The 65,434-nt window shown below is 33.5% G+C and overlaps 2 protein-coding genes and 1 non-coding gene across 3 annotated transcripts; all 3 read left to right on the top strand.

Moving 5' to 3' along the window:
• The first annotated feature begins 11,442 nt into the window (after positions 1 to 11,442).
• LOC121221150 (OVARIAN TUMOR DOMAIN-containing deubiquitinating enzyme 9-like) lies at positions 11,443 to 12,479 on the top strand. The gene is made up of 2 exons (XM_041101725.1): positions 11,443 to 11,733; positions 12,341 to 12,479. The coding sequence occupies exons 1-2, from the start codon at positions 11,446 to 11,448 to the stop codon at positions 12,440 to 12,442; spliced, it is 390 nt and encodes a 129-aa protein (XP_040957659.1). The 5' UTR covers positions 11,443 to 11,445; the 3' UTR covers positions 12,443 to 12,479.
• Positions 12,480 to 30,832: 18,353 nt separating this feature from the next.
• On the top strand, positions 30,833 to 35,191 carry LOC107892027 (NADH dehydrogenase [ubiquinone] 1 beta subcomplex subunit 10-B). The gene is made up of 3 exons (XM_016816994.2): positions 30,833 to 31,207; positions 31,580 to 31,634; positions 34,973 to 35,191. The coding sequence occupies exons 1-2, from the start codon at positions 30,919 to 30,921 to the stop codon at positions 31,609 to 31,611; spliced, it is 321 nt and encodes a 106-aa protein (XP_016672483.1). The 5' UTR covers positions 30,833 to 30,918; the 3' UTR covers positions 31,612 to 31,634; positions 34,973 to 35,191.
• A 17,568-nt stretch (positions 35,192 to 52,759) lies between these two features.
• On the top strand, positions 52,760 to 52,866 carry LOC121221452 (small nucleolar RNA R71). Its single transcript, XR_005918844.1, has one exon. It is a non-coding gene; the product is annotated as a small nucleolar RNA R71 (small nucleolar RNA).
• Positions 52,867 to 65,434: the final 12,568 nt, after the last annotated feature.

The raw sequence follows: 65,434 nt of genomic DNA, 5'->3' as shown, positions 1-65,434 counted from the left end.
TCTATGTCACTCCACTAGGTCTTGCACCTTGAATCTTATTCTTCTCATCCAGCTCCGTGCAATCTCTAATGAAGTGGTCCTTCGAACCGCATCCGTAACAGGCCCTGCTAGTAGACTTGCCCAACATTCACCTAGGTGTCGTCTTCCACATTGGGGACATTCAGGTTTCTCGTGACGATTATTGCCCACACTAGCTACCGAAGTAGCTCGGGAGCCCATCGATGGTCTTGCCCTGATGGAAATTCCCGCAGTCGCCCTCGACTTATTAATGTCCTCCCTGAACTTCTTTACAGCTGAGAACGGAGCTTTACCCGTCGATCTTTTACGATAATCTCTAGCTTCAAATTCAGCCTTCCTCTTCTCCTTTCCAAGTTCTTCCGCCTTGCAGGCTCGTTCGACTAGTGTTACGAATTCTTTTATTTCTAAAATACCCATTAGTAGCTTTAAATCTTCATTCAATCCTTCCTCGAATCTTTTGCACATAGCAACCTCATCAGCTACACACTCCCGGGCATACCTACTGAGTCTTACGAATTCATGTTCGTATTCAGATACAGTCATACGGCCTTGCTTGAGTTCCAAGAACTCCTTACGCTTCTGATCAATGAACCGTTGGCTAATAAATTTCTTCCGGAATTCCGTTTGAAAGAAGTCCAAGTTACTCGCTCGTTCGGGACTATGGAAATCAAGGTCCTCCACCAATAGTAGGCTGAGTCTCGCAACAAAGATACAGCACATTTTAGACATTCGTCGGGTGTGCATGACAATTCATCGAACACCCGAATGGTGTTATCAAGCCAGAACTCGGCCCTTTCGGCATCATCAGTTACTATGGCCTTGAACTCCTCGGCCCCACGCTTCCTAATCAAGTCTACAGGTGGCTTACTCAGCCTCACAGGATCAGCGACTGATGGCATTACAGGCTCTTGGGGTGGATTATTCAAATTTGGAAATTGTTGGACAGCCGGGTTGGTTCGGGCATATTGCGCGACCCACTCATTCATCATGGTAAAGAAGGCTTGTTTAGCCCCCTCACCTTGATTATTCGCAGAGGACTGGGGTTCAACAGGTGGCGTCCCTTGTGCAGGAGCAGCCGCTACGCTCTCAACGTCATCCGCTAGGGTTCTTTCTACACCGGGATCCATTTACTAATCAAAACAAAAACATTTCAACCGTCAGAAGTCATCACCCTTTTAAACATTAACATTAAGGCATGTATAGCTAGACTCATACGTGCTATGGTAGTCCTAGAACCGACTAAACCATAGCTCTTATACCAATCAAATGTAACACCCCGAACCGAAACCGACACCGGAGTCGAACACGAGGTGTTAATTGACTTTAACCCCTTATAAAATTTATTTTCCAGACACTGCCCAATCTGTGTACTAGTCGTTTTAAAAAAATCATATCTTGAGTTTCGTAACTCAAAAATCAGTTTCGTAATTTTTCCCAGAAACTAGACTCATGTGCCCATCTATGTATTTTTTTCTAGAATTTTTGGTCGGGCCAATTAGTACATTTTATTAGTCAAAGTCTCCCATGTTGCAGGGGTCGACTACACTGACCTTTGCCCATTACAACTTGGATATCTCCCTGCACGGGGCTTCAATACTGATGCCGTTTGTTTCTATGAAAACTAGACTCAGAGAGGAATCTATAAATATATGGTACGACCCTAATTATCTCTGGTTAATTTATAATTAATTTCCAAAGTCGGAGCAGGGAATCCAGAAACCGTTCTGGCCCTGTCCCACAAAAATCTGATTATCTCTTAATATACTGCCCATATGATCTTTTCGTTACCTCCTCATGAAAATAGACTCATCGAGCTTCGATTACATAATTTATTCATCAATTAATTCCACTCCTACTATTTTTAGTGATTTTTCAATCTCATGACACTGCTGCTGCCAGCATCTGTTACGAAAGTAACTAGGTCCATTTCATGCCTACCCTTGATCCAACTCAATCGAACATTCGTGCCATTTTCGCATGGCTTAAAGTTTACATGCCAAAGTTCAAACACAACGTAATATCTTATACATGCCAAAATGTTCTTCTAAGCCAACTAAGAAGAAAGTACCAAAACTTGCTATCCGGTGTGATGACTTCGATGACGGCCCGATCACGCAAAGAGAGATGTGTCCAAGAAACCTAGAATAGGTGACAAGGAAACACCGAGTGAGTTTATAACTCAGTAAGTCATAAGCTATGCACTACCATCCATCAATAACATTATCACAAGAGAAAACAAAATGGAACGAGGCTAATTACTCCATCCATTCCGAACCATACCATAGTTCCTCCAACCTATCGATTCAATTTCATATCAATTCATGCATTCACATTCCATATACTCATCAATAGGACATTGAAGCATTTTCATAAATCAATTTATTTTCGTTACAATCAAACGACTAAACGGCCTTTCACCCATCCTACGATAAATTTTATGTACGTGACTTCAAGTATAGTTGTCACATAGGTTCAAACTTACCGAGCTCAACACCAAGTATAAGCATAGCACCTATTAGCCATGTACTCAAGACACTTACCCGATCCGCTGTCCGCGATCGACTCAATAGTGTCGCACACATAGTGTCCATAATGATTCACGAATGTATATTGAGCCCGCACACTCAGTGCTATATAATCAACTCGCACACTTAGTGCTACGTAATCAAATCGCACACTTAGTGCTACATAGTCAAACTCGCACACTTAGTGCCGCATGGTCAATTCGCACACTTAGTGCATCATATTCATTTCGCACACTTAGTGCAACATAGTCAAATCGCACACTTAGTGCTGTACAATTTAATCCCGCGCACTTAGCGCCAATCTCATGGTCATAAATGGTTATCCCGCACGTTTAGTGCCGAGATCAACAACTCAGTACATCTTACCTCTTTTCTTTCATTCAACAATTTAATCATCACATACGTACATGCATATATATATATGTATATTTATTCATTCCATTCAGCATCAATACATAAACATTATGACCATTTGAAATAATACCAACTACATGCTTAATGACTTACCTCGTGTTGGGTAAGACGGTTCCAACTCGGCTACTCGATAACCTTTTCTTTGCCTTTGCTCGATTCACCTCCTTTAACTCCTTGAGCTAAATCAATAATTTAACTAGTTTAACCACCTTGCTAAATATTTACAATCCAATTTCACATGTATATGTATGTTAGTATATTCGGCTAATAACCTCATGCAACTACCATATCATCAAAAATCTAATCACACATGCACATGCATTAGGTAAGTTACCTTTGCTAATTTTAAACCCAACATCACACAAGCTCTCAAGAGATGGCCGAATGCTTCTTTTGTTACCCAACTAATCATTCGGCAATTCCATCCCCTTTACCACCCTTTTATGCCTAATTATCTAAATCAAGATAAGATCATCAACATGCCTAACCATAGCCGAATGTGCAACATTAATCTATCACCTCTATCTCTTAAATACTATCAAGTTCATTTACTTCTAATTTCTTAAGTTCAACATCTTAATGCCCATTATAGCCACTCCCATAATCTAAATTTAAAAATCGGCAACACCCACATTTCAACTATCTCAGCCGAATACTCCTCAACACTTAGACCAAAGTATGCACATTAAACTTAATACAACTTTCATTATACCTTTCACCCTAAAACATAATTTATAAATCTTGCCCTTCCTTCCATGTTTCGGTCAATTATTCAAATTACCTCATAGCATGAACATTTTTTTTCAACTAATCTAGCATGACTCATTCGGCCTTAACAATGAACCACTTTTCATACAAGGACAAAAATAAATCAAATGAACCTTCCATTTAAACCCCATTCTATCTTCTACTCATTCAATAATACATGTAAACAACTACTAATTCTAGTACTTTGATACACGGTTTAGTGCCCAACCATCATAAAAGTTTGAATCTTTCTTAATATTGTCAAAATACATTCACAAATTAACTTAAACATATAAGAAGATTTAACTAACACTTCAAAACTTACCTCCTACTAGCAAGAAATAGTGCCGAATTGCCTAAATGAGAATTTTCCTTTTTCTCTTCTTTGGTTTCGGTTTTGGCAAGGTGGAGAAGAATATGAACACTCCTCTTCCCTTTTCTCTTTCATTCCATTTTATTATAATTATTTTAAGTCATTTGTTAACTAAACAAAACATAATAAATTAGAATAAGTGGAGCACCATCACTCCTTGGCCGGCCACCCATCATCTTTTGGGCAATTTGACATGCAAAACCACTCTTTTTGGTACATGCACTAATAGACCATTTTAAATTAGACTATCATATTTTTACAATGTCTCAAATTGATCCCAATTAATAATTTCTCATGCAATTGGTAAAATTAGGGAGTGAAACTTCCACATACTCATGTTCACACATAATAAGCATAGAATATAGCAAGTAATTATTTTTACGACTCGGTCTTGTGGTCCCGAAACCACTTCCCGACTAGGGTCAATTTTGGGCTGTCACACAAACCCAACAAATTAAACCTAGCCCAAAAAAAAATAAAAAAACAGAAACCCTAAGAAAACAGAAACCCTAAGAGCCTCCCTAGACTTCAGCCGCACGCCCAGCAGCAGTTCTCCTTGCGCTCCGCAGATCGCGCCGCTCGCGTGCCTCCATCGCAGCACGTCGGTTCCCACGTTACTACAGTCGTCGCACACGCATACCTGTCATGAAAATCATGACCCACGAACAGTAGAGATAACAGGAAATATAACAAAAAATTAGATTTTGTTATTTTTTTATTTTTTATTTTCTTCTCTAAGATTCGGTTATAAAAACCGATTTGAAACACTTTGTAAAGGGGGGGATTGGAGTGTAAAAGGGATCGAAAGGAAATATTGAAAGAACAGATTTGGAAATTTTTGGAATAAAAAAGGTCTTTTTTATTTTTTTTTCAGTTCATCATTCTTAGTGATTCGTTTTTTTATTATTTTATTTTATTTTTGCTTAAGATATAAAGAAAAGAGGAGAAAACTTACCTTTTTTCGTTGGAGTTGTCGGATCGTCGCCGCGATCGGAGCTCTGGTATGAGGGCCGACGAACGGCGGCGCTAAGGGGCTAGGGCTAAAAAACCCTAGCAGAGAGTATTTGGGTGTTTTTATTTTTTTTTCTTTTATTCTGCGGTAAATAGATTTTTAGAAAAAAACTGCTTTAAATAGCAGAGTAAAACGGCGCCATTTTACCCAGGCATGACCCGCGCGGTGACCCAACCCAGAGGGGAGGATCCGCACGTTCTGGCTAAAGGGGAAATTGCGCATTCAGGCCCTCCTGTTTGTGGCTCATTGCAATCAAACCTGTTTTGCTTCTTTTTAAATTGAACCACTTATTTTATTTTTGTTTCAATTCGGACCTTCGATGCGCAGCGTTTTGGAAGGCGGGAATAATTTCCCCTTTGGTCCTCCGCTGTCGTGCGCGCATTCAATTCAGTCCTATCTTCAAATTTATTTCAAATCCGCCTCACTTTTTCTTTTTATTTCAATTTAGTCCATTATTATTATTATTATTATTATTATTTATCATTATATCATTATTATTACATTGTTTAGTATCATTATTACCACTGTATTTACTATACATATACACGCATATTTTTTATATATGATATATGTGCTCTTTTTAATATATACTTTTAAGTTTTTTTAAATTTGCATATATTTTATGCATACATACTCTTTTTATTTTACTCTCCTATTTTTTCATACTTTATACTTTATACATTTATATATGTTTTATAACATGTGCATTAAATATATGCGTACGCATATTTGCAAATTTACTTGTATATTATACTTGTATATATATTTGTAAATATTTATACCTATATATTTTAAATTAAAGTATTTGTTTCATGTTATACATTAACTTTTTAACATGCCTTTTAGAAAATATATATTTTGGTTGCGTCAAAGAATTAAAATCATCATATTTTACAAATTTCCAAAATATTTGGCATTCATGATTCTCAAGAAAGATCGTGTCCTAACTTACTGGATGGCGATTATTTTTCGATGAATTTAGAAAGCCAAGTATTTGTTTTGCAATAAATTCAAAAATTTCAAATAAAAGCTTATTCTCGGGAATTCAAAATGTTGGGTCCTAACTTACTGGTCATTACATTTTATTATCTCGAAATAAGAATTTCAAAAACAAAAGGCAATATTCGGGTATTTTTAAGATTTAAAAATATTGTGCCCTAACTCACTGGGTGTGGTGTTTTATTTCTTTGAAATAAGAATGTCTTATTATTTTGATTCATTCACGAGTTTAAAGTTTTCTTTTAAAATCTTTTTAAATTTTCGACACCAAGACATTAAATAATCAATTTGGTACCAATTTTGGGCGTTATGAGGGTGCTAACCCTTCCTCGTGCGTAACTGACTCCCGAACCTATTTTCTCAAATTTCGTAGACCAAAATTATTTTTAAGGTGAGCCGATCACACCTCAATTAAGGATCGGTGGCGACTCCAGTTTTATTTTTAAAGTCGACAACTAAAATTTTGTTTTCAAAAGACAGTTTCGACAGTAACGAAAGGCTAACCATGCATTTTCATGTATTATTTTTGGTGACCAAAATAGGAACGACTCTTATTTAGAGTGACTAATAGGGTGGTTTACTTTAATTTTAGAGTAACCAAAATATAAATGACACCTATTTAGAGTGACTAAAATAAAAAATACATAGTCAACATTCCATTATCATTTAATAATAGAGTGACAATTTGATTAATTTCTTTTTTGAGTGACCAAATTATCAAAAAAAGAAAAACAGAGTTGACCAAAATAGGAACGACCCTTAATTAGAGAGACTAACAGGGTAATTTATCCAATTTTTATACTCCACAAGCGGATTAAGAGTGTGACTTGTATTCTATAGGGTACAATAAAAAATGAAAAAAGATAATATAAAAACAAATCAATCAATCACTTGTCATATTTTTAACCATGTTGAGCCTAAGAACTCTACAAGCCATATATCAAATAATTACTGGCAGTTTAATGTTGAAGATTTAATTTAAGAACTATCTTATCAAAACTCAACTCATTAGTACAAGGCAATGTTCGATTATTTTTATTTTTGTATTTTAAAACTAAAAGTAATAATAATTTAATTTAATTTTTTAATTATTATTACAATTTATTGTTCTTATTTTTTTTACCTATTTTAGTCCTACAGTGAATTTAAAATAAAAAAAATAGTTGCAGAAATATAAATAAATAATAATAATCCTCAAAAGAATAAACCACTAAATATATGTTTTTCTTTTTTTATCAAAAGCTTTGACTTAATTTAAATAAATAATAATAATAATAATTGTATGTACGTAGGTGTGCATGTACTACTTTAACCAATTAATCTCTACTAGAAATCTTATCATATATGTGTATGAGTGTAAAAATTGTAAATTTAGAATATAAGTATATGTTTAAAAATAACGAACAATAAATGTATTATTTGAAAGTAATAAATAATAACATATAAAATATGTATGATGTTAAAATGAAAAAAAGTTAGATTAAAATTGTTTATCATGGTGTTGTCATCAATCTTGAGTCGATGTCGAGTTAACTTGTGACATCAACTCAATCAAATGTATTAATATATAATTGATGGAGGTAATAAAGTGTGCATAATAAAAATTAAAATGTATAAAAATATTAAAATAAAGCTTTAATTAAGCAATAAATTAAAGGTTTTACTAATATAATTGGTTTGAGTCCAAGTCTCATATTTTTTTGATGACCTAATTAGCAGTGACATCAACTTAGTAAACCACTTAATAAATAATATAGATATGTATAAGAAACATCAGCTTTTTTTCGAAAAGAGAAAAATATAGAAATTAAGGAGTAAATGAAACATTCTTCATCTTATTACCTAATCTTAACTCACAATTTGATTGGAAAAGTGTTGGTTTTTGGTTGATTAAATCAAGTCATGCTCTATAACTACTGCACCTACTATTCATTACGCAAATATATATATATATATATTTTAAAATTTAATTTTTATTTAATTGGATACTTGAATTGTGAAAATGTATAAAAAAAATTTTAACTGTTAATCGTTAAAATTAAATACCCTAATTTTTTTCTCCAGTTAAGCTCATCATGTGTTACGTCGTGACTGTGACATGTGACAAAAGTGATAAAAATAAAAATCAATAAAAATTATTAAAAAATTACAAAATATTAAGAATATAAAAATACAGAAAATAAAAATATTTTTTAAATTTATAAATATTATAAAAATAAAAATATAGAAAACTATAGAAATAAAAATCATAAAAAATTATAACAGTTGTAAAAAATTTATAAAAAATCGTAAAAATATAAAATTGTAAAAGATATAAAATTTTATAAAAAAATAATATCTAGCACATTACGAGTAGAGTATAGTAATATTTTACAAGGGTATAGTGTTTTTCTATATTTTTATAAATTTTATTTATTTTTATTTTTTACTATCTTTGTCACGTGTCATAACCACAGTATGACATGTGGTGATTTTGCCTAAAAAAAGAAAAAAAAAACTAGAGACTATTAATTTTAACAGTCAGAGAGTTTTTTTAATGGATTTTGACAATTTAAGCAACTAACCAAGTGCAAAATAAAAACAAAATGTTTTTAAAAAAAAGTTCAAAAAAATTTTAGACCCCTAAGTTTATGTTTTTAAAAAAAAATTATTGCTTGGTGAATATAAAAAGTCAAGCATAAAACAACTTGCTTAGAAAAGTAATGTAATTTTAATGTGTTCTAGAAAAAAAAAAGAAATTCTACGTGTTGTTTAAATAGCCCATGGTTATTCTAAAAAATGAACAATAGGAACAAAATTACTGTCTACTTTCTCAATCCATCCACTGATTTCCTAATTTTTTCTATTCTTCATTTTTCATGCACTGGTTTGTTGCCTTCGGAAATCAAATTAATTTATTTAGGTATAATGATCTTTTAGCCCTCTAATTTTATAAAAATAATTATTTTAACCTTCAATTTAATTTTTCATCTTTTTAGTCATTAAACTTGCGTTTTTTGTCAAATCACCCCAAAATGAATAAAAAAAGTTAATATTTTTTAACTTTTCTAATGTGTCATATACGTAGATTACTACTTGGATGACACATCAATATTCAATTAATTTTTTAAAATTTTAAAAATTCAAAAAAAATCTATTTTTAAAAATTAAAATTATTAAAAGTATTAAAAGTATAAAAAATATAAAAATATTTTTAAATTTTAAAAAATTAATTAAATGTTAACATGTCATCGACTTGTATATCATATCAACAAAGTTAACAAATATTAACTTTTTTTATCCAATTTGAGGTGATTTGACAAAAAAATAAAAATTTAAAAATAAAAAAGAAATGGAAACAATATTTTTTTTGTAAAGTTGTGGGTTAAAATATTATGTCATTTATTTATTTATGGGCTGGTTTGATGCCTTGGATATGATTGGTAGTATTCATTCATTTATTTATTTATGTCATTTATTTTTCACAAGTTATCTAACCTTGACCTTGTTGCTTTTATAATTCTTTAACAACACTTTTTTTTAGATGTGAAAAATATATAGTTATGTTAAATTTTTAAGAGTTAATTGAACTAGGTATCCTTAAACTTGATTTTCATTTTAAATTAGTCTTAAATTTTAAAATATTTTAATTACGTCTTCAAACTATCAATGTTGTATCAATTAGGTCCTTTTATTATTAAAATTGTTTATTTAACTATTAAATGACACGTCAAATCTTACGTGACATAATTTAAAATAAAATTTTGAAGAAAAGTAAAACATTCCCGCATAACTTTTAAAAGTTAAAAATAAAAATAAAGTAAAATCGAAAAAAGAGAAAGTGAACTATAAAGCTTTTATAAAAGTTTCGAAAACCTCAAAACTAAAGTTTTTACAATATCCATTTTATAATATTAATTTTTCTTTAAAATTTTCATTTAAAAATATGTCACATGTGATCTAGCGTCTCATTTAATGGTTAAATTAATGATTTTAGTAATGGAAGGACCTTATTGATATAACCTCGATAGTTTAAAGATGTAATTAGAATATTTTAAAGTTTAAAGACCGATTTAAAATAAAGGTTATAGTTCGAGGATGTATAATAAAATTAAGAGAAAAAATGCATATATTTAGAAAAAACATATAAATGACATAATTTTTAAAAGTTAGAAAATTGAATTTAAACCATATTTTAAATAGAGAAAAGAATAATATATCATAATTTATATTGTTATATAAATATATTATTGAGTTCAGTTTGTTTCATCACACCATCTTGGGTTTTTTATTAAATATTGCAAAAATGAAAAAAATTAAACCAGTGGTTTTGGGATTATTTTTTAAAATATGTATATTTTTAGAGCTAGTTCAATATAAATGGCGTCAAGGTCTTTCATTTTTTTTATAAGAATCCTTGAAGAATCTAAAGTTCAATCACTTGGTTATGATGATATTTTTTTTGTCAAAATTAAGATGTTCATCGTCGATAATGATGACTAACCCCCTCATGTCAGTAACAGTAATGATGATAAGACCTAACATTGATCTAAAAAACTCAACTGTGTCAAGATACTATTACAGCATGTTTGGTTGGCATGAATAGCCATTCCATTCCTTGCCTATTCCCGCGTTACAGTAATTACAGCCCTATTCCACCATTTGGTTCACCATTTATTGATTCGGGGGTTTTGCTATTACACCCTTATTCCCTCAGTAGCTGTAATAGGTATTTAGGGTTCTTAGCTTAGAATAGCTATTCACCGTTTTCTTCTTCACATTTTGAGACCAAAATAGCCTGCCTTCTTCTCCCCAAAAATTTCCCATCGATTTCATATCCCCAAATCAAGCCAAATCGATTCGCCTTCATCTTCTTCCAGCTAAAGGTCTTAGCTTTGGCTTCGGCTTCTCCTCCATGCTTACGTTTCTCTTCATTCACTTCTATCATTTTATTTCAAGTATTTTTTAATTATTTACTTATCTTTTTTTTCAGATTAAATTTCATTTTGTTTTTTTATTTCATGATTCTATTTTTAATCCCCAATTTCACCATTTTTTTTATTTTTTGTTCATTCATTGTTTAATCCTTTTTTTCTTCTTTTTAAAAATTATCCCTTAAAGTTTTCGATATTGGAAGTTTTCGTAAATTTGATGGAAACCTAGAACATTAAATGAGTTTTTGTTGGAATGAGAAAAGAAAGATTAAATTTTGGAAGCTTTGAAGCATGCTATATTTAGAGATATGTAGGTAAAACTAATGGTATTTAATTCAATAATCTGTGAAAGAATCGAATCGAGAAGGATATTAGAAAATATGGTGGGATTGATTTGTCTCTTTTTAATTGTAGAACTTGTAGTATAAAGATGTGAGGAAAAGAATGATTAATGAGACTGTGAGAAATGAAGATGACCAGGGACACAGAAATGAAGATAATGAAGATGACCGAAAAACCATAGATCATAACCAGGGACACAGAAATGAAGTTAATCAGGGGAAGTGCAATTTAGATGATTCTATCCTAAGTAGATGTGAACAAGGTGGCACCTCTAGCATGGGTGACAAAATTTCTCTTGGTGAAGATATGTTGTGTATTGATATAATAGATCAATCATCTGATCTTGATGGTAAAGTAGAGAAGAGGTTGAATGACATGGTTGCTATTCATGTGAGTACAAGTCTTGGAAAGTTGTGTTATTTATTAGGATTTAAAGGATTTTCTTGTTATTTTTTAACTGCAGTTCCACTGCATGGTAGTGGAAGCATCACTTGCCACATAATTTGCTTTCAAAATCTAGTTGATATCATCTTTATCATAATTTTGATGAAGCCATTGTGTTTTTAGTTAGGATTTGCCCATGTTTCTTTTTCTCCCTACGCATTGAAAAAAAGTACGTGCTTAACATGTTTAATTTAATTGATCAGTGTAATTTTTTGAGAATTTATTACCAAACTTTCTGATGAATGTCATGAAATTTAGTTGAGTTGGTTTATGCTTTTGGTACACAATACTTTGGGAATGGAAAATTTTCTATTTATCACATGCTAAATTTAACTCCTTTGATATATTTTCTTCACATGAATTTAGCATTTGTAGTGTTTAGTAAGTTGGCACTGCTTGAGGTGTTCCAAGGTTTGCCACTACCTTATATGGATGTAACTAATAAAGGCAAAATTCTATTTGTGCATATGGATGTGATTTCTTGACCTTTAACCCAATAACAATGGGTTGGGTGAGAATTGACATTGCTAATTTGGTGATTTGCATTGTGCAGCATGTACCCAAAATTAATGGAGTAATACCATCAGTTGATGAAGAGACATCTGACCATCAAAGGCTGCTTGATAGGTTTGGCTTGAAATTTTCCTTTATATAGCTAATGGCATCTTGGTCTATTTTTTTTATTCTGTTATTTTGTGGCAAATAACTTTATCACCCTAGTTCTCCACTGTTGTTGTTGGGGGGGCTTTGCACCTTTTTCTTTTTTTCTTTTTCAAAGTACAGTGATAAATTACTTGTTTAGGAGTTTTTTCTTGTAAATTTGTAAAATATTTGAACTCTTGTATTGGGATCCATTTTGGTAAAGTAGTTGCTCTTTTTTCCCTGGGATCCATTTTGGTAAAGTAATTGCTTTTTTTTTCCCTTTCCTCAACTGTTTTTCAACAGTATCTTTAGCCAAAATATTATCTGATTGAGTTGTTTTACCAAAATGCATCTCCACTTCTCCCTTTTCTTAAAAGAAATACTTTTGCAGTAATGTTATTTGGTTATATTCTTCCTTCTTATGAATGTTTGATTTTAATAGCATTTTAAATTTAGGACTAATTATTTTATCATTCAGGTTACAGTTGTATGGTCTGGTTGAGAATAAGGTTCAAGGTGATGGTAACTGTCAGGTTGGTTTTTACTTTATTTCTCTAATAAAAAGATACGTCATATGCACAAGTATTTTCTCTTCTGAATTTGTGAGATATAGATACTAACACATTGGTTGGAAGCCGCATTAATTAGGCATAAACACATTGGACGAAGGTACTACTGAAAACGTTTTGTGCTAATACCATGAATGTGTTGAGACACTTTACTGTTTATAATCTTCATGGTAGTTCTATAGTGTCTGCATAGTATTATTTCAGGATGGTGGAAATCATGTCTTCTAGAAATCACCTTACTGTTCACAAGTTAGTGGACAGTATTCAAATGCCAACAGTTTGACCCTGAATTTGTACAGACTTCTAAAATAATGAAAATGGGGAAACATCATTTTCGTTTGTCTTCCTCTGATTCTAAAATAATGAAAATGAGGAAACATCATTTTAGGAAGAATGTGATGGGGAGAGTGAAGGCAATGGGAGGCTTGAAGGTAACCAACTTGGCATTTGGTGGAAACAAGATGTTTGTAACCCGAAAGGATCAGTAAGCTATTGAGGTTTGGCAAGGTTCAACCAGAGGGTTTTGATCCTTTGGCTAGCTGTTGTAATTGTAGGACAGTGTTGCATCTTGTAATTGTTTTATGGCTATTGATTTGATTCTTGGTGATCGAATTCATTATATCAAACAATAGATTTTTTTAATTAAATATTGAATTATTAACAAGAAGATGCAAGCCTTTTATGTTAACTGAATTGCCACTATTGTTGTTGCGTTTGTGATTGCCCTAGGATCTTCTTTCTTGGTTTTGTTGTAACCAATCTCAGCTTCTGTCTAAATATTATATGATGTTTCGCTAAGCCCCGGAGGATGAGTTTTATGCAAAATATAATTCTCAAGTTATGTTAATATATAAATATTATGTTTATGCAAAATATAATTCTCAAATTATTTATTACTTCTAATATTTTTTTATTGTAGAATAATTAAATTATTTGTTTTACTAATGATATTTTAGCACATTAAATATGTATTGCGGTTTAAAAATAATAAAGTAGATTATATATTATTTTTATATTATTATATATTATAATTTTAGTAAATTCATATAAGAATAATTATATTAAGAATTTTATTAAATTATATATTTTTATTAAATTATATTTAATAATAATTATGTTAAAATATGATTAAATTATTTATTATTTATATTAATAATCTTATTAAAATTTAATAACAATAACAATAATCATCTTCCTAAAAAAATTCTGCTAAGTGTATTCTAGTCATTTTAGTTTTTTTCCTTATGCTATTACAACATCATTCCATTCAACCAAACACAAGAATACTATTACAGTTCTATTCCATTCCATTCAACCAAACAATTGAATTATTATTAAGTTCTATTCCATTACAGTTCTATTCAATTACAGCTCTATTCCATTACAGCGAACCAAATGTGCCCTTAATATATTTTTTAATGAAGGAATCTTATAGTTAGCCAATATGGATTTGACTCGAGATATCATGAGTGTTGAGGTTAGGCCTTTTCTCTAACAGTGTTTTGAAACATATTTGGCTTGAAATATAGCTTGACTTTGACATGAACACTTACAGGTGTTAAGATCATGCTTCTTATTTTGCTCGTTCCCTTTCTCCTCTATATGTTTTACAAAACCTTCACTAAAAATTTACTCTCAAAATTAGTCTTATAATCTAAAAACCTAAAGGGTGTGCTTGGTTAGATGGAAAAGTGGAGGGATGGAACGAAGGAATGGAAAAGTGGGAAGAAAATAAATTTTGAGTGTAATTGGTAGAGAAGAAAAGTAAGGAAAGAAAATAGGAGGGATGACTATTTTCCACCTTAATGTATAAAAATCAATCTATCCAAATTGGAATGATGAGATAAGAAAAAATGAGAAAAAGATGTATGTTAGTTCAAAATTATAAATTGTTCAAATGTTTTATTTTCTTCACTCCCATTTTTCAATTCAACCAAGCAATGGATGAAAATAATAATACTTTTTCTTTTCATTTTTTCATCTTTCCTACCAAAACATATATGGAAAGAAAAATTATATTTTCCATCTTTCTATTTTCCTACCCCTTCATTTTTTCATTTTTCCAATTTTCTTTTCACTCTGAGCAAAGTTTAAAGCCATTTCAATTACTTTCAAATTTTATTACAAGTCATTTTATCATGTAAGTGTTTTTTTTTTCTATTTTTATATTATTAGTGTTATTAAATTTGTCATAAGTTATTAAAATTCTTCAATTTGTATATATTAGTAAATGAAAAATCTCTTGATAGTAAATTTGTAAGTGTTTTTGGCTAATATTATGTTATGGGGAGGGACCCACTTACACTAGTATAAAATTAATTTTTATACTCTCTCATATCTCTTTGTACAATTAATATTTTAACAATCCAATTGTTGAATTTATAAATATAATTGTACTTGTCATGCATGTAAGTTTTCGAACCGATCTACTATTTCTATCATATCAATCTAAAATACTGTAACACCCAGTCTCCTAATAACATGGAAATTTAGGTTAATTAAGTGACTAAATTGAAAGAGACTACAATTTGGCGGCCTCTATTGGAAGAAACGGGAAAGCTGGAAACTGAGTAGTCATGGAAGGTTTCGCATAGAGCAGACTTCACGAGGATGGAGTAGGAAAAGCAGGGAAACCAACAAGCTGGTAATGTTCTTAACCCTTCTATGTACGTAAGAGAGGTAAATATGGTTAAGGACTTTTAGAACCATTTTAGGGGTTCTGCATGCTTATAAAAGTTTAAGGTTTTAAGATGTAGCGTAAGTTAACTAGTAGGTTTTTGGTTGTAAGCTGCTGCTTAGAGAATGAAAGCTCTAGTATTTGAGAAAAGGAATAAGTTGTAGAAACAATGAAGTCTCAGATGAGTTTCAGACTCCAAACCTGCTGTTATGGTTTATGTTGTCTAAGTATGCTATGTTTGCATAAGCATGAAATATGATGATATGAGCATGTATTGCATGACTATGGGATAAACCTCAAGGGGATAGATGAAGTTAGGATGGAAAATGAGAAATGAACCTTTAGATACCGCATCGGGCAAAACTTCGAACCTTGCAAGGGGAATATTGCGGTCTTTGAACATTAATGTTAGGTGGTGTAAAAGAGGTAATGGGAGGAGGATTCGAAAAATGAAATCATGAAAAGGTATTTACTACAATGGCGGTATCAACTGGTCCTTTAGGGCGACACCGTGATGATGGTATATGGCGTAAGACCAAAGACGAAAGAGGCTATGACAATATGGTATGAAGTATACAGCATGAGACTATGGATGAAAGATGTCATCGCGACATGGTATAATGTATAAGGTATACAGTGTAAGACCATAAATGAAAAATGCTGTGGCAACCATGTATGATGAGTAAGACCATGGATGAAAGACTCTATGGCATCCATAGAAATAGTCCGTTGGGACAGTAACATAGAACAGAGATAGTCTATTAGGACAGTAAACATAGAACAGAGATAAAGTCCACTGGGACAATAAACACGGGGTAAGCCCGATGGGAATGAGAAAGAGTTAAAAGAAAGAAATAAGGATAGATATGAAAGCTAATTAGGCTTGGGCAAAGACTCAACAAGAATTAGAGAAAGATAGGTCATGTGAGAGCTGGCTTGTTCATAGAAATGAAAAAGAGAAATTATTTGAGCATCATAAAAATTGAACCGATATGGAAAGCCACCAAAAAGGAGCTCAATGAAAATATACGCGAGAAGTAAGTTTCGTGTGAGGGATGATAATTCTACTCCCAAGATAAGGATTCTGTCCAATAGACGGAATGTCTGTTAAAACTATTCCACTTTGAGGAAAGTCTATTGTGGGTACACCACCGCAATGATAGCCCATAGGGAGGAAACAAGCAAGTAGGATGGCAGACTCATATAGCCATAAGACAATAAGTTAGTTGTTCATTACGTGGACAAGTGAACTTCTAGGTTAGTCATGTGCATAAGGCGGATTACTGAAAGTAATTCTCCATTGTGAACTTTAAGGTGGAATTAGAACGGGTTCATCAGATTAGGGAGTCATGATAAAAGTCAGCCCAAAACAAAAACGTCAACAAGTCCTTCGGGACTTGAGTAAGGTAGGAAGGGGTCCGCCATAGGATTGGTTCAACCATGGAAGGCTGTCAAGATAGGTAGGACCTAATAAACCTTGGGCGAAAAGACAAGAGAGCACTACCATAGAGGTACAAGATAAGAAAACATGTGTATAACCAAGTAGGTTGGAGGTCAACGAACACCCTGTACGTGGGTGTAACAAAGGAATGAGATACAAAAAGTGAGGATCAAACACGCTGATGTGGCGAGGTGTCTAAGATACAATCAAATTAATATTCCAACTAGGTAAAGTCTTATAGTTAGCAATGTAGCGTAGAAGATCGGGTGGAGTTTGTAGCACCCCTAACCCGTATCCGTTACTAGAATAAGGTTACGAGAATGCTACAACAATTTAACAAGTAAAATCATGATCATTTCGATATAATTTCTCAAATACAATAAAGTAATTGAATTATGATAATAACTTGTATTTACGAGTCTTAAATCGAGCCCTAGGGACTAAAGAATTAATCTTAAAACCCTCAGGGACTAATTTGAAACAAATTAGGAAATTTTAGAAAAATATGAAAAATTTCAAAAATAGGGAACACATGGCCGTGTAGAATGCCCCAGGCCATGTAACTTTTGAAATAAGGACACACGGTCGTGTCCCTGCCCATGTAACTCACTGAGTTAGGCTACACGGTCATGTCGCAGGCCGTGTGCTAGGTCGTATAACACATTGACTTAATACACATGTCCGTGTCTCAGACCGTGTGTGGCACACGACCAAGTGACACAGGCGTGTCCCAGGCCGTGTGCACCTAATTGAACCTTAAACATCAAGTTTACCATTTCAAGATTTCTTGGATCCTAAGTAATCCATTTACCAGCTATTAGACCTATTCAAAATGACATTAATCAAGCTCAAATCATGCTAAATCAACCATCTTAAGTATCTAACCAATGTACGCTCATTGGTACCACAAGTATACACACTTATACAATAATATAAATCATCAACCAAAAAATATCAATTTACACAACTTAACTTCTAACCAATATGCCTATCATAGGCACCTCAAATCACAACAAATCAAATAGACTTTTTAGTCACACATATACTACAAGTTAATATCAAAAACACCTTCCATCATTCATAATTCATAACAAGTCATTAATTAAACATTTTTCAAGTAAACATCAAGAACTTTGTAGTGATACTCATGTTACCAACTTGCACTTAGGATCACTCTTTACATATATACATACCAAAACAAAAATAATGACAAAACAAGCCTATTACATGCCATATAATCCAAAATAAACGTTCATAATCTATTGAATCAGATGGATTGTGTGACTTGAGTGTTGATCCAGTCGTCCAACCTTCAAAAGTATCTACAAGAAACATAAATTAACACAAGTAAGCTTATTGAAGCTTAGTAAGTTCGATGTACGAAAATGATAAATCTTACCGAATTAAATATAACAATTCAATAAAAAATAAATCGAAATCAGGGTATACATCCGCCCCCATAACACGCCAAATCAGGGTAATAAAACACGAAAGTTCACAACAAATGTTGAACCTTGGTATACTCAGGAAAAATGTATAAAGCTCTCCCCATCAATCTCCATTCCAAATTCGCATAACACTCCATCATTCAATTGTACTCTATCTCGCGTTTATCCGACCCAATCATCGATATCAATTACATTTTCCCCAAACAATTCACATCATCAATAGTATAATTTATATCCACTATTTCATATCAAGTCATCATACAATTCATATAAATATTAAATTACAATCTGTACGAACTTACCTAGACTGAGTTGTAATGGTTGCAGAAGTTTAGGGACTATTCCATAATTTTTCCTTTTCTACGTAAATCAATAGGGTCTTGATATGCAATGTTTTGAACTTGGTCGATTCTCCAAGCTTAAGAAACCATGGCTATTCAGTTTTAACATGAAAAATTAAAGAAGAAGATGATTTCACGTTTTGTTTTTTTATTTAATGATTATTTACGTTTTTAACATTTAAAATCAACTAAAATTTCAACAAAAACCATACTAGACCTTCCACTTAATTAATATAAGGTCTAATTGCCTTATTGGCCTTCCCACATTTAATAATTAAGCCATTTGATCATCTAATTGCAATAATCAACAAATTTTATATCTTTTTCAATTTAGTTCTTTTTCATTAATTAACTACCTAAATGTTAAAATTTCTTAACCAAATTTTAACACGACTCTAATGCCTCTGTTAATATTCTATAAATAATATTTATGGGTTGACACAACGAAAATTTATGGTCCCGAAACCACTATTCTGTCACCACTAAAAAATAGGCTGTTACAAAGTCCGATGCCCTAATAACGAATACACGCCTTGAACAAGTAGGTAATAAATTTATATTTAGTCATTTTATATTTGTTATCCTTGTATGATAGGGTTTAATGTATAGGGCAGTAAATAAAATCATTAAGTTCATTTAAACTTACAGTAGTTTACACGGTGTTCGCAGAACTTGTGAGGTTGGTCGAGGACTTTGAGGTGAGACCAAGCCAGATGGAGTGGAGATCAAGGATCGTTGTTGGACCAAGTCGTGCACTTGGAAGGGGGTACTATTGGAGGCTTTATCTCAATTTCAACAACAATGAAGCCATTTAGCATCCCTAGAATTTGGATTCTTAGAATGGATAGTCCTTAGTTAAATTTTAAAGAATTTCATTGTAAACAAATAGGTCGATTACTGATAGAAAATTTTAGGGACTAAACATACAAGGGCTTAAGGCCTTAATTGTAAGGATTGTTATTTTTAAATTTCATTATTGGATAATTGTACTTTTAGTCTGTTATTGACAATTAAGTTAGCTAAAATTAAGTATAAGTCCATTTGTGACGCTCTATACTCGGATTCGAAGAACGGGTCAGGCGTGGGGTGTTACAAATTGAGTGGTATCAAAAGATAGGATTAGTAAGTCCTCTAACCTAGAAGATTTGAAAGGAATTACCCTTATTTACATGGTGATCGAATTGGCTAAGTCCTTCAAGTCCTCAATGTGGTTAAAATATTATATGCAGTATATGGAAGCATGCGCCTAGATTGGCGAATTGAAAGGTAAGCATCAATAATTGAATGTAAGAAATATACATAGACAATATAATTGAGAAAATGCAATAGTAGAAATTTCAGTAAATGTATATTGAAAGGATACAAGGAAAACTATAAATAAGTACTAGTAGATAAATGTAGAATAGGAAAAATACATCGATTAAAAGTGTAAACATTAGAGAAGGACAATTTTATTAGATGAAAAGTACAAGAGCTATAGTATTATTAGTAGCCAAGTAGGCAACCGTGTCGATGATATCTTACTTCTTGGCTGGTTTTTGAGAAAAAGTAGGAACGACCTCGCTAATCTTTAGGGATGTATAACCCAATGATGGCATTAGCAATCCTATGGGAAGAGCATATGATTTGGATTGGAAAAATGGCATAGCGATAAATATATTAGGCCGTGGTACTAGAGCCTACCAAGGAAGACCCTTGTGTCGGGTTTGGTAAGGGGATAGATAAACCCTTGGTAGGAAAGACAAAGAGGAGATAAGTGATGCTAAAATAATCTCTCTTCGATGTTACAGAAGCAGCTACAACGAATTAGGTACTAGAGAGAAATCTCTCTAGTTCTTGAAAAGGGCTCTTTCCATGTTCTAGGCTAACTAGAAGTAAAGTCCATATATAATCCCCTATGATAGAACTTCTTCTCCAGAAGAGGATGAGAAAACCAATGGAGGTGCATGGTCGACACTTGCCTCGATTCAAGTAAGGTTGGGAAAACAGATTTCTTAGAGGAATATGTAAACCCCCATATAGTATTAGGTTGTTAGATTAGGAAGAACATAGGTGGAGGAAATCAGTTCTAGAAAAAAAAACTTTGATATTAGAAGTAGCAGGGAAAACTACACTCTAGTATTTTATTTAAGTAAGAAAGGAAAGATTGGAGAACAGAACTGAAGGATAGTGGGAAGATTAAGAAGGCTAAGGGCTTGTAGACTTTTGCATTGCCTTCTATGTTTAGGGTTATTTATAGTTGAAAGGAGAGCATGAGAAGTTATGGAAATTTAATGAGTAATGAGAAACCGTTCAAACCCACCAATAATGGTAAGACATTTGTTAGCATTGGAGAAGGAAACGTCTTTTGGAAGTCCCAAGACAAGAATAGTTGCCAACTGTTACCCATTAGAGTATAACCTCCTAAGAAGGAAGAACTAGACATAAGGTTGTTTAGTAACAACCCACTTTTAGTAAGATAGAAAGCATTTGTTATCATTAGAGTAAGAGTTCGAAGTCAGAGTAGTCACTTTGACACTTACGCTGAAATAGTAGTAAAAGATGTGTCACAGGCGAGCTTAGCTGCTTAGTGATGTGAAATAATCAACCTATCAGATGGGTAATGTTAGAGTACAAGTAAAACTAGGGAATTTCGAAACATCCCGCCAGGAATGGAACAAATTTTAAGTCAAGTGATGCCTATTTTCTAGCATCTGCTGAAGCTAGAAGATTGAAGAAAGGATTATGGATCATAGTAGTGCAGCGAAAGGATCAAAATTGCCAATGAGATGACAACCAAGAATTGCTAGGGTTAAGGATTCGCACAATGGGCAGAGTTAAAGCGTAAGCAAAATTTAAGATTTGCGGAAGTATCTGCCAATGATGAAGACAAAAAGTTAGTGGGCAGGCGGTGTTCACCAGAGAATGCCTACCAAATTATGATAGCAAAGAAATGTTATGGAGAGAAAGGTACCCCATAATGGAGTAACTAAGAGTTCACCAAGAAGTTGATACTCCAATCACACTAAGTAAGAAGAATCCGCCAAACGGGAGGAGCTAAAAAGAAATGAGAATGTACCAAAAGGGAATCAAGTTAAGAGAATTGGTGAGGATAATAGATGAGTGGTTATGCGAACCATATGATAATAAGAATGATGAAAGGTTATCTAAGTCCACTTTTAAGGTTGGTGTGATAAGAAATTTTAGGGACAAAATGTTTTTAGAGGGGAGGAGTTGTAATACCTGTTCTCCTAATAACTTGAAAATTTAGGTTAATTAAGCAACTAAATTAAATGAGACCCCAAGATGGCGGCCTCTATTGGAAGAAAAGGGAAAGTTAGAAACTAAATTGGACATGATTGAGATCCAATCCTGGTTTGGTTAAAAGGAACCACCCGATGTCAATGTGGGAGACATAATAATTGTGAATGCACAGTTCTTCTAAGTTTGGTAATAGCACAGGAAAGGTTATTAATAGTTGGGAAATGACTTCTTAGGAAGAGCTCACATCGACAGGAAGGTTTGGCTCCTTGATGTCAGCTCTTCGCCACTTGATGATTTTCTTCCTGATTTGTTTCATTTATCCTGTTCTTCATCTTCTTTGGTAGCTCAAAGAAGGAAAAGTCATGAAAGGTTCCGCATGGAAAAGACTTCATGAGAATGCAGTTGGAAAAGTAGGGAAATGAGCAAGCTGGTAATGTTCTTAACCCTTCTGTGTACGTAAGATAGGTAAATATGGTTATAGAGCTTCAGAACCATTTTAGGGGTTCTGCATGCTTATAAAACTTTAAGCTTTTAAGATGTAACGTAAGTTAACAATTAGGTTTTTGGTTGTAAGCTATTGTCTAGAGAATGAAAGCTCTAGTATTCGATAGAAGGAATAAACTGTGGAAACGATGAAGTCTTAGGTGAGTTTCAGCCTCTAAACATGCTATTATGGTTTATGTTGTCTGAGTATGCCATGTTTACATAAGCATGAAATATGATGATATAAGCATGCATTGCATGACTGTGTGATAAACCTCAAGGGGATAGATGAATTTAGGATGGAAAATGATGAGTGAATCTTTAGATACTGCCTCAAACGAGGCTCCGGACATTGCGGAGAGAACATAGTGGTGTTCGAGTATCAAGGTTAGGTGATCTTAAGGAGGTAATGGGAGGAAGATTTGGAGAATAAAATCATGGAAATGTATTTATTGCAACGATATTATCGGTTATATGACGTAAGACCATAGGTGAAAGAGGCAATGATAGTTTGGTATAAAGTGCGTAGCATAAGACTATAGATGAAAGATGGCATGATGGCATGATACAAAGTATAAGGTATACGATGTAAGACCATAGATGAAAGATACTATGGCAGCCAAGAATTATGAGTAAGACAATGGATGAAAGACTCCATGGCATCATGAGGTAATACGATAGGATGGTGAAGCAGTATAAGACCATGGATGGTAGACTCCATGGCATCCACAAAGATAGTTTGTTGGGACAGTAAACATAGAACAAAGATAAAGTCGTTTGGGACAATAAACATGGGGTAAGTCTAATAGGATGCAGAGAACGAGGAATAGTTAAAATAAAGAAGTAAGGATAAATATGAAAGCCAATGAGGCTTGGGTGAAGACCTAACAAGAATTAGATGAAGATAGGTCGTGCGAGAGCTAGCTTGTTCATAGAAATAAAAAAGAGAAATTATTCGAGGACCGCAAGCAATAATCCAAAATGGAGAGCCACCATGAAAAAGCTTAATTAAACTATACATAATAAGCAAGTCTTTTGAGAGGGATGGGAATTCCACTCCTAAGATAAGGATTCTGTCCAAAAGACAAAATGTTTGTTAAAACTATTCCTTTTTGAGAAAATTGTATTGTGGGTACACCACCACAATGATATTCTGTAAAGAGGAAATAAGTAAGTAAGATGGCATACTCATATAGCCATAGGACGATAAGTTAGTTGTTTATTATGTGGACAGGTGAAGTCTCAAGTTAGTGGTCTGCATAAGGCGGATTACTGAAAGTAATTCCTCATTGCGAACTTTAAGGTGAAATTAGAACAAGTTCATCAAATTGGCAAGTCATGATGACGGTCAGCACGATATGAAAATGTCAACAAGTCCTTCAAGACTAGAGTAAAGTAGGAGGGGGTTTGCCACATGATTGGTTTGACCATGGAAGTCCACCGAGATAGGTACAACTTAAGAACCCTTGGCGAAAAGACAAGAAAATATTACCACTGAGATACAATATGAGAAAAAAGGCGTATAGCCAAGTAGGTTAAAGGTTAACGAACACCCTGTATGTGGGTATAGCAAAGGAATGAGAGACAAAAAGTAAGGATCAGACTCACTGATGTGGAGAGGTGTCTAGGGTACGATCAAATGGAGAGTCCAACTAGGGGAAAGTCCTAGAGTGAGCCGTGTAGTATTTTCATATAACAAATACTCGCCTTTGTTGGATCTGGTGCCCTAAGTGTAGTATTTTCATATAAGTATAGTTGTAATTTTTTTGAACAGATTGGTTAATAAAATTAATCATAAATTACATTAATACTTTGTATATGGTCCTCAAATGATTTTTGCATGCAAAGCAAAATGGAAGCAAATGTTTCTCACTAGTTGTCTAATGTTTAATGAATACTAAGCGGTATTACGTGGTCAAATCGTAGTGCAGAAAGACAACTTATATTAGTAGAACTTAAATATGTTTTTAGTCTAATCAAAAACGAGCAAACCGATTAGAAGACTAATATGTTGCCTATCAAGTCTAATTCAGAGATGCCTTGTCTTAGGCATCGTAGAAGATGACTCCCAAAAGATAGAGACATAAATGTGATTGATTGGATTGGCAGTATATCGAACATGACCCAAGTAGAATAGTCCTAAATTTATTTATGGTTTTATTCACATGTGACGTTCATAGTGTGACATATCTAAATCCTGAATGGATGGTAGACTATGTATGCATGGCTTGTACACTTTGATGTAAGTAAAAACCCGAGTTCAAATAAATAAGGAACCGAAAGTTGGTGCGTTGGGTGTATTACTTCTGCAATATGTAGTGTCTTTCACAATAGCGAAATTCATAGCCCAAAACATGGGTAAATGATATCCTCTCATTGGCATTAACATGATTGATGAAAAGTAAACGTGCCACGTTGGGGAGAGCTTAGTCACGATACTATAGTGGAATGACTTTGTGACTAAATGAGTTCATAATTAATAGGTGAAAGGTCGAAAGTTAATTATAAATCATTTGAGCCTCAAATACATATACCCAATCAGTCCCTCCGCTAGCTCGTTGAAACCAAAAAATGAATTTCGTGTTTGAATAAAAATGAGCAGAATGAATAGGAAAAGAGAAATGAGAAGCATTCAGGAACGATTATGGTTTTCTCCAAAATGGAGAAAATGAATCATTTGGAAATGAATGTAGGTTTCCAAAAATGGAAATGGAAATGAAAATGAAAATAAGAATGATCTATTTGCAATCCTATATGGATTACTTAAAAAATTATCGAAAGAATGAGTTTATGTTTTTGGGTTATTTTGAAGCCCAAAATGAAAACAAACCATTTAGTGATAGTGAAAATGCTGAGTTGTGAAATATTTAACATATTTTCTCGAAATTTTACCAGGGATAAAATCGTCAAAATTTTATTGAGGTAAAATAAGGATGAAAAAAATATTTTATATATAAATATTAAAGTTTATTTTGTGAAATAGAAAAATTGAATCTTTTTTTATCACATTATAGAGTATTGGGTCAAAAAGAGCCAAAAAATACTTGTAATTAGACTCAATGTGAGAGAGACCTAAAAACCCCTCATGGACATGAAAGGGGCAGTAACCCTAGTAGGTGTGTCGTCCACCCTAGCCCTATTCTAAGTAGGATGTTGTTTTTCTATTTGAAATAAACCACTACAACTTATCAAGGGTTCTACATTCTCTTTCTATAAATTGATGGCATTAGTAGAGCTATTAACACAACTATGAGAGATTGTTATTCTGTCGAAAAATAGAGATAATTTATTCTCAACTATTACATATATTTTTTCGAAATAACAATTCTACTAGTTTCTATTAAGAAGAGAGAATTTTTGTTTTCACCCCAAAATGAGAGAAAACCTTTTCAAGTTCTGTGTTTCGATTCAATTGGTTCGAGCCTACACTCGAAGCAGTTTGTGGTACGAGAATAGCAGAGAAGATCATTTGGTTGAAAGTCGAGAACAATGAATGTCCACTAAACCGAAAACACATGAGCAAATTTGATTAAGGTTTATTGCTATAAATATCATAAACTGAGTCTATTTTCAAAATTTTAATTTTCCACTGTGCAAGAAAACTTTTTTCAAATCGGGATTTTTCCAACAACCTTAAGCAAGCAGGGAGTAAATTTATATTTAGTTATTTTAAATTTGTTATCCTCGTACGATAGGGTTTAATGTATAAGGCAATATAGGAACTCACTAAGTTCATTTGAACTTATAGTAGTTTACATGGTGTTTGCAAAACTTGCAAGGTTGGTCGAGGACTTTGAGGTGGGATCAAGTTAGATGGAGTGGAGATTGGGGATCGCTGTTGGACCAAGTCATGCACATGGGAAGGGGGTACTATTGGAGGCTTTGTCTCAGGTTCAATAACAATGAAGCCATATAGCATCCCTAGAATTTGGATTCTTAGGACGGATAGTCCTTAGTTAAATTCTAAAGAATTTCATTGTAAACAAATAGGTCGATTGCTGATAGAAAATTTTAGGGACTAAACATACAGGGGCTTAAGGTCTTAGTTGTAAGGATTATTATTTTTAAATTTCATTATTGGATAATTGTACTTTTAGCCTATTATTGACAGTTAAGTTAGCTAAAATTAAGTATAGGTCCATTTGTGACGCTCTATACCTGGATCCGACGAATAGGTCGGACGTGAGGTGTTGCAAATGCTATATATATTTATATTTATTGATCAGTTGAAAGTTTTTTTATATAAAACAAATGGTTAGGAATTTTAAATTTACATCAAATTTGACATGCATGATTTGTATGAAGAAAATATGAAGTACGACGGTTGAATCGTTAAAATATTGAGCATACAAAGAGATAAGAAATGGTGTAAAACTACTTTAGTTTTACCTTAATGAATCTCTTCTCTTATGTTATCATTACCAATTGGTGAAGATGTTATATGTAATGCTATTTTCTTAGTTACCATTGTAACAAAGTAATGTTATTTTCGTTGGATGCTTTGCTATAAAGAATTATTGAATTCGATACAATTGTTTGTAACATTAGTAATTTAATATTTTAGAGTCTCAATTGACAAGATAGTGAACTGATTTATGGGTTTGATGCATTTGAATGGAACAATTATTTCGACTAAGATAGGCATTCTATTTCAACTAAAATCTCCTTTTAGCATGATGTTTAGGAATGACATAATCTTGGAAGACATAGAAATAATAGTTCTTAGGAAAATCCGAACTATAGATATTAAAAGGGGCTTAATTGGTTTTTGATTTTGTGAAATTTAATTTTGTAAGTTGAAGTGCTCATGGTGAAAACAGTTGGAAGAGGTTTAATTAATTTGTTTTTATAAATTTGTGGTGGTCTTTTTATACCATTAAGCAAAAAAAAGATTTAATATATCATTTAATACTCGTGTTTGACACTTTTTTTTAATGTGGTACACGTGTTATTTTTTTGTTGCAATTTGATAACTGTATTTGACAAAAAAAAGTTATATATTTTGGTATTCAAAGGTGACAATGTTAACTTTTTAGTGTTTAATTCAATTTTAGGGTTGATTTGATGAAAATTAATTGCTAATATTATTAAGTTTGAATATTTCATGATTTTGTTAATAGAATAAATTTAGTGTTAATTATGAATTTGTTTGATTTTATATTTAATTTGGGTTTCAGGATGAAAATTAATTGCTAATATTATTAGTTAATTATGAATTTTCATCTAATCAATTTTAAAACCGAACTAAACACTAAAAAGTTAACATTATTATATTCAGATACCAAAATATACAATTATTGTTAAATACAAATATTAAATTGAATATAAAAATATACGTATCACATTAAAAAAAACACAAACTCAAACTCAAATTCTAAATCATATATTATGGGTAGAAAAAAGTTAGCTCCTGAATGGGGAAATGTTTAATTTCAAGTGAAACTAAAATTGGCGTAGTTGGTGCGCCTTGGGAAATTGGATTAAATTTTTAATTGAATATGATATTTGTATTAATGTATAATTAGTTAAATAAATTTAGAATTAGAATTAAATTATTATGATAAAATTATGTGAATTATGAAATTAATTGAAATATGATATAAGATATAAATAAATAATAATTAAAAATGTGATGTCATAAAAATAAAATAAACACGATGTAAAACAAATTATTAATGCGAGAACAGGGTCGAAGCCAGCAGGTTACACAGGGCATTGTCCCCTTGGTTAAATCAACAAATTGCACTTTTAGTCTCTTCTAAAATTTAATCATTTAATTTAAATCCTATGATTATATTAAATTACATTTTTCACCCTCTTGAAATTAATAATTTAATTTAAACCTTTTTAAGTTTTAAATTGCCTATAAATCTATTTAAATATTAAATTAGAGAATATTACGCGTTTGAGTGCGCTCAAATCAATAATCACTAGATTTTCACGTGTTAACAGAGTTAGTACTTCTTCAATAATATATTTTTTAAGGTATTTATTTAATATTTTTGAGTAAATTCTTTTAGCTTTAATCTTCTCAAAATTTTATAATAATAGAATAAGGGTTAATAATTGATAAACTGTCAAAGTATTTTTTAATTTCATAAATAGGTTTAATATTTTCCTATATTCTACAAGACATTTGTGATCATCTTAACTTTATTTGTAAAATTTAAAAATTTTATTGTTAAATATTTTCTCATAAAATAATTACTCACTTAAAAATTATTTTTATTTTTAAGATAATAAAAATATATATTTTTTAAAAAATAATTTTTTTCGTGGGTTTAATGAATCTTGTCTCTTTTAATACTCGTCCAAAGTAACTTGAAGATGCTCCTTGCCCGGATAAGTCATAGATGTTGATTTATCTATATCTATTCACTGTATTTGATTGAGTTAATACAATCAAGAGTTTAATTTAATCGTAAAATTATTAAAAATTTATTATTTTGAAGTGTTTTTATTTTTATTTTTTATAATTAGTTTTTATGTCATATGCTATATGTTTATTTTTAAAATTATATATTTTTATAATTTTTAAAAATATATATACTAATTAAATAGATGGAAATAAAAAGCGAGAAACAATCTATAGTAAAATATAAAGTAATTAGATAAAATAAGTCATTCGAATATTAGTTAAAATTTCACTTATAAAGAACCATTACTTTAATACTTTATTGTCTTTAACATAATATTTCATAACACAATGATAAACAACATTCATAATCATGTAAATATTATTAAAATTAAATAGTAGTAAAACTATCGAAATCAAATAATAACTAAACATCTCAAATAATAATGAAAGCCATACCTTTTTCGGTGTTGAAACAAAACCTATTAAATGATGCTAAAATATGATTTTTTAAAATAATATTTTTTAGATGTTATTTTGAATGAAAATGTGTCATTGTGCATATATTTATAGTGTTAAATATTAGTTTTAATTGCTATATAACTATTTACTAATTAAATGATAATTAATTTATAATAATAAATATAATTTATTATGGATCCAAAGTTTAATTAAGTCATAATAACTATTACATTGGTAATGAAAACATTATTAATAAAATAATTATACCTATTTTTATATTATATTATATTATTTTATTTTATAGATTTAAAAAAATATGAGAAATATAGATAGTACAAAGTATTGATTCTTAAATGATCGATTTTCTTTATATTAATTTCTCAAATAGATATGAGTCATACTATTTGTTAAGTAGGATTTGTGTTGAATCAAATCGATTTGGTTAGATGTATTTAATATTTATAAAAAAAATAGTTAAGTTATTTTTAAAATATATTTATTTTCTTTTGAGTTTTGATATATAAATTAAGAATAAATAAATAAATATATACATTATAGATTAGACCATTATAATAATATTATATATATAATTTAATTATAAAAAATATTTTTAACATTATTAATTATTATCATATTTAAAATAAAAATTATATTTATGTAATCAAAAGATTCAATTTTTATTATTTTTAACTTATCCAATTATGTACAATAATTTTATAATTTATAATTTTATTAATTAATAATATATTATGCTATTTTATAAGTAGAACTTTTTATTCTTCAATTTTTTTAAAAAAAAGATATGATCAAATGAAATAATTTCACCTTAATATACTATCGTATTAATTAATATTACTTTTATTATTATCACATAATAATACAAACAATTTATTATTTTAATGTCAATTTAGTAATATAATTTATAATAAAAAGTATTCTTGTCAATTCAATTTTTTTAAACCCGTGTTTCATATATATATATTTTAAATAGATGCTAAATGTAAATATACAACGTATGATAAGAATTGAAATAAAAATATTACAATTTTAAGCATAATCCTTTTTTTTTAAGATTAATTTTATTATAGGTTTTTATCGCTCTTTGTGATATAATATTTAGAACTATCCATTAATTCCTCTTCAATAGGATAATGCACTTTAGCACACTCGAATCCAAACTCTCTTGCACTGACAATAATGCCGATGCAAATCGAATTAAAACTAAATGAAAAATACAATCTCATCTAACTTTTGTATGAATTCTTTCAATAAAACATAGTTGCTTTATATTAGTTTAGTGTATCGGTTTCCGTCCTCAACTGAACAAAAATTCAGTGGGCCGGGAAAGGCTACAAAAGAAGTCCAGAAAATAAAAATATAAGCGGAAACCCAATTTCAAACCCAAAATCTCCACTAAAACAAACCGAAGGGCAAGCAAGCAAGAGCCGAGTGAGAGAAACTGAGAAAGAGATGGGCAGGAAGAAGGGAGTAGCAGAGTTCGAAGAAACGGCGCCGGATGACTTCGACCCGGCCAATCCCTACAAAGACCCTGTGGCCATGCTTGAGATGAGGGAGCATATAGTTCGAGAGAAATGGATTGACATTGAGAAAGCCAAGATCCTCCGTGACAAGGTCAGGTGGTGCTACCGCATCGAAGGGGTCAACCATCTCCAGAAGTGCCGCCATCTCGTACGCCAGTACCTCGACGCCACCCGTGGCATCGGTTGGGGCAAGGATGGCCGTCATCCCTCCCTCCACGGTCCCTATCTTTCTTTACTACATAAAAGACTTCATTTTATTTATTATAAACTCGATTGGTTATGATTTCTTATTACTTGCTCTTTGCTTCCCCAATTTCAAACAAGATCAGTAGTTTTGCCATAGACAATGTATATTTTGCTTTTATATGTATTAACTGTTCATTTTTTAAAAGTTTTTAATTTGATTCTGAATTTGTTTTATTAGCTACGTTCTATAACGACTTTTCAGAGTGGGAAGCAAAACAAGAGTAAAAATTACAAAAAAGATTCAGCATTGATTTATCCATTTATTTGTGGATTAGTCAACATTGTTCTTTGGGGAAGGAATGGCTGAGCTGTATTGATTTTGTGTTGATGATTTGGGATTTTAGGTCCAAAGGTTGAAGAGATCGATTCAGAATGAATGGCTGCATTTGGTCATGATAGGTAATCTCGGACTCTAATTCGTTCTATATACTATCTACTGAACAATCCTTGTTACTGTTATTGGTTCAACAGAATTATTTCTTGCTTTGTTGATGTTGTTCTGGAACCGTTTGCTTGAACTTTAGAATCTGTACAAAGAAAATTTCAAAACAATTTAACCAAATCAGGTGGGCATGAACATGCCTGTGATATGAACTTACAGAAAGTTTATGGAAGCCAAGTTGGTGGAGAAAAATATGAAATTATAAAGTAGAAGGTGGGGGAAAAAGAATAGTTTAAGGCTTTATGATTATTGGTTATGTTTCAAAGACCCCCCTGGTTGATTAAGCAGTAAAATCTTTCAAAGAGAGCGCATTAGTTCTAGAGATATCTACTTCCATGTTGTAAACCTCAACGCGATTACTGTCCCTATCTTTAATTACTAGAAATCCTATGTTTTCCAATTCTTTTGTGTCAGCTCCAGTAATAGATAGTTTTGTACTTTCTTCTTTTGGAATATCAGAAGCTGGGCAGCTTTTTCTTGAGCTGGTGCGCTGACAGCTGATTTACCATCTCAACTTTTCTCATCTACCTCATCAATGTCTTTTTTGCTATATGAGCAGTAGGAGTATTCTTGCTCTCACACTGAGCAAGTTTGCCAGCTTTAGTTTTTGATGAGCAGGTCTTGGAGAAATTTACAGCATTTAAAGTAGATATTACAACAGTTGCGTACTGTTTTGCAATGCCTAGTTGTCTGCCCACAACACTCATGATCCACATAGATGCGTTTGGCCTTTCTAATCACTCCTAAAGGCCATTTGGAGTCTTAAAAGTTGTCTTCCATTCATCAACACTTCTCAATCTATCGTGGTGATAACCACTCTTCAAATCAATCATTGAAAACTCCACAGAACCAGTCAATTGACCAAGAATATTACTCAACCAAGGTATCCCAACAAGAATATGATCTATAGACATAGGAATATCTGACAAGGCTTTATCATCTAATTGAGGATGCTCTTTAAAGTATGCTTCTATCTCTTGGACTTTATGCTGAGGATGGCTACGGTAACACTTCTTTTTGGAATGCTGGCTAGGATCCTAATCACTATTCAAGGGAGAATCTATTTCAATACTTGATTTGTCTTACAATCATTGGCTATGATTTTCCTAATTAGTTCTCCAGAGGCCTCATGGATCATGCCAAACATATTGGGACTCTCAAATATGTTTGGGCTAAAGTACGGGTCAGGTTGGTGTTGATCCCTAACTTCTTTAAAACCCTTCACTTGAGCAGTCAACGCCTTTAATAGTGAGGATCGTTGGCTAATTGCATCTACGGCACGGTTAGACTCCTCTTCACCTTCAGTTGTTGTTGTCAACTCTTCACGAACAGTTGAGGACTCTCCTTGAACTAGATGCGTAGCTGCTTCACTTTCTTTGGAATACTCATCATAAATAGGATCTAACCGATTGTACTCTTGTTCTTTCATATGCATCCTGTCGTGAAAATCAACAGTTTCAATGTTAATTCCACCTCTTTTTAATTCAAAAGCATGTGCTATCTGCTCCTTCAATCCACCTCGTACTACACAATTTGTGGGTCTAACATCATGAAAGTGGTTTTCTTCCTCACCGAAATTGAATTTATTAGGGAGGCTACCTTCTGATATGTCAAACTGGTTGTGGGTACAGTCCAGAATCTCTATCTAGGTTCCCATTTGTGCACACGACATTTCTTCAATTGCACACTATATGCTACACTGAATTCCTCTTCCTCACTATCACTTCCAACCATGGCTTAATAGAAAACTCTAATATAAATCCTATGATCTAACAAGTAGAAAGAAGTTGGAACTCTAGAAAACTTAGGGTTATTAAAAAGCTACTAGTTTTATGCTATATCCATTCTGTGGGTAAAGAAATAAAATCATAAAAAAATATTTAAGCATTGGTTTTTTTGGGAAAAAATAACTACTCGTCAGATAGTGCTTTTTGTTATGGTTGGACTTTGAATGAAGTTAAATTACTAGGCAAATATGGCCTCAAAAGTGTCAGAAAGATTCATATTGTGGTTGACTGTGCCACAGCATGCCAGATTGGCAACCTTGTGTTGATTGTGCTCACTGGTTTCACCAGTAATGACATGCTGACATGCAAGGTCAATCTTCTATTATTAAGAAAAATGAAAATAGAGGGAAAACAGAGGAAGTACACTAAAATCTTATCCCAATTTTAGTAATGAATATGATATTTTGTAGTTAATGTTTTATTAAATTTATGTTAATTTTATTATTAAAATTTTTATTATTGATATTTTATAGAAGATTAAAATATAAGGGAAATTTTTTAAAGAAATATATAAATATTTTACTTAAGGGTAAAATAGTATTTTATGCTTATTCCTTGCATATTCTTTGACATAATTTTACCAATCAAACATCTCTGTTCCAGTCCTCTCTGATTCCAGTCTACTAACCAAATTACGTGATACCTATAAAAAAAATAGCTAGAATTCTTTATAAGTAAATGCGTTCAAATATATATAGCTTTGTATTGAACGCACTGTTGGCAACTTGCATTCCAAAGAGAAACTATTCATTGATTTCTTAAGTAGTTTACAATATTAATTGGTTGCATTCAGAGAACAACCATTGATTTGCGGTTTACCCTTTTTTATTTTTATTTTGAAAACGATTTGCTGTTTACCTTGAAAGTGTGGTTGAGAGGTTACATGAAACTGTTTTACGTAGCGGTCACTGTGAGAACTTCACAGTTCTCATTTTGTTACATCTAAACTACTCCATTTGCTTTATGGTTTATCACTTCATCTCTGTTTTTTTTTTCTTTTAAATGAATTTTGTGGGTCCTTGCAGTTTTAGAATGTAATAAAACAAGGATGAGGTGGATATTTGAATATATGTGTTAAGGAGGTTTATATCGATAGTTTTATTGTAAGAGTTGATACGAACATTCTGGTCTAATATGATACCCTATGATGTGACATGAAATTTAGATTCCCAGAGTAAATGAGAACAAGTAATTAATAAATAAATAAAACAAAGGAGCATATTTTGTGCTAGCTTCAGGTGGTGGTGGTATCACTACATTTTCATTCCTTTAGTATCATCTTGAGTGAGACTTTTTTCTTCACCTTTTACATTGCCGAGTATATTATGGTCTTTCCAGTGTTCTTTATCTATTTTATGTGGTATGACCACCGAATTGTGCATTTCTGATGAAAGGACTGTCTTCAGAATTATTTAGTCAATCTCTGTGTTAGGTGTAAAGTTTACATTTGTGTTATAATTCAAAACTTGGAAAAATAGAGCTAATAATATCATGCTTCATTGCTGCAGGTGACTGACTTTAGGCAGCAAAGTAAGGAGTGTGGGATTCGAATAATTGTCCACCTACATTGTCACTATTGTTTTTTGTGTTGTAAGACTCTTATAACAAAGATCAAACGTAATGCCATCTTCTTTTTCCATTCTGGTTAGCATCCAAAATCTTGGTAAATTACTTGGGCGAGTTGTCCGTAAACAGTACATCAGATAAATGAAATAAGTTCCTTGTCATTTCATGCTTGATAAGAGGTTATAGTTTTGATGCCCAGTTTGATTGTTGATATTGAAGTATTTTCTGTTGGGTTTAATTTAGGAAGGTTTGTGGTAAACTGTTGTGTCCTACTCCGAAATCAGATCAGGTGAGGGTTTAATTTAAGTGCTTTGATGCTCTTTCAACATGTAGTTTTACCGGGTTTGGATATATAATTTTTCTTTATGTTTTGAGTTTATGAAGTTAATTTTGTGACTAGATAAAAGTATCGGGAGCGTACTTAGTAAACATGCATTGTTAAAGTGATTTACCTTGCATCCGACGCTTAACCTCTTTCATTTTCTTCAATTTTGCTTAATCATAACATGTGAAACACAATAAAATATGGGTAGTTTTGGAAGAATGGACATTAAGACAAGGGCTTATTTTCATGAAAGTGAAATCATCTCTCTACCTCATAGTCAACACGGACAAGAACAATGAAATTATTGTGTTTATTTGTTTTTGTTTTTTTTAATGTTTCGTGTCTGTTTTATAGTTTATGTTTGGGGTTCGTAATTCATAGTTTCTCTTTTCAATAATGCGTCTTTATAGTTTGAACTTTTCTGTCACGATTCACGAATGAGGTTGATTGAATTTGACACTTAGAAGATGATAGGCAAGACAAGGGACTCTTGAGGTTCTTGGGTTTGCACTTGGGAGGCAATCCTCTCTGTGAGTCAGGTGAAGCTCAATCTGCAATTTGTCAACGGACTTCATCTCCATTTTGGGCACTACCTGAAAAGAGTTGAAGTCAGAAGTTAAGAAAGTATAAGAATAAGGCCAAATTCAGTTGAAGGACAAAATAGAAAGGAAAGAGATTTTGTTCAAATTATACTGGTACTACATATTATGCATGTGATGAAACCAGGAGCTCCCTTCATTCCAAGGGTGGGCAAAGTATGCGGAAGTTGTTGCTCCTACACCATACATTGGGCTCAACTTAACATTTTCTTTCTCCTTTGGTTTTTGAAGGAAATCTAAATTAGTTTGTCAGCTAGTTATTGGCGCCAAGTTCTTGCAGGAAGTCTAAATTATATGTCATGAGATAGATTTGGAAGAAGAAGATAACAGAAAAGAAAAAGAAAAGAGATAGAATTCGAGAGAGAAAAATGAAGAAGGAGATATTGAGAATTTGGTTTTCAAATTTCGTAACTGTTTTTCCTCTGTCTATTGGTACTTAAGAAAACAAGATAATGGCTTGAACAAATGGCACTAACAATCACTCAAACCACACCGTTTCATTAAATGGTGTTCCCATCAAAATGAATTGTTTAAGTGGGTGTTAGTTCTCTTAGCCAAAACACATTGTACAACTAAAACAAAAATAGAGAATAAAACGCAACATTTACGAATAAAAGAAATAACAACAACAATAACAAAATTATAAAATGACTGTTGAAGATATGTTCCATAACAATTACCCTTTTCCCCAAACATGATCTTACAAGGATCAAAAGCAAGAAACCTTAGTTGGATATCTTTTAGATTGTCCCAAGTTGAGTCTTCAGGGAATGTGTTAGCCCATTATACCAAAATCCCCGTGATAGCTTGATTTCCTTTCTTGGTCATTTGTCAATCCAACACTCGAATTGGCTCTTTAAAGAGGGCACCATCAAACCCCATTGGTGGCAATATTGAGGTACTCATTGCAGAATCAATATATTCTTCAGTTGGGAAACATGGAAAGTAGAATGGATGCGAGCAGTTGGTGGTAGAATCAACTTGTAAGCAACATGTCCTACTCGAGCCTCCATTGGAAAAGGACCAACATACCTAGGTGACAACTTCTGATTATTGAATTTTCTCAGAGAGTGTTGCTTGTATGGTTGTAACTTTAAGTACACCAGGTCACCCACCTTAAATTCCTTCTTAAACTTCATTTTGTCAGCCATTTGTTTCATCCTGTCTTGAGCTTGTGTGAGATGAAACTTCAAAAATTTTCTCATGGCTTCCCTATGCTGCAAAGTTCTGTCCACTGTAGCTACTTGAGAAGCACCAGCGAAATAGGGCAGATGAATAGGAAGGTCTTGCCCATAAAGGGCTTCATAAGGGGTGGTTTTAGTGGCTGAATGATAGGTGGTATTATACCACCATTCTACCAAAGGTAGCTAGGTCACCCAATTAGAAGGCTTTTCACCCGTCATACACCTCAAGTAACTCTTCAAACATTTGTTAAGGATTTCTGTTTGGCCATTAGTTTGGGGATGGTAGGCAGTAGACATCTGAAGTTACTGCCTAAGTGCCTAAAGAGCTCTTGCCAAAAGTTGCTTAGGAAGATCCTGTCTCTGTCAAACATAATAGACTCGGGTATACCATGAAGTTTGTAAATCTGGCTTAGATACTCCTGTGCTACTGACAAAGCAGTGAAAAGATGGGCCAAGGAAATGGCCATACTTGGTTAATCTATCTGCACAACTAGGGTTGCAGATTTTCCCTTAGAAGTAGGTAAGCCATCTACAAAATCCATGCTTATGGCAGTCCAAGCTCGTTCTGGTATAGGGAGAGGTTGCAACAACCCTAGGGAAGCAGAATTGTCAACTTTACATCTCTGGTAGGTAACACAACCACGAAACCATCTTTTTACATATTTAGAAAGCCCTTTCCAGTATAGTACGCCAGAAATTCTATGCCTAGTGGCATGTATGCCCGAATGGCCTCTCAATGAACCGCCATAAAAAAGATCGAATATGTGTCTCTTGAGTTCTACATGGTTTCCCACGATAGTTTTTCCTAGCCTTCTAAGTAACTTGCCATCCAAAGAATACTTAGGATGAAGCTGGGGTTGCACTTGGATATCCTGACACAACTACAGCTTCCTGTCAGTCTCATAAGAAGTTACAACTTGACCCTATAGCTCAGACCAAGAAGAGTTGATACCCCATTCACATTGGAAAAATTGGTGACTGTGTTCATAAGGTCTTCTTGACAAGGCATCTGCCACTGTATTTTGAACTCCTTTTCTATAGGAATAGAATAATCATAGCCCAACATCTTAGCAACCAACTATTGTTGGTAAGGGGTAACTGCTTGTTACTCTAACAGAAACCTCAAGCTTTGGTGATTTGTTTTAATCTGAAAATGTCTCCTAATCAGATAAGGATGCCATTTCTTTATTGCTAGGAGCATTACTAGCATTTATTTGTCATATATGGACAAAGCTTGATGTTTGACTCCTAAGGCCTTGCTGAAAAAAGCCACTAGTCATCCTTTTTGCTACAATACTGCATCTACCTCTTGCCCATTCACATCTGTCTCCACATAAAAGGTTTCCTGAAAATTTGGCAAAGCCAAGACTGGTGTTTAACATATGGCTTCTTTTAGCTGTTCAAAAGCTGTTTGTTCCAACTCAGTCCATTGCCATACAACATCTTTCTTCAATAGAGTAGTACGGGGCTTGGCTAACAACCCATACCCTTTGATAAACCTCTTGTAATACCCTGATAACCCAAGGAATCCTCTAATCTTTTTTAAAGATTTTGGAGGAGACCAATTGAGAACACCCTCCACTTTTTTCTTATCCATGCTAACAACCCCTTAGAGATAACATATCCGAGATACTTAACCTGAATTGCTCCAAAAGTGCACTTAGATCTTTTAGCATAAAGTTGGTTAGACTTGCTGTTGTAGCACCTCCTGCAAATGAACCAAGTAGTCTGTCCAATTCTTGGAGTACACAAATATATCATAAAAAAACGAGGACTGACCTCCTCAAGAGTTGTCTAAAGATTGAGTTCATCAATAATTGGAAGCTGGAAGGAGCATTGGTCAAGCCAAAAGGCATAACTAAAAACTCATAATGGCTTGCATAAGTTTTGAAGGCTGTTTTGTGCACATCCTTATCCCACATCCTTATTTGATGATAACCCGAATGCAACTAGCTTAGAGAAGAAGTTTACTTGCCCCAATTCATCAATAAGCATTTTAATGACAGGTATAAGGAACCTGTCATTGATGGTCAGTTGGTTAAGTTATCTGTAGTTAATGCATAGCCTCCAACTGCCATCTTTTTTCTTCACCATCACCACAAAAGAAGCAAAGAGACTGTTGCTATCACGAATTATGCCAGCTTGCAACATTTCTTGTATGAGTTTTTCAAGTTTTGTTTTTTGTACTACAGGATATTTGTATGGCCTCATTTTGACTACTTTTGATTCATCTACCAATGGAATCCTATGATTAGGTAACCGAGGAGAAGGTAGTCTTGTAGAATTTTGGAATACATCTTCAAACTCATTGAGTAGTGCTTGCAAGTTTTGAGGCAACTGACTTGGAATCATAGTGAGTGCATTCTGATCACAAGAAGTCAGCAACATGGCACATGGACCATTTCCCACCATGCTTAAGCATTTGGACAGTTGGATGCCAAGAATAATTTGTAATGATCTTGGTACTATGCCCTTTGGAGAATACAACATTTTTCCAAGTAATCAAATTGCATAATCAAGCTTGAAAAGTTCCAAATAATGGAACCAAGAGACAAAAGCCATTGAATCCCCAACATCAGATCACACTCTTTAATTGGAAAAACTAGAAATCAATAGTAAAACTATAAGTGCTTTCCATTGAACAGACCTGCACAATCCCTGAGTTGACAATCTAACCCCATTAGCTACAATTACTCTCAGTGTACTACCCTTTTCCACCGCCAAATTGAACATTTTAGCTACCTTAGAATCTATAAAATTGTGTGTACTTCTTGAGTCAACTAGAACAATCACCTCGTTTTGACCAATAGAAGCTAAAAATCTCATAGTATTATGTCCCTATGATCCCTGAAGAGCATGTAAAGATAGCACTGGAGTTGGAATTTTAGTTACATGGTTTACTATTTCCAATTGCTCAAGATAGTCATAGAAATCTTTAGAGGTTGGACTCTTAGCATCAGTATCCTGATCGAGTTGTGGTTCAATGACGAGCTGATACAACTGAGATTTGGAACATTTGTGTCTTAGTGAAAATTTTGAACCACACTAGAAACAAAGGCCCTTCCTCCTTTTGTCCTCTAACTCTGCTTGAGACAAGGATTTAGAGGGAGTTTGTTGTCCTGAATTATTTCCCATAGACCCCCTACTGCTGTAGAACCACCAATCCCCTTATGCACATTAGAAGTAGAAAACAAGGGTTTGGAAAAACTTACCCCACCACCTTCAACTAACCCTTTCCTCGAAGGTCCCAATACAATATTCTCAACCTGTCTAGCCAAATTATAACCCTCAATAAAAGTTTGTGGCTTGAACAATTAAAGATACTGCCCAACCTCAGGTTTCTAATTGCTAGTGAAAAAAATACTTAGTGCATATGTCTCGGGTAAGCTTATCTAGTTTAATAAATTCATGAATCCATCATGGAATTGATTGACTAACTCGTGTTGCTTAAGAGTTACCAGCTCAGCCATAGAATCAAGGAAAGAATCAGATCCAAAATGTTCCCTTAGACCCTTAGTATACAATTCCCAAGTCAATTGGTGCAGGCCCCCTTGTCTCTGTAAAAGAAATGATGCTAGTCTAATACCTTTCCCTCTAGATGCAACATAACAGCTCAAACCTTAGCGTGATCTCCCACCCCATCAACCTCAAAGTATTGTTCTAACTTAGACCATCACCCTCTAAAATTACCACCATCAAAATGAGGACAATCTACTCGAAATGGAGTACTCACAGTATCCAAAGTTCTCCTCTAGAAGATTCACCAGTATGTCCTAGATCTGACATGGGAGACACTACTAAATGCTCTTTTACTAGAAAACCAGAAAGAGATCCTTCCAAGATTCTCTTCCCTTTGTTGACACCAAACTAGTAATAGTAACATGAGGAGTTTGTCCAAAATATTGTTCGAACAAGGAATGAAGCTTAGAACGAAGCTCAGATTGCACTTCAGAACGAAGCTCAGTCTTGACTCCTTGAAAGTCTTTCAAACACGCATCAATCCTCGCATCCAACTGTGTGAACTTGGCTTGCAATTGAGAAAGCCCAATTTGCATCATTCCTATTTCCTTTTACAATTTAGTGGTAATGCCCTCGGTGGCCATAAGAATCGACAAGGCTCTGATACCTTTGTCATGAGACAAATCTGGAAGAATAAGATAACAGAAAAGAATAAGAAAAGAGATAGAATTCAAGAGAGAAAAATAAAGAAGAAGATATTGAGAATTTGGTTTTCAAATTTCATAACTTTTTTTCCTTTGTCTATTGGTACTTAAAGAAACAAAATAACATACTTGAACAAATGAAACTAACAACCACTCAAATCGCACCGTTTCATTAAATGGTGTTCCCATCAAAACGAATCGTTTAAGTGGGTGTTAATTCCTTTAGCCAAAACACACTGTACAACTAAAACAAAAATAGGGAATAAAACATAACATTTACAGATAAAAGAACTAACAACAATAATAGAATTATAAAATGACCATTGAAGCTGCATTCCATAACATTATAACCTGCTTATAATAATACCTCAAGTATATATTAAGTTCTCTTCGATTCTTCTTAACGTTTTTGGGTGTTGTCTATTAGGTTCTCTCTGATCTTTGTCTCTAATTTCTTTGGTCGATTATTTGGTGTGGGTTTCAGTGATCTCCCTTTGGATTTTCTTTGCCCCATTTGGATTTTCTTTTTGTTGTTCTTTTTTCCCTATCTTATCCCGACGAACAACCCTTGTCATTATTATTGACTTTTTCAATTTGCCCCAATTTGGACTTTGGGTTTCTTTTTCTCGGTCATGTATTTGACTTCCTCGTGACATGCTCTTTCCTTTCATCGAAGGTTACTTCCCAAATGCATCTTGCCTACAAGGTGTTCGACACTTTGGATGTGCCAGATTGCGATAAGCACTTGAATCCCATTTAGCTTTAAAATATAAAAGAAGGTGATAAAGTTGCCAATGAGGGGTTTTCTTTGTGGGTCTTTCTTCTATTGTTATTTTTTGGGGGGTTCTTCTACTTTGTTCTCGTAAGTGTAAAGCCATTTAAATTTGGCTCCAGTCTTTTCTTTCTTGTCATTAGTATGGTTGCTATGCTTCCCTAATTTTGCCTAAGCATATTCTTGATCTCCTTGTTGAGCTTTGTTTTTGCCCTTGCTTTTGTACGAATTATGTCTTGGTTATTTTCGGTCTTATTATTCGTTGTTTTAGGGTCTTTGTATGCTATTGACTATCTACTGGTTCTGTGCTTGATTTGATCTATTCATATTTGTTATGAAATTAATGAGCTAGAATTGTCGTGGTCTTGAAAATCGACAAATAGTCCGAGTGTTGAAAAGAATCATTTGTAGTCAAACGCCTGATGTGGTGTTTCTAATTGAGACGAAACTAAACTCGTCTAAAATTGATCGAATTAGATGTGTGTGTGCGCTTATGGATGCCTGTTTTGTCATAGATGTAATTGGTAGGAAATGGAGACTTTCAATTCTTTGAAAGATGGAACTACATCTTCATATCAAAGTTTCTCTCGAAACCACATGGACATGGAAGTTACAGAAATTAACAATGTGGTCTATAGGCTGATAGGAATATATCGTGAACATGAGACTCATTTAAGGGTAAACTTCTGGAATTTGTTTCGTTAATTTGCGAACCAAAATCACTTATGGCTTTGTTTCGGTGACTCCAATAAAATAACTAATGCTAATGAGAAATGAGGAGGATACCTCCAAGATAGACAAATGGAAAACTTTTAAGATGCTATGGAAGATGCTAACCTTGTTTACTTAGGATATAAAGGGAATTGGTTTACATGGTCCAACAATCGTCGAGGTTCTCACCTCATATGGGAATGGTTGTATTGTTTATTGGGAATGAAAGAATAGGTTGATAAGTTCACAAATTATAGTGCGACTCCTCTTGTCAGTTCAAAATTGGACCACTGTCTCCTTTTAAACACCCAAGGTATCCTCAGCTTTAGAGATTGAAGGTGTCATAGGAGAAGGTTCCACTTTGAAGCTATTTGGGCTGAAGAACAAGGTTGCGAAGATGATATCCAGAAGGAGTAGGGCACATATGATTTGGTTTTAGTGGAAGACGAATTAGGTAAGGTGTTTAGGAAACATCATGATCGGTATAAAACCAATGTTGGCAATTTCTGTAAACATATTGATAAGTTGAAATGCGTGTTCAGGATGATCAGGTAAAATTTAACGTCTTTAAGTCTATGCGATTTCCTGACTCAATGGATGATTGCTCTACAGTATCTGATTTAGAGGGTTTAATAGTGGAGAAGGAACTCAACTGTGTTGAGGACCCACTGGAAAGAATTTTGACATTGGATCCTCCAAATGATAAAGAGGAGGATGAATACTTAGCTTTGCTAGAAGCTAATGAAAGGGGATTTAATCCGTAATCTCGTTTTGAATTTTTGGAGTTAGAAAAGAGGGACTATTCCCAACCAAAAACGTCGATCGAGGAGCCACCTAAATTAGAACTCAAGGTATTACCTTCTTATTTAAAATACGTTTATTTAGGTAACGCTTCTAGTCTGCCTGTGATTGTTTCAGCAGAATTGACCACTAAGCAAGAAGAGAAACTTATCTTAGTTCTAAAACAACTCAAGAAGGCCATCGAAGGGACCAGAGCCAATATTCATGGCATTAGTCCATTTGTATGCATGCACAAGATTATCCTAGAAGATGGTAAAAAAGGGTCTATCGATGGACACTAGAGACTGAACCCCATCATGAAGGACATAGTAGAAAAAGAGATCATCAAGTGGTTAGATGCAAATATCATCTATCCCATCTCAGACAGTTTATGGGTAAGCCCGGTCCAGTGAATGCCAAAAAAAAGAGGTATCACGGTTGTAGAGAACGAGAACAACGAGTTGATACTGACTAGAATAGTTACGAGATGTAAAATCTGCATTGATTACCGAAAGCTGAACAAAGCGACTAGGAAAGATCACTTCCCTTTGCCGTTCTTGGACTAGATGCTGGATAGACTCACAGGACAAGATTACTACTATTTTCTCGATGGATACTTAGGGTATAATCAGATTACAGTAGCACCAGAAGATCAACACAAAACGACTTTCACTTGCCCGTACAGTACGTTTGCATTTAGACGCATGCCATTTGGTTTATGTAATACACTTGCTACATTTCAAAGATGTATGATGTCTATTTTACTGACATGGTTCAGAAATATTTGGAATTTTTTATGGATGATTTTTCAGTATTCGGAGATACTTACGATGATTGCTGAGCCAATCTAACTAAGGTACTAAGGCGATGCGAAGAAACGAATCTCGTACTAAATTGGGAAAAGTGTCATTTTATGGTACGAGAAGGAGTTGTTCTAGAGAATCGGATAACGAGACATGAGATTGAGGTAGACAAAGCAAAGGTAGACGTTATTGAGAAACTCCCAGCTCTAACATCTGTAAAGGGTTAGGAGCTCTTTGGGCCACGCCGATTTTTATCGAAGATTTATTAAGGACTTTTTCGAAGTTGCTAAACCCTTATGCAAATTATTGGAGAAGGACTCTATATTCAAGTTTGATAAGGAATGTTTAAAATCCTTCAATGATTTGAAGAGTCAATTAGTCACGGCACCCATAATCGTCACACTAGACTGAGATTTGCCATTCGAATTGATGTGTGACGCAAATGACTTCGCAATTAGAGCTGTCTTGGGCCAGCGAAGGAACAAAGTTTTTCATCCCATCTACTACGCAAGTCAAACCCTAACAGGAGCTCAACTGAATTATACGGTAACAGAAAAAGAGTTACTTGCTATTGTGTTTGCTTTCGACAAGTTTTGATCTTATCTGGTAGGTACCAAAGTGACAGCCTATACGGACCACTCGACAGTTAAGTATTTACTTGCGAAGAAAGATGCTAAGCCAAGGCTGATCTGATGGGTACTTCTACTTCAAGAGTTCGATCTAGAAATTCAAGATCGAAAGAAAGTCGAAAATCAAGTAGCAGATCACTTGTCCAGATTGGAGCCACAAGAAGGGAATTCTCCTCTTATACCAATTCAGGAGACGTTTCCAGACAAACATATCCTGAAGGTAAATCATGTCCATAATACCCCTTGGTTTGCTGATATTACTAACTATTTAGCTTGTGGTTTGATGCCAATTGATAAGACGTATCAACAAAGGAAAAAGTTTCTTCACGATGTGAAGTACTATTTTTGGGAAGAGCCATATGTGTTTAAAAAGTGTGCAGATCAGATGATCAGGAGATGCGTGGTAGAAGATGAAATAGCAAAGATTTTATACCACTATCAGTCAGCTCCAAGTGGGGGACACTTTGGAGGTACACGTACAGCAACCAAAGTATTGCAAGCCAGATTCTTTTGGCCAACACTTTTCAAGGATGCATATGCTTACGTGAAGAGCTGTGATCGATGTCAAAGGGTTGGAAATGTCACCAACAAAAATGAGATGCCTCAAACAAACATCATTGAGGTAGAGTTGTTCAATGTATGGGTTATTGACTTTCTTGGTCCTTTTCCTCCATCGTGCGATCACAAGTACATACTAGTAGCAGTAGAATAGGTGTCTAAGTGGGTCGAGGCTGAGGCATATCAGACAAACGATGCAAAAGTTGTGATAAAGTTTCTGCAGAAGCATGTGTTCACAAGGTTTGGAACCCTAAGAGCTATCATCAGTGATGAAGGATCCCACATTGTGAACAAGTAGTTAAAATGTTTATTAGACAAGCACAGAGTGAAACACAAGGTTGCAACAGCTTATCATCTTAGACAAATAAGCAAGCTGAACTGGCAAATAAAGATATCAAAGGCATACTTGAGAAGGTAGTTTGCCCAAACCGACGAGATTGATCCACAAGATTAAATGATGCTTTATGGGCTTACAAAACAGCATACAAGACACCGTTACGGATGTCACCCTATAGGTTGGTCTGTGGGAAAGCCAGCCATCTACCATTGGAGTTAGAGCACAAAGCTTACTGGGCTCTTCAATGGCTTAATTCGGATCCTAAGCTCGCGAAAGAGAAACGAATGTTCCAACTCAATGAGTTAGAAGAGTTTCGAATGTTCTCATATGAAAATGTCAAATTACTTAAAGAAAGACTCAAGAAATGGCATGACAACCACATTCGAGTTCGAGAATTTGAAGCAGGTCAGCAAGTCTTGTTGTTCAATTCTAGATTGAAGTTCTTTCCAGGTAAGCTAAAATCACGTTGGTCCAGTCCATTTACGATTCACCAAGTCTATGCATACGGAGTTTTTGAACTCCAAGGTAATGGAGGTAATTTCCGAGTTAATGCTCAGCACCTGAAACATTATTGGGGAGATAAAATTGAACGAGATAAAATCTCGTTCATTTTATCGGATACTTAATTTTTCATTTTTCTTTTTGAATAAATGATTTAGGGTATATTTTCGGGTAAAGTATGTTTAAATAAATTCTGTCTAGGAGATTGGAACTTAAGCGAGACCATTTGTGACCCCTCCAATCTTTCCTGGGAATTTATTTTGACATAATTTTCTAAGAAATTATCCCCTAAATGGAAAAAAAAATTTTAGTTTGAAATAAAAAGGTCAATTTTGATCCAAGTTTTAATTTGCCACTCAATTTTAAATTTTCATTAAGTCTAGGGACTTACTTGAATTATTTTTAAAATTTAGTCGCTCTTTTCGTAAATAATAAAAAAATAGGTGCCTTTCTTTGTGAATATTTTCAAAAAGCATTTAGAATAAATATCTTTAATATTATTAATAATTTGATAAACTTTAATATATAATTATATTATTTATAATTTATATATTAATTTTTATCGACTTAGCTTAGAATTAGAATTAATTAGGAATTTCTTTATTTCTGCACAATAAAATAAGAGGTGGGAATCAAAAGTAAATATGGACAAGTAGTAAAGTCTAAAGTGTGGCAATAGGTATATACATGTCTAGGATTGGATTTAGAAGAGCTTGGTACTTAAGCAGTCAAATTGACTCACCTTCTCTTTTCTGGAGTCCTACCTGGTGTATAGTATCTATTCGCTTTAAACAATGAGGACATTGTTCATTTTAAGTTGGGGGACCAAAAATTGAAATTATTTCCACTCAGAATAAAAATTTTCTTTTAATTATGAATATGATATATTTTTTTTCAATAAATTTGAATTTTGTTAAGTATGCTAAATTTAAGTATGAATAAAGTTTGATTATTTCAATAAATTGTTATGTTAGCTTAATAATGACATGAAATATATTTCTAATAAAGCATGCAAATCATACCACAAAATTTTAGTTCTTTAGGAAAGTTAGACTCGCATGAAAGTTTAAGTCTTTAGAATTGACTTAGTAGTTTCTTGAGGCAAAATCTTAGGAAGCATGGAACGTTGAAAATGATTTAGGCAACTATTGTTTGGACCGTTTGAGCCTTTCAAGCCAACCATGATGAAATTTTTATCCTTTGAAACCCAACTTTGAGACTTTATGACCTAATTTTATTTGAACCCTTACTAAGTTAGCCATCACTTTTCTTAATTATCTTAAAAATGTCCCAAACATTAGACTCATTACTATTCAGGCTATTCTTTGAAAATAAGCTTGGGGGAGTTGCAAAGAAGTATGAAATGCTCTAAAAATTGCAATACATGCAGTAAGATACTCGGAAAAAAAGCATATGTACTTGAAGGAAATTGCACTAAAGAGCATGTGAAAAGGAAAGAAAAGTTGAAATATTGAAGGTAATTATTTCGAAAGGTCCGATACAAGTTGAGTCTAGGGTTTTTTTAAACCTAAAATTATCTATCTTTTACCTACCCCTAAGCCCAGCCACGTTACATCCTTGTTAAAGACCTATTGATTCAAAGTTCGAATGTTACCTACATTAGTGGAGAAATATTGCTCTATTCAACATATGAAGACATTAGTTAAGCTTAATGATTGCAGTTTAAGTTTGAATAAGGGATTAAAATCAAATTGGTATGGATAACATGTCTTTATTAAGAAACATTTAGTCTAATTTTGCTAATGTAGTAATTGTTTAGATTAATTTGAACGATATATATACTTAAGTAGCATAATTATCAAATTTCTTGTTTTTGAGCATAAGTATATTAATTTCATGATTTTGGGAAGAATGTTGTTCTGAAGGATTTTTTCAAACAGTGTTTTCGAGAAAATTCTTTACAAATTTGTGCAATACTCGGGACGAGTAATGAATTAAGTTTGGGGGTGTTGAAACACGAAAATTTATGTGTTTTTACATGTCCTTTTTAACTTAAAATCATGCTATTTCGGTTAAATTCTTGTCGAAAAATAATTAAATGTTATAAAATAATTAAATTATGTTAAAAATATGAACACGGTGAATTTTAATTAATTTTATAGTTAATTTTGATTTATTTTGAATATTTTCGACAAATTCGCACAAAGGGCGAAAATTGGCTCGGCAGACAATGTTCGAAGAATAAAACCAAGAAGCAATTTGAAGCATCGAGGAAAATTTATTTCTAGCCTAAGACGGTCCAAAAATGTGTGTTAATTCATAATATAATTAGTTTTAATTTATTCCCAATTTAATTTTGGCTAAATAAATTATTATAAATTAATTATGAAAAAAAGGGTCCAGTTGAACCGCATTGGTTGAACCGAATCTAAGTGAACCGAACCAGCCACCAATTGGGTTGCCCAGAACCGTCCATATGCTGACCCAAATCAACATTTTAGCTGACTAAATAAGCTTGCAAAGAAGCCCTTGAAGAACTTTCAACCTTGCATTCAAAACCCCTCCAAAAAATGTGGCTTTATGGATTTTGCCCAGGCTATTTTTAGCAAAGTTGAATCTCTCAACTTTGCCATGTGAGTGGCCGGCCAAGGGTGGTCTCTTTGGCTGATGGAATTTGATATTTTTATCAGCCACAATCAGCTATAAAAGCCACCCCTTGCTGATCATTCAACTCATCCCTCACACTCTCATTCTCTTTTCTCCTCTCTCACTTTCTCTCAACTTTTCCGTCCCATTTTCCCTTTTGTTCAAGTGCCAATTTCTTCTCTTGGGAAAAAGGTCCTCATCAGCCATTTTTGAGCATTAATTAAAATGCTCATAAGCCACCTTGATAGCTGAGGACAACGGGGAACGAAGAACGGAGAAATCAGTTAAGCCACAGAGAAACATTAGATTTGCTTCTTGTTCCCTATCTCTTTGAATTTCGTTATTGTTTTGACAAACATGTTTATAAATATTTATGCTATTGAAATGGTTATTTTAATCAATCTGGCTTGAATTTAATCCATGTTGGGTTGATTATATTTTGCTTACTTGAATTATTGAAATTGTGTTTGTGCTGTTATAGGCCTCAGTAAGATGCTTGATTAAGTAAAATCATGCCTAAGTTATTCTTGCAATATTAATTGTTAGATAAATAATGAATTAATTATTGAATCTTAATGAAATTGTAATTAATCAACACAATACTTAATCAATGCATGTTTATTCTTCTAAGGTAGCTGAAGATAATTTAGCATTGTATTTGGCGATGCATATGCCTTGTATAACTTGCAAGATTATTGTGATTAAACTGTTTCAAGGTAGAAATACTCTGTTACCTCACTTGATCTTTTATATGCTTGTGAAGATTGATTAATCGCTTGGATTGACATTGAAAAATGTTCAAGATATTGATTAATTTAATAAGTATGTATGATCAGTAGTTAGCAAATTACCGAGTTGCCGTGAATTTGTTCGTAGCAGTATAAACATATATTTAATAATTCTAAGTTAAAGGAATGTAATTAATCCAACACAATTATATCATCTTGATTAAACCTTATTTGAAATTGTGCATTAGAACCTTTTTATTTTTTAAATTTTTTTACTTAGTTTTTAACCTTTAGTTTTTAATCATCTTTAAACCAAAATATTTTCCATCACCAAAGTGTTTTAACATTAATTTCATAAATATTCCCTTTCACAGACCCTATAGGTACGATAACTCTACATTTACTTGTCACTTTATTACTTGTTGCGATTGTGTACACTTGCACATTTTCATCGTTCCAATGGCCAATGTGCTAAGTGTTGGCATGTTTGCAAAATGATCATTTAGGGCATGGTTTGATATGAAATTTAGTCAAGTATAATTTGAATTATGACCCATTTTGTATGTTTGAATGTGAATTTGGTTTGTAGTCAATTATGGTATAATATGGTATGGAATAAAGCTAGATATATATGGATGAAGTATGGTCAAATATATATAAGTTAGATATGTGTGTATTTGGGATGCATAAAAACAATGGTTCAAATGATAAATTCTAATGTCATGGTATAAGTTAAGTATGATATGTTTTAAAATGGTAGCAAGGTGATCAATTATACATATGTGTTGTTAAGTTGAGTGCTTGCTTTTGAGGTGCCTTTTGGGCATATTGGTTGTATAGATAAATACCATATTGATCTAGCTTTATTATGCTTGTTTTAGGTGCATTTTTTGAATGCTTGAAATAGGTGCAAATAACTTGTATGTATGAACATGTTTTGGGTGAAAGAAATGGCTTGGATTTGACCTATTTCTTGTCCATATGGCCTATGACACGGGCATGTGTCTCAGCCGTGTGTGACACACGACCATATGACATGGTTGTGTGTTCCCTGTAGGTTTTAAATGTTGCTTTTTTGAAAGTTACACGGCCTGGCACATAGGCGTGTAAGGCCATTTCGAAGGTTACACGGCTTGGCACACAAGCATGTGGCTTGGCCGTGTGATCCAACTCAGAGAGTTACACGATCATGGACATGGGCTGGGACATGGTTGTGTGTCCCTATTTTGAATGTTACATAGCCTGAGACACGGGCATATGTCTTAACCGTGTGAGTCACACGGCTTGGCCACACGGCCGTGTGACCCCTGCAGTTTAAATTTTTCTAACTGTTTCCTTAATGTTTCAAATGTTTTCAATTTAATCCTGAATTGTTTCTAAAGTGTTTCTAGGGCCTCGAAGGCTCGATTAAGGGATGATATGCATGTGTATGAATGGAATTTTCTATGCTTAATGAAATGTTTAGAAATGAATTTTTTGATGATACGATCCGTAACCCAATTCCGACGACGGATACGGGTTAGGGGTGTTACAACGTGCTTGAAGAATAATCTTTTCACTAGTAATCGCATCAATAATAGTTCTAGCAGTGGCTAAAAAGGGTAAACCTAAGATTATAGGTGCCTCAATATCCTCATCCATGTCCAATACAACAAAATCAATAGGAAATATAAATTTATCGACTTTCACAAATACATCCTTAATAATACCCTTAGGATATCTATTTAATCTATCCGCTAATTAAATACTCATCCTAATGGGTTTGGGTTCCCCGGGACCAAGTTTTTTGAACATCTTATAAGGCATGACATTTATACTTGCCCCCAAATTAGCCAAAGTTTTTTCAACATTTAAACTACCAATGAGACAAGGAATAGTAAAAGTCCCTATATCTTTAAGTTTGTTTAGTAGTTTGTTATGGAGAATGGCTGAGCAAACTACATTGAGCTCTACAGTCGACAAGTCCTCTAACTTCCTTTTATTCGTTAATAGTTTATTTAAAAATTTTACATACTTTGGCATCTGTAAAAGGGCTTCAACAAACGGTAAGTTAATGTGAAATTTTTTAAGAGATCAAGAAATTTACCATATTGTTGTTTTATATGGTCTCTCTTCAATGCTGCTGGAAATGGAACTCGTGGTTTATAGTCTTTAATTACTGGCTTATGCTCTTTCTTACTTTCCTCAACCTCATCACTTTCCACAACAGCTTCTAGCTTTGACTTCTTTTTAGGCTTGACTTACCTCAACCTCATCACTCGTGATTGCGTGGATGGTCAGTGTTGCTAGGTAAGCTACCTTGTGGTCTTTCCGAAACAAGTTTGGTAAGCTATCCAATTTGATTTTCAAGCCCTTGAATCGATGCTTGCTGCTTTTTTAGAGCCGTCTCAATGTTTTGAAATCAAGTTTCTAACACCAAAATAAATTTAGCCAACATCTCCTTAACGTTTGGTTTCTTCTCTCGCTAATAAGGTTGCTGTAAACCCAGAGGGGGTTGTGACGTTTGATTACCTTAAACACCTCAATAGAAATTTGGATAGTTCTTCCAACCTGCATTATAATTATTGCTATAGGGGTAATTTTGAGGTCTAGAAATATTACCCATAAAGTTGACTTGCTCATGCTCCATGCTAGAACCTAAGGGAAAATATACTGAATTTAAACCATCAATTTTCTTACTTAGAAAAATTTATAGAAAAATTAGAAAAATTTAAACCTTGACCGCCCCATTCGCATCACATTGCATCACTACATTTACCTACTTAGAAAAATTTAAACCATCAATTTTCTTACCAAGAGCTTCAACCTAATTTGCTAACATAGAAAATGCATCAATATTAAAAATATCAGTTGCTTTAATCGATTTTGTTCTCATGACTTGCCATTGATAGTTATTCATTGTCATGTCCTTAATAAATTCTTGATCTGCCTCAGGTGTCTTATTACTCAATGTTCTGCCAGACTACTTCAATTAGATTCCTAGTCAAGGTATTCAAACCATTATAAAAGTTTGAACTTGTAACCACAAAGGTAACCTATGATGAGGGCACCTTCTCAAAAGATTTTTAAATCTCTCCCATGCATCATATAATATCTCCAAAACAATTTGAGCAAAAAAAGAGATGTCGTTCCTCAACTTAGCTATTTTAGCTAGTGGGAAGTACTTCAACAAAAACTTCTCGGTCATCTGATCCCAAGTCGTGATAGAACCTTGTGACAATAAATTCAACCACTATTTTGCCTTGCTCTTCAAAGGGAATGGGAACAACCATAAGCGTATGGCGTCATCAGTAGCGCCATTGATCTGAAATGTGTTGCAAATATTTAGAAAGTTGGCCAAATGAGTATTTAGATCTTTATCTTGCAAACCATCGAATTGAACATACTGTTGTACCATCTGAATTGTGTTCAGATTTAGCTCAAAATTGTTTGCAGCAATGGTCGGTCTCACAATACTCGATTTAGCCCCAATCAGAGTGGGCTTAGCATAATCATACATAGTACGAGGAGCAAGACCTGCAGGAGGTAGCTGATTATTTTTATTATCACCCATCTCTATAGTAATATCCTTTTCCTCTTGATAATCTACTATAGTCTGTTGATTTTTCCTTGCTTCTCTAACCTCTCTACGATTTTTGCGAGCAATCTTTTCAATCTCACTGTCAAAAAGTAACAGTTCTGACGGGTTTCCTCTAGTCATAAACCAAAAGAACCTGTCAAAATCAAATAAACAAAAAAGATTAGAATATAAAAATTAAATTAAAAACAAAAATATTAAAATAAAAATAAAAGTGGCTAAATTAATAGAAATAAAGTTTTCCGAATATTTCAGTCTTCGACAATGATGCCAAAAATTAATTGTAGTACTAAACCAACTAAAAATATGACTAAGCCAAGTGCACCTATCAATTAATAGTGTAGCTACAATGAGTAAAGATATCATTCCCACAAGGACTAAAAGTGTAACACCCCTTACCCGAGACCGTTACCGGAATCGAGCACGAGGCATTACCTAACTTAACTTACTAGTTCGGAGTATAAAAATTTACTTTTAAAATTAATTCACTCACATTTATTCAATATACCCCTAAAAAGAGCCCTTGAGACCCTCAAACATGCAACGGAAACGGTTCAGATCCAAACTGGGAGAATTAAAATTTTCCGAATACTTAGACAAACTAAAATAATTTATTTCACTATTCACAATAAAACTGTCCACTTGTGTAACAGTCACTAATTTAATTATAACTCAAGTTACAATACTCAAAATTTAAATCAGTAAACTTTCCCTGAAACTAGACTCATATATCTTCTTATAATAAAATTTTCAGAATTTTTGAATTAGCCAAATAGTACAGTTTATTCATTAAAGTCTCCCCTATTTCACTGTCTAACAGTCCTGACCAGTATTCATTAAAAATAAATGATCTCATTGTACGGGTTTCATATTATGCTCCCTCTTGTTTCTATTGAAAATAGGCTCACTAAAGAATCTATAAAAATAAATTATAACTCATAATTCTTTCTGTACAATTTTTAATGATTTCCTAAATTTAGAACAGGGGACTTCAAAAACCATTCTGACCCTCCCTGACTAAAATTCAAATATTACAAAATATAAAATTCCTTTGCTTACACTGTTTCTTTCATGTGAAAATAGACTCAATAAGCTTTAATTCTATATCTTATTCACTCTTTAATTCCATTTCTACTATCCTTGGTGATTTTTCAAATTCACGTCATTGCTGCTGTCAAAAAACTGTTCCATTGCAAATTTTTACTCTTTTATAATTTCTTTGTATTAACTATCATTTAGGCATACATAATACCAAAACATATTCTTAAATAGCCATTTCAATACCTAATCATTATCGAGTATTTACATGCAATTCATTATCCTTATCGTAAGGACCCACACACAAAATGACTAAGTCCCTATAAATGCCATAACTTAAAACGTTTCGAATCACAAAATACCGAGATGGTCTGTTGATAGTGTGAAATGATCTCCGACGTCCTTACGATACCCGGATTGGCTTGGCGATTCTATAAAAAGAAGGAAAATAAAGGGAGTAAGCGTAAAGCTTAGTAAGTTTACAAGCAAGTAAATAACAACATTCATCATAAATGATTATACTCATAAATTATCATCAAGTATAATGATCTTTACTTCTTTACTTACTTTCTTACTTTTTTACTTACTTGCTTACTTAAATAACTCATGATTATAACTTACTCCTCCCTTACTGAAATTTTCTTCTCAACTGATAACCAAGATATTCTTAACCCTTATAACTCACCTGAATCTGTTTATTATGCTTTTACCTGAACTTTCAAGTAACATAGTCTATTTACTAGCCCATTGAACCACTTGGAATACTAAGGATACTCGGGACTCCTGTCTGATAATAACATGCCATGTCCCAGACATGGTCTTACATGGGATGTTTCCTGTACTGCAAATGTCATATCTCAGATATGGTCTTACATGAGAGTTCTCATATCAGTGCCCATGCCATGTCCCAGACATGGTCTTACATGGGATCTCATCCCCTAATGTCATGACATTTGTATCCGATACATTCCTAATGTTTCAACGGGACTTTTTAATACTGATTCTCTATCATCTCATTCTTGATTCAACATTAAATAATTTCATGAAATAAGTACATAATTGCTGGAAAATAACAACATTAATGATAATTAGTGAAATATTGTATTAGTTACTATAAACTTACCTCGGTACAAAATACGATCAAATCTCTAGCAACTTAGTCCTCAACCTTTCTTTTCCCCGGTCTAACTCTAGATTTCATTCCTCTTGCTCTACAATAGCAAATTTAGCTTATCTAATACTCACATTTATCAAAATAGTCCTTGACTCAAACTTTGGAAAAGTTACAATTTTGCCCTTAAACTTTTGCATATTTACACTTTTTCCCCAAAGCTTGAAAATTAAACTTCATCCATTGTTCTTATGTTTTATAATATACTGAATATTTTTCCCTTCTATGGCAATATCAAATTCCCACTCTAACATTTACTTATGAACAGTAGGTATTTTTCCCTATTGTGTCGTTGTACTTGTTTTCACTTAAAATCACCTAGAAAAAGTTGTTTAATATAATTTCAAACTTCATATTCTACCATAAAACATAAAAATAAACACATTTCACCTATGGGTATTTTTCCAAATATGAACCTTAACATGAATTAATGGTAACTAAGCTAAACCGAGCTACGAGGACTTAAAAACGTAAAAAAAACCTTAAAAACGGGGTTTGGATGCACTTACTATGAGCTTGAGAAAGTGAAGAAACCCTATCTATGGAGTCCCTTGAAGTTTCGACCCTTATGGAAGAAGATGAGCACATTTTGCCATCTTTTTCCCTTTTAATTCTTTTTATTACCAAATGACTAAAATGCTTTTCATTAAAACTTTAGTTATTTTTATCTAAGCATGCCCATTTTTGTCCATGAAAATCTCATGGTCTAATTACCATTTAAGGACCTCTACTTCAATTTTGCACTTCAATTAAATCATTTATCATCTAAATCTCATATTTACCCACTTTTACAATTAAACCCTAATAGGCAATTCAGACATGCAATCGCTGAAATTTCTTATCGGTATTCTAGCACATGCATCCAATCAATTGGTAAATCATAAAAATTAATCACAATAAACTTTTCTATCTCAGATTCATGGTTTCGCAACCACTTTTTTACTTAGGCCCTATATCGGGATGTTGCATTTCTCCCCCTTTAGGGATTTTCGTTCCCGAAAATCTTACCTGTGAAGAGATTTTGGTACTGTTTTCGCATAGTCTCTTCAGGCTCCCATTGAGCCTCGTCTACCCCATGTCTATTCCATAATACTTTCACAAGCGCAATACTTTTTTTCCTTAGTTGCTTGACCTCTCGAGCTAGGATCTTTACCGGTTCTTCACCGTAAGTCATGTCTGGCTGAATCTCAACCTCTGTATGAGAAATCACATGTGACAGATTTGAACGATAACGGCGTAACATAGACACATGGAATACGTCATAAATCTTCTCTAACTCAGTCGGTGAAGCTAATCGATATGCTAAGGGCCCAACTCTTTCAGTCACCTCGAACGGTCTAATAAAACATGGACTTAGTTTGCCTTTCTTGCCAAATCTAAGAACTTTCTTCCACGAGGATACTTTCAAAAATACCCTGTCACCAACCTAAAACTCAATCTCTTTTCTTTTCAAATCTGCATAGGATTTCTGTCTATCTGAAGCTACTTTCAAGCAATATCTAAGGACTTTTACTTTTACTTCTGTTTCTTTAACTAGATCAACCCCGTAAATATGATTTTCCTTAAGCTCTGTCCAATACAAAGGCGTACGACACCTACGTCTATACAAAGCTTCATAAGGTGCCATCTTCAAACTCGACTGATAACTATTATTATAAGTAAACTCTACCAACGACAAATATTTTTCCCAACTACCTTGAAATTCTAAAACACAACATCTGAGCATATCCTCAAGTATCTGAATAACTCTCTCTGATTGACCATCGGTCTGAGGATGAAAAGCTGTACTAAAACTCAACTTTGGGCCGAAAGCTTCCTGTAATTTCTTCCAAAATTGAGAAATGAATCTCGAATCTTTACCTGAGATAATCGATAATGGTACTCCATGTAGTCAGACTATCTCTGAAATATACAAGTCGGCCAACTTGTCAAGTGAATAATCCATACAAACTGAGATAAAATGATCCGACTTCGTTATCTTATCAATCACAACCTATACTGCATCTTTCTTTCTCGGTGTCAATGGCAACCATATCACAAAATCCATGGTAACTCGCTCCCATTTCCACTCAGGAACTAACACAGGCTACAATAAACCTGAAGGTACCTGATGTTCAGACTTTACTTGCTAACAGATCAAGCATCCAGAAACAAATTCTGAAATATCTCTTTTCATTCCTGCCCACCAGCACATTTTCTTCAAATCATTATACATCTTTGTACTACCTGGGTGAATAGACAAAGAACTGCTATGTGCTTCTTGTAAGATATTTCGAATAAGCTCATCATTCTTCGATACACATATCCGATTTCTGAACATCAAACAACCATAAGAACCGATCTGAAAACCTGACTCAACACCTGACTCACACTGAGCTCTTTTAGCTTGCAACTCACTGTCATCTTTCTGAACTTTATAGATTTCTTCAAGAAACATCGGTTTAGCTCTCAACTCAGCTAAAATAGAACCGTCATCTGATAAAGCCAAACTAGTATTCAAAGCTCTCAATGTAAATAAATACTTTCTACTCAAGGCATCATCAACAATGTTTGCCTTACGCAGGTGATAGTTGATCACTAGCTCATAATCTTTAATCAACTCTAGCCATCTTCTTTGCCTCAACTTCAAATCTTTATGAGTCATCAACTATTCCAAACTTTTATGATCAGTGAATATTCAACACTTCTCATCGTACAAGTGATGTCTCCAAATTTTCAACGCAAATACAAGGCAGCTAGCTCTAAATCGTGAGTCGGGTAGTTTTTCTCATGTGGCTTTAACTGTCTGGAAGCATATGCTATTACTTTACCTTCCTACATGAGTACACAACCCAATCCATTCAAGGATGCATCATTGCAGATCACAAATTTTTTACCCGGTTCTGGCTGTACTAAAATAGGAGCTTCAATCAATAATGCCTTTAACTTGTAAAAACTCTACTGACACTTCTCAGTTCATTCAAACTTGACATCTTTCTTCAACAACCTTGTTAATGGGGTAGCTATCATGGAAAATCCCTTTACAAATCATCTATAATAACCAGCTAATCCAAGAAAACTTCTAACCTCTGACACATTTTTGGGTGGTTTCCACTCAACAATTGTTGAAATTTTACTCGGATAATCTTTAATACCATCACCTGAGACAATGTGTCCAAGGAATCCGACTTCTCGAAGCCAGAACCCACTTTTTCTAAACTTGGCATACAACTGATTATCTCTCAGAATCTGTAAAACTGTTCTCAAATGTTCAGCATGTTCAATCTCATCAGGAGAATAAATTAGAAAATCATCAATAAACACAACTACAAACTTGTTTAAGTACGGTCGAAAGATTCGGTTCATTAAGTCCATGAATATGGCTGGAGCATTAGTCAAGGCAAATGGCATCACAAGAAACTCATAGTGACCATACCTAGTCCGAAAAGTAGTCTTCGGAACATCTGACTCTTTAACTCACAACTAATAGTAACTAGATCTCAAATCTATCTTGAAGAACACAGTGGCTCCTCTCAATTGGTCAAACAGATAATCAATTCTAGGTAGTAGATATTTATTCTTTATTGTTACTTTTTTAAGCTGCCGATAATCTATACACAACCTCATCCAACCGTCTTTCTTTTTCACAAAAAAACACTGGTGTGCCCCACGGAGAACAACTGGGCCTTGCAAAACCTTTATCAATTAATTCCTACAATTGAGCTTTCAATTCTTTCAATTCCAACGGGGCCATTCTATAAGGAGCAATAGAAATAGGAGTGGTACCTGGAACTAACTCAATACCAAACTCAACTTCTCTAATAGGAGGCAAACCTGGCAATTCTTTCGGAAACACATCGAAAAACTCACAAGTTACTGGTACTTATTCAATTTTCAACTCTAGATCTTTAGTATTCAATACAAAAGCAAGATAATCTTCTACCTTTTTCTCAAATATTTCTGAGCAGACATAACAGAAATCATGGCAAGAGAACTATCTGGCTCATCTGAATTAACCTGGATAATATCACCGTTTTTGCATTTCAACTCAATGTATTTCTTTTCGCAATTCACTATCACATCATGGGCAGTCAACCAATCCATACCAAGAATCACATCAAACTTATCAAATGGCAATAGCATAAGATTAGTCAGAAAACAGTGACCATTAATCATCAAAAGGCATTTTTTACATACTTTGTCTACTAACACATACTAGCCTAATGGATTCGATAATTTAATCACAAATTCAATAGATTCTATGGGCATGTTCATATTAGGCATCAATCTTATGCAAACGTAGAAATGGGTCGAACCCGGATCAATCAAAGCAATAACGCTAGTATCATAGAGAGAAAATGTACCCGTAATCTCAGCGGGGGAGGATGCCTCTTTGCGAGCGCGAATAGCATAAGTCCTTGCGGGTTCTCTAGCATCATGTCTAGCTGCTGAGTCTCTAAACGTACCCCTGTTACTTGCTCCAACTCCCAGATTCCTCTGTGGTCTGCCTCTAGTGGGTGCATTTCCCGATCTTGCACTCGATATTACTTCTCTTTTAACTGTTTCGGGACAATCCCGAATAAAATGATTTAGTGCACCATATTTGAAACAAGCATTTTCATTTGCTCGGCACTTACCGAGATGACATCTACCACATTGAGCACACTCTGGTCTAAGTGGTCGAGTACTACCCACACTTGCGACTGTAGTAATCTGAGCTTTTGAACCCACAAATCTTCTACCTCTGTTTCGACTAGGATACCCGACTAAAAAATTTGATCTAATAGCAAACTCTCTAGGGCTTTTGGTTGTTGACTGAAATGATCTTCTCATCTACCTTTTCTTCGTGTCTTGTACCTCAAGTTCAGCTTTGCCCTTTTCTTTTTCTTTTAACAACTCCTTAGCCCAAATTCTACTCTCTCTGCATTATCATATTTAGTAGCCCGAAACTCTTCAGCCCCTTATTTTCTGATCTTATCAACTGGTGGCCTTTCTCTTATAACTATACCTGTGATTGGGGAAGCTACATGGGGAATCAGAGAATCATGAGGGGTGGAGGTCTAACAGCTGGATTCGAATGAACGAACTCGACAAACCATTCATTCATAGCTTGGAAGAAGGCTTCTCGATCCCCTCCTCTCTGACTAACTGTAACGGGCTTTTCACTACTATTTGGTGGCACCGTCCCTTCTGCAGGAGTGGGCACATTACTCTCTACATCATCTGTACCAGCTCGTTCGTTCGGGATCCATAACTATAAAAGAAAAACATTTTAAAATCGTCCGGAGTCGTCACACTATCAAAATACAAGTATGACATGTATAGTTGGACTCTTATTCACACTGAATATTCTGAAAACCAACAAAACTCTCACTCTGATACCAATAAATGTAACAACCCTTACCCGAGACCGTTGCCGGAGTCGAACATGAGGCGTTACCTGACTTAACTTACTAGTTCAGAGCATACAAATTTGCTTTTAAATTTAATTCGCTCACGTTTATTCAATATATCACTAAAAAGAGCCCTTGAGACCCTAAAAAATGCAACGAAAATGGTTCAGGTCCAAACCGGGAGCATTTAAAATTTTTTGAATACTTAAACAAACCAAAATAATTTATTTCACTATTCATAATAAAACTATCCACTTGCGTAACAGTCACTAATTTAATTATAACTCGAGTTACAAAACTTAAAATTTAGATCCGTAAAGTTTCCCTAAAACTAGACTCATATACCATCTTAGCCAAATAGTTCAGTTTATTCGTTAAAGTCTACCCTATTTCACTGTCCGATGGTCCTGCCCCTATTCACTAAAAATCAATTATCTCATTGTTCGAGCTTCATATTGTGCTTCCACTTGTTTCTATTGATAGACTCACAAAGAAATCTAGAAATATAAATTATAACTCATAATTCTTTCTGTACAATTTTTAATGATTTCCTAAAGTCAGAATAGGGGACTTCAAAAACCATTTGGACCCTATCTTACTAAAATTCAAATATTACAAAATATAAAATTCCTTTGCCTACAGCATTTCTTTCATCTGAAAATAGACTCGATAAGCTTTAATTATATATCTCATTCACTCTCTAATTACATTTCTACTATCCTTGGTGATTTTTCAAAATCATGTCATTGCTGCTGTCCAAAAACTGTTCCATAATAAATTTTAACTTTTTTATAATTTCTTTGTATTAACTATCATTTAGGCATACATAATACCAAAACATGTTCTTAAATATCCATTTCAATAGCTAATCATTATCGAGTATTTACATGGTAATCATTAGCCATATCATAAGGACACCCACAAAAAATGACTAAGTCCTTATACATGCCATAACTTAAAACATTTCGACTCACAAAATTTCGAGATGGTCGTTTGATAGTGTGATACAATCTCCGACGTCCTTACGATCCAAGAATTGGCTTGGAGATTCTATAAAAAGAAGGAAAATAAAGGTAGTAATCGTAAAGCTTAGTAAGTTTACAAGCAAATAAATAACAACATTCATCATAAATGTTTATACTCATAAATTATCATCAAGTATCATGATATTTACTTTCTTCTTTACTTACTCTCTTACTTGTTTACTTACTTGCTTACTTAAATAACTCATGATTATAACTTACTCCTCCCTTGCAAAAATTTTCTTCTCAACTGATAACCAATATATTCTTAACCCTTATAACTCACCTGAATCTGTTTATTATGCTTTTACCTGAACTGTCATGTAACATAGTCTATTTACTAGCCCATTGAATCACTTAGAATACTAAGGATACTCGGGTCTCTTGTCTGATAATAACATGCCATGTCCCAGACAAGGTCTTACATGGGATGTTTCCTGTACTGCAAATGTCATATCCCACATATAGTCTTACATGGGAGTTCTTATATCGGTGCCCATGCCATGTCCCAGACATGGTCTTACGGGGGACCTCTTATCTCGGTACCAACGCTATGTCCTAGACATGGTCTTAAGTGGGACCTCTCATAACCTCAATAATGCAAATGCCATGTCCCAGACATGGTCTTACATGGGATCTCATCCCCTAATGTCATGACATTTGTATCCGATACATTCCTAATGTGTCAACGGGACTTTTTAATACTGATTCTCTATCATCTCATACTTGAGTCAACATTGAATAATTTCATGAAATAAGTACGTAATTGCTGGAAAATAACAACATTAATGATAATTAGTGAAATATTGCATTTATTTGCTGTAAACTTACCTCGGTACAAAATACGATGAAATCTAGCAACATAGTCCTCAACCTTTTTTCTTTCCCCGGTGTAACTCCAGATTTAGTTCCTCTTGCTCTATAATAGAAAATTTAGCTTATCTAATACTCACATTCATCAAAATAGTCCTTGACTCAAACTTTTGAAAAATTATAATTTTGCCCTTAAACTTTTGCATATTTACACTTTTGCCCCAAAGCTCGGAAATTAAACTTCATCCCTTATTCTTATGATTTATAATATGATGAACATCTTTCCCTTCTATGGCAACATCAAATTCCAACTCTAACTTTTACTAACGAACATTAGGTATTCTTACTGATTATTTCATTTTACTCGTTTCCACTTAAAATTTTCCGAATACTAAAACAAACCAAAACAATTTATTTCACTATTCACAATAAAACTGTCCAGTTGCGTAACAGTCACAAATTTAATTATAACTCAAGTTACAAAACTCAAAATTTAGATCAGTAAATTTTCCCTGAAACTAGACTCATATATCTTCTTATAATAAATTTCCAGAATTCTTGAATTAGCCAAATAGTAAAGTTTATTCATTAAAGTCTCCCCTATTTCACTGTCTGATAGTCCTGACCCCTAGTCACTAAGAATAAATTATCTCATTATACGAGTTTCATATTTTTCTTTCTCTTGTTTCTATTGAAGATAGGCTCACTAAGGAATCTAGAAAAATAAATTATAACTCATAATTCTTTCTGTGCAATTTTTAATGATTTCCTAAAGTCAGAACAGGGGACTTCAAAAATCATTCTAACCCTCTCTGACTAAAATTCAAATATTACAAAATATAAAATTTCTTTGCCTACACTGTTTCTTTTATGTGAAAATAGACTCAATAAGCTTTAATTCTATATCTCATTCACTCTTTAATTCCATTTCTACTATCCTTGGTGATTTTTCAAAATCACGTCATTACTGCTGTCCAAAAACTGTTCCATTGCAAATTTTTACTCTTTTATAATTTCTTTGTATTAACTATCATTTAGGCATAGATAATACCAAAACATATTCTTAAATAGCCATTTCAATAGCTAATCATTATCTAGTATTTACATGCTATTCATTATCCATATCATAAGGACCCACACACAAAATGACTAAGTCTCTATACATGCCATAACTTAAAACGTTTCGAAGCACAAAATACTGAGATGGTCTGTTGATAGTGTGAAATGATCTCCGATGTCCTTACGATACCCGAATTGGCCTGGCGATTCTATAAAAAGAAGGAAAATAAAGGGAGTAAGCGTAAAGCTTAGTAAGTTTACAAGCAAATAAATAACAACATTCATCACAAATGATTATACTCATAAATTATCATCAAGTATCATGATCTTTACTTTCTTCTTTACTTACTCTCTTACTTGTTTACTTACTTGCTTACTTAAATAACTCATGATTATAACTTACTCCTCCCTTGCTGAAATTTTCTTCTTAACTGATAACTAAGATATTCTTAACCCTTATAACCCACCTGAATCTGTTTATTATGCTTTTACATGAACTTTCATGTCACATAGTCTATTTACTAGCCCGTTGAACTATTTGAAATACTAAGGATACTCAGGTCTTCTGTCTGATAATAACATGCCATGTCCTAAACACGGTCTTACATGGGATGTTTCCTGTACTGCAAATGTCATATCCCAGATATGGTCTTACATGGGAGTTCTCATATTGGTGTCCATGCCATGTCCTAGACATGGTCTTACGGAGGGACCTCTCATCTCGGTACCAACGTCATGTCTCGGACATGGTCTTAAGTGGGACCTCTCATAACCTCAATAATGGCAATGCCATGTCCCAGACATGGTCTTACATGGGATCTCATCCCCTAATGTCATGCCATTTGTATCTGATACATTTCTAATGTTTCAACGGGACTTTTTAATTCTGATTCTCAATCATCTCATACTTGAGTCAACATTGAATAATTTCATGAAATAAGTACGTAATTTCTGGAAAATAACAACATTAATGATAATTATTGGAATATTGCATTTATTTGTTGTAAACTTACCTCGGTACAAAATACGATCAAATCTAACAACATAGTCCTCAACCTTTTTTCTTTCCCCGGTGTAACTCCAGATTTAGTTCCTCTTGCTCTATAATAGAAAATTTAGCTTATCTAATACTCATTCATCAAAACAGACCTTGACTCGAACTTTGGAAAAATTACAATTTTTCCCCTACACTTTTGCATATTTACACTTTTGCCCCAAAACTCGGAAATTAAACTGCATCCCTTATTCTTATGATTTATAATAGGCTGAACATCTTTCTCTTCTATGATGACATCAAATTCCCACTCTAACACTTATTTAAGAACATTAGGTATTCTTACCGATTATATCGTTTTACTCGTTTTCACTTATTTCCGAACACTTAAACAAACTGAAATAATTTATTTCACTATTCACAATAAAACTGTCCACTTGCATAACAGTCACTAATTTAATTATAACTTAAGTTACAATACTCAAAATTTAGATCAATAAATTTTCCCAGAAACTAGACTCATATATCTTCTTATAATAAAATTTCCAGAATTTTTGAATTAGCCAGATAGTACAGTTTATTCATTAAATTCTCCCCTATTTCACTGCCTGACAGTCCTGATCCCTATTCACTAAAAATAAATTATCTCATTGTACGGGTT

This window comes from Gossypium hirsutum, chromosome D09 (assembly GCF_007990345.1).
Source record: "Gossypium hirsutum isolate 1008001.06 chromosome D09, Gossypium_hirsutum_v2.1, whole genome shotgun sequence".
NCBI classification, from domain to species: Eukaryota; Viridiplantae; Streptophyta; class Magnoliopsida; order Malvales; family Malvaceae; genus Gossypium; species Gossypium hirsutum.
This window is presented reverse-complemented; position numbering and strand designations above follow the sequence as displayed.

Excerpts from the sequence above, each read along its gene's own strand:
- LOC121221150 (XM_041101725.1), top strand. The coding sequence starts at position 11,446 with ATGATTAATGAGACTGTGAGAAATGAAGATGACCAGGGACACAGAAAT. Across the intron at positions 11,734-12,340 it reads ATGACATGGTTGCTATTCAT|CATGTACCCAAAATTAATGG; the intron begins GTGAGTACAAGT and ends TGCATTGTGCAG.
- LOC107892027 (XM_016816994.2), top strand. The coding sequence starts at position 30,919 with ATGGGCAGGAAGAAGGGAGTAGCAGAGTTCGAAGAAACGGCGCCGGAT. Across the intron at positions 31,208-31,579 it reads CCGTCATCCCTCCCTCCACG|GTCCAAAGGTTGAAGAGATC; the intron begins GTCCCTATCTTT and ends TTGGGATTTTAG.